The sequence below is a fragment of the Spermophilus citellus genome (genome assembly GCF_964194105.1).
Source record: "Spermophilus citellus genome assembly, chromosome: 3".
NCBI classification, from domain to species: Eukaryota; Metazoa; Chordata; class Mammalia; order Rodentia; family Sciuridae; genus Spermophilus; species Spermophilus citellus.
In genome coordinates, this window is record NC_138184.1 from 105,732,006 (window position 1) to 105,804,094 (window position 72,089).

At 38.3% G+C, this 72,089-nt stretch overlaps 1 gene segment (V, D, J or C); it reads right to left on the reverse strand.

Annotated features, from left to right (window-relative positions):
* Positions 1-12,619: 12,619 nt before the first annotated feature.
* Positions 12,620-33,975, reverse strand: LOC308643381 (immunoglobulin lambda variable 2-11-like). The segment is given in 2 exons: positions 33,864-33,975; positions 12,620-12,945 (listed from the first exon to the last, which is right to left on the reverse strand).
* Between the last annotated feature and the right edge of the window lie 38,114 nt (positions 33,976-72,089).

Here is a 72,089-nt window from a genome sequence, read left to right on the forward strand (position 1 = left end):
GAAGAGAATGTTGGTGTCTAACCAAGCTCTTTGGAGTTCTTTTTTCATCCTGGAGTCTGAGAACTAGTTTCTGGAAGGCACTTTATGAAAGGGGAAAACTTTGGATTTATGATCCAACTAATTCTTTAGGAAACCACATTTTCAATAGACATCTATACTCTTCTGTATCTCAGCTATAGTGAGGAACCAGCTGAGTGAGTGAAGACCAATGTCATGCTCATTGTTCAAAGGATGAGTGAGACTCAGGCCTAAGTGGGGAAGGTCCTGTCTCATCTGTGCATCTATCTTTGTTATCCAGTCTTCTTTGAAACTCAGGGCACAACATTCAGTCATGAACCTGTACATCAAATCAGTATTCTAATTCTAAGATACAATGACACAAAAGGCCCAGAGCAGACATTCTTATTTCAAAAGGAAGGAATAGGCAGTAGAACACAAAAACTGGACCAAAGCACTTCTGAAACTCAACAGGAAAGACATTGAAACTTACAACTTCAAGTCTTGCATTCCCTGTTCATATGAGTGATGGTTGTGCCCAGCCTCCATGATATTGCTGAACTCAGTCCACATAGCTGCTCTCGTGGGTTTATGTCTAGTACCTATAGCATTTCTAGTTGTTGTATGTTGTCAATGGCTCTATACTTCTGGGAGATCAAAAGAAGCCCCACTCCTATAGGTTTAGTAGACATTATCTCAGGGCAGACTCTATGATGCCTCTATCCCTGTGTCTGATTTCTGTTTGAGCTCTCAGGAAGATCAATAACCTTTGAAAGATTGGTGAATCCTTCTTTGACCCCAGAGGCAGAACATTGTTTGCCTTCATTATTACTAACACATGGATGTAGACAGTGCCAAAGCTTACCTCTGCTCTCTCTGGATTGGCATCATGAGGCAAGACTGGACTGATTTGAACCCCTGCTGAGGTAGCTGAAGAGTGTACAGTTGGCAGAGAGGAGAATGCCAAGACAGTCCTGGGCACAAGACCATGGAGAGAACACTGAGCAGGTTTCCTAGATTTATTCTGTTCCCCTAACCCTCTGAGTCCCGTTTGAAGGGATGTCTTCCTCACACTCTTTTTTTTATTGGTTGTTCAAAACATTACAAAGCTCTTGACATATCATATTTCATACATTAGATTCAAGTGGGTTATGAACTCCCATTTTTACCCCAAATACAGATTGCAGAATCACATCGGTTACACATCCACATTTTTACATAATGCCATATTAGTAACTGTTGTATTCTGTTACCATTCCTATCCTCAACTATCCCCCCTCCCCTCCCCTCCCATCTTCTCTCTCTACCACATCTACTGTACTGTAATTCATTTCTCTCCTTGTTTATTTTCCCATTCCCCTCACAACCTCTTATATGTAATTTTGTATAACAATGAGGGTCTCCTTCCATTTCCACGCAATTTCCCTTTTCTCTCCCTTTCCCTCCCATCTCATGTCTCTATTTAATGTTAATCTTTTCCTCCTACTCTTTCTCCCTGCTCTGTTCTTAGTTACTCTCATTATATCAAAGAAGACATTTGGCATTTGTTCCTCACACTCTTGATGTTTGACAATTGTCTGCCTTTTATCTCTGCTACTGTGCTTAACGGTGCCCTTTGCAACATGTTTAGAATTCTCTGCTAAACATGTATTTTTGTTCCTCAGGGCCCGGCTGTGACTTTATATATATTTTTTAATATTCTGTTTCTTTTTACTAATAAATTCCATCTTCAAATAATTACTTTACTCTTTTTATATTATTGTAATTGGTTAAAAGTGCCCAGTCAGCAGCCTCAATGGTTTTCTGTCTAGAAAACCATTGTATTATATTTTCATCAAACCCTAAGGAATAGACACAGTTCAGCATGATTTTTTTCCTCCTTCATAATAAAGTTGATCTTGGCTCCAGTTTTCTAAGAAGCTGTTGCTTCCTTCCATCTAATCCATCATCAGCATGATACTCTCATCTGTTCACAAATTTCTCAGCATTCTGGTCATGGTCACAAAGCCAATCTTGAAGAAGTTATAAACTTTTCCTAGTCTTTTTGTCTTCTGGCTGTTTACCAGAATCACCCATAACATTCCATTTTCAGCATTTTGAACAATTTCTAGCCTTTTCCTCTAAGGTCATCCAGACTCTGTTTCTAAATTCTAATATATTGTTTATTGACAAAGGTCTTATTACATAGTTCTAATTTTCATCTTAGTCCTCTTCCTGTTGCTATCACTGATTACAGACTGGTAAGGAAGGAGGATAAAAAGTTTACTTAGCTGCATATTCTTTATATCCAATAACATGGCACCAGCATGTATTTGGTCTCTGATGAGGGTGTTTTTGCTGACAGAGATTATGCAGAGTCCTGAGGTAGATGAGGGCATCTGGTGGCAAGACTAAAGTCCTTGCTCAGGTTTCTCTTCCTCTTCTAAAGTAACAGTCCCATTGATTAAGACTCTGCCCTTATTCCTTTATTTACCCTTGATTATCTTTCAATGATACCACCTCTAAATACATAGTCAGATTACATTTCTACCCTCTATTTCCCAATAGGAACTGAATATTCATCTCAGTTTTGGTGGAGACATTAAAGCCATAGTGTAAGGAATATGTATTAAATGCAGGCAGCCCTCATGTTCAATGATGGTTCTTGATTAAAGACAGAAAGTCTTAAACCCATTGACCACTGACTTCAGGAATTAACTCTGGGGTCCTCCCATCAGGAAAGGGAGGTGTTTACTAAAAGTTATGGTGATGTGGAATACATAGTAAAGAGTGGTAATGAGTATCATTGGTGACCTTGGGACCAATCACAGGGCGAGTCAAGCATTTAAGATGAACATGCAGATACAGTTTAGCCAAACATTCTTCTTTCTCATCCCTTTTCTTCCTCTTATCCTCCAACATAAGACAGGCTAATTGTAACTCAGATGATTTCTCTGCCTTTGAGATAAAGTGTTTGAAAATGGAATATGGATCTGCTCTGAGAAGAATAACATCACCCTAAAGTCAGAAAGGATTTTGCATTATCTTGTGGTGAAAGGGTGAGCATGCTTATGGTTTTCCAATGATAGCTTCATGGGAGCATTGATCTTGGTATCATATTTTAAAGATTTTACAGATTATATATTGTGTGGGCTCCAATTACTAGTGGGTGGATTAAATGTTTTATATTTTGAAATAGTTTCCAAATTTTCTTTTACTCTATGTTTCTTGTTAGACTTGTTGAAATGAAATTTTCCTGTGTGGGATCCCACATTACCAATGCCTTTCCAGGAAATATTAACAAGTACAACATCAGTTCAGAAATTGACCATGTATGGCATGACACACTTGATGACTGTATTAATGCATGTTTATCTTATAGGGTTTGGAAAGAATACAATGGTCATCTGGTGGCTTCAAGGGTAGTGGGAACCATGATGCCTGTAGTTAGGTGAAGTTGGATCCCTATAGAGGCAGAGCCACACACCTTGACCTCAGGCAGTCATCAGGCCTGAATCACACTCTGTGTGGGAATAGAGTCAGTCTTGCAGAGGGTAGCTGGGGGGATACCACCGGAACCACTACACTGGTTTGCTGTATTCAGAATCATAAGCTTCAAAGGAGCCTGGGGCTTCAGGAGTTTATCAAGAGCTGGGCACTCCTGGGACTAATCCAGGACATATGGACTTAAAGTTTGCTGGTCTACACTAAATGTAAATTCATAAATCAAGAAAAGAGGTTAGATGAACCCTTCTCTCTGTCAATCCACCGAGGCTCTGTATCCCCAATACACACACATAAGTCAAAAAAACAAAAACCAAAACCCCAAACAGAACAAAACCCCACCAGAAGAGCCAGTAAATCCACTTGTCACCTGTAAATCCACTCCTGAACCCCTCTGAAAGCCTACCTAGAGGAAAGGTAAGCCTAGGGCTTAAGATCTGGGTGAGGTCTGTTTAGGACTTTAACTCTTATTCTCCTGGGGGCTATAAGAATGTGACACAGAACAAAAAAGGGGGGGGGTTAGTGTCTCACTTCTCTATCTATTGAATGCACTTCTGCACTGCTGTGCCACCTGCTCCCATGCAAATAATAACCTGCCTCATCTGAAGCTGGGGCCCTATTAATGATCAGGGTGGCTGTGTTCCCTGAGCTACAAGCAGGAAAATCATTCAGGGATTCCTAAAGGTCTGTTGCTGTCCTAAAAATCACCTATACAGAGGACTTAACTGGCTTTCACTGATCCCAGTGAACATGTGTTTCAGAGCATTTCTTCCAGAGAAGGTGATTATGGCACTCTGACCTGGGGACACTGACCCTGAGGGAGACTTTGTGAGGACATAGGAGCTGATGGGGTCTGCAAGAGAGGAGATGAGAAAGGACCTGAGGATAAGGTACCCATTAAGAGTGACCCACCTCATGGATATGCAGGGATGAGATCTTGATTTGGATTAGACCCAGCTCAGTGTCTTGTGTTAGCTGAGCCTGGAGATAGGCTAGTTGATCACTTGTGCAGAAAGAGATGAAGGTGAGCAGGATATCAGTCTTCTAATTCCTGGTGAAAATTTTCCAAAATCTGTTTTGGAGACTATCTGTTTTGCCATGGGATACTCTCAAAAGACCATGCACATCAGGGCTCCCCAAGCCTTCTCTGATTCCCTCTCAGGACCTTAGGCAGTGAGTATTTGGTGGTCATGCAAAGTTGCTCTTCCCCTTGGGCTCTTCATTGAGGGTAAGTGGGAACACTCTTATCAGCTGTGGAGTAGAAGAGACTGAGGAGGAGTTGTGGAGCCTCAAATTCCTATAGATGCTTCTATGGGCAGAAAACCAGCCTTGAACTACAAATCCCCAGATTCGAGTCTCCTGCCAGGAATTGATTCATTGACTGCTGTCCCAGACCTCCTGGGCTCTGGTGTGTCCTGGGCCAAGCTCAGCAGGTCAGCTTATTGACCTTCCAAGAGACTGGCCATGGGTTGCAATGGAGCTTGCTGAGGTACCATTGACAACACCCTACACAACTGAAGGTGAATCATGGACACTCACCTTCTTCCTTTAGTTTCCATATACTCTCATCTGCACTTTTCTCCAATACTTGCTGTTTCATTTTCATGTGGTCCTGCAATAGAAGCTTTTTAAATTTTTAAACATTTTTTAATTTGTTTTAATTAGTTATACATGACAGTAGAATGAATTTATACCCTTTCATATATATCCCAAAATGGGATATAATTTCTCATTTTTCTGAGTATACATGTTGCAAAATCATATTGGTCATTAAGTCACATATACACATACAGTGATAATGTCTGTTTCATTCTACTATCTTTCCTATCCCCACATGCCCTCCTCTCACCTCCCATCACTTCCCTCTACCTAATCTGATACTCTTCTTCCCTAGTGCCCCCACCTTATTGTGAATTAGTCAAAATGGATCAAAGATTTAGCCAGTAGAACAGAGACCCTGCACATAATAGAAGAAAAGATATGCTCAAATCTTCACCACATCAGCCTAGGATCTGACTTTCTTAACAAGACTCCTGAAGTGCAAGAAGTAAAATCAAGAATTAATAAATTGAATAGATTCAAATTAAAAAGCTTCTTCTCAGCAAAGGAAACTGTAAAGTGAGGAGAGAGCCTACACATTAGGAGAAAATCTTCACAATATGCACCTCCAATAAAGCTTTAATATCTAGGAAATATAAAATACTCAAAAATTTAACCTTAAAAAAATATAACCCAATCAATAAATGGGCTAAGGAACTGAACAGACACTTCACAGAAGAAATATAATGATCAATTAATATATTAAAAAGTGTACAACGTCTCTAGCAATTAGAGAAATGCAAATCAAAACTACTCTTAGATTTTGTCTCACTCTATCATAATGGCAATCATCAAAAATACAGGCAACAATAAATATTGGTGAGGATGTGGCAAAAAGAAGGGAAATTCATACATTGCTGGTGGGATTGACAATTGGTGCAACCACTATGGAAAGCAGTATGGAGATTCCTCAGAAAACTGGGAATCAACCACCATTTGACCCAGCTATCTCACTCCTTGGTTTATACCCAAAGTATTAAAATCAGCATACAATTGTGCTGCAGCCACATGGATGTTTATAGTAGCTCAATTCATAATAGTTAGACTATGGAACCAACCTATGTGTCCATCAATAGATATATGGATAAAGAAAATGTGATATATATACTCAATGAAATATTACTCAGCTTTAAAGAAGATTGAAATTATGGCATATGCCAGTAAATGGTTAAAGTTAGAGAATATCATGCTAAGCAAAATAAGCCAAACCCAGAAAAACAAAGGCTGAATGTTGTCTCTTATAGAAGCCTTTTTGGTGAATGTTTTCACAAATAATATTATGCCTGGAAAAGAGCACCTGCTTGTTGATTTACCACAGCTTCTTGTCTCACTACATATCAGGAGTTTTTGCCTTCTATAACATCTCTTTTCTTGGAATGCACTAGGAATTGGAACAGAAATACTTTCTTTTATTTACTTTTTGTCACTGTTTCATGTAATCTTGTTAAAAGTGCCAGACACCAGACCTGTCTTAGAAGAGCACTTTAAGCTTGTCATCTCACAAAAAGCTGAATTCTGGAAAGTGGGTGATCAGAGCTTCTGCCTGTTAGGAGAATTCTCTCACTGAACCATGGACAGCCCCATGGTCAGAGCTGTGACCTCAACAGAGTGTCCTAAGTGAGTTTGATGAATGCTCTTTACAGGGAAAATTTCTTGGAGTCTCCTGAAACCTCGAGATTGTACCTGAGAAGAGGAGCTGCCATCCTCAGAGCTGATGTACTTGGAGGTGGAAAAAGAGGTAAGTGTTGAGGGCCAGGTGTCTCTGTAAATGCTTATGACAAAGTGATCAGTCCAAGGACCACTACTGGAGAGCAAGGCATTGTGCCCTGTATGTGAATAGGACACCCAGGCAGCTGATGTGGTTGAAGAATCCAGGACCCTCTGTCACTCACCTCTCACAATGAGCTTGCTGGTAGAGCACATGGACATCATATACCCTCTCTAGCATAAGTGAAGCCCTGCAACAGCTGCCTAGACTGATACCTGGAACCATTTTCTCCACTGCATTTTCTCCTATTCTCAGGCTTCTGCTGTGATTCTGGGATGATGCAGTGTGAGGCTGACCCTCAGAACCTTTAGTCACTACAGCCCAAGGCCAATGGATGACTTCTTTTGACTTTCAGTTTGAGGACTGCTCCTTGATTACCTGTTGATCTCTAAAGATGGCCTTCCTCTTGGGCTCCCCTGCGAATCTGCAGCTTCTGTTTTGACAGCTACCTACAGCAGTTTTCCTTCCACCTGACTGTGTAGGAGCTTCAGAACAGGAGCATTCCTCTATCAGGTAACCCTTAAGCCCCTGTCACCAGAGAGGGTGTGGGTAGGGAGTATAGCCTCCCTCTGTAGCAACTTCACCACCCTATCCTTCTCAGCACAGTGCAGAGAGGTGATCTCTGCAGTGTTCTCTGAGACAGACCATGTATGGAACATGTAATTGAGTGTCCAAATGTAAAATACAAAATCTACCTCTGGTCCATGTGTTTGATTGAAGAATGGAAAGGGCATAAAAAATTACATTTTTACTAAAAAGGGTTCTGTTCATAGAAACCTATTTGTTAGGCCTAAGGGAAATTTCTTTACTGTGGATGCAAATGGGAATCAAAACTGATGTTAACTCCTTCTTCCACCACAGCATGAGCAATGGTACTAGAACACTGGGTGTGTTTGTACCCACAGCTCATCTGTGTGCTCATGCCACCATCAACATCCCTGTTCTGCTACTCCTTCTCTACTTCCTTCTCCTGATCCTCATTCTCCTCCTCCTCCTTTTCCCTCCTCCTCCTCATCCTCCCCCTCCTCCTTCTCATCATCATTATCATTTCTATTACACTTATTTTGCTTCATCACACACTTCCTTTGTATTTCACCACAAAATGTTTACCAAACTTTAAACATATAATCATGAGTACTCTGTGCATAATAATGTTGCATCAAAGACATTTTAGTGATAAATTTATTCTAAGTAATAGTGCACATTTTTTTTTAAAAAAAAGATATTTTCTCATGATGTTCCGAAGCTACTTTTTTGCAAAACAAAACTGGCATAAAATTTGTGAGAATTACGTGATGAAATTCTAGTTTATGGTACAGGACTTCTGCAAATCCTTTTAGTCTCTCCTGGGGAAGTCTAGACCCCCTTCACAAAATATTTAGGTAGCTGTGAACATTTTTCAGATCTCCTCAGAGGAAGGACAAGGCTCCCATGACTGTGCCACTTATACTTGGGATGTCTCTTTTCAATTAATAAGAACTTTTTGTTTCTGCTGCTGTTGTTCTTGTATCAGTCTCTGTAGGTTTTTTCCCCTACAGAATAGTATAAGCTTCCCTACTTCACAACAGTTAAAGTTCAGGAGAAGAGAGAACGATGGTGTCAAGTCTTTGAGTTGACCCAGGTCTTGGAATTCAGGTCCTGGTTAAATCCTACAGAGCATGAGCACAGCAGAGAATGTGAAGGAAGGGCTGCAAAGGAGGTCCCATGTGCTATTGTTGGTTCACTGCTAATTCCATTATGGCTTGATTGTCACCAGAAATCCAGCTCAGGCTGCAGGGGCTCTGTTGGTTCATGAACATACAAGTGCATCCAGTTATAGGTATTGTGCTGTTGCCTGCAAATGTGCCCCCATTGTTCTGACCAAATACGCCAAGTTGTACTGATAGCAAGGGGGAGCAAAAGCAAGCTCCCCAACCAAGCATAGAGTTTTCCCCTGTTGTTGCCCAGCCTGTATAATGTAGAAGTGAGTCAAGGTGCTTGGCATGAAGGTGACACTGGAAGTGTGTCCCTACAGAGACTGGAGTTGTGGTCAAATTTGCAACCACAAGGGCTGTGGTGTGACCAGATGAGTCCAAGGTAATGTGGTGAAAGGTGGATCCAGACGTCTCCTCATACACATTTCCTAGATATGAAAGTTTTTCTATTCAGAAGTTACTGACATGGTACTTGCTCCCACTTGCTACTTACAGTAAGTTTCCCAATAAATAAAAGTCTGTGCAAATCTAGAACTATCTTCCTCTTTTTTTCCCAGTCTTATGCAATCTTGAGCCTATGTCTCTTATACTGTGCCTGGAATGTTCTGAAAAACCACCACATCCACTGGTATCCTAAAACAAATTCAGACAATTACATGTGAAGTTGTGCAGCATCTCTGTAGTTATGTGTTTAGCACTTCCTCCATTTATTGATGATATATTGGATAGAACAGCAAAAGATGACTTGACTAAAGGTTCTAAAGTAGATGGAATTAAAACACATGTCTTATTACATCTTTAGCTAACACATACAATGCAGAATATTAGTCAGGGAGACAAATGTGTGTGTGTGTTTGTGTGTTGTATGTGATATGGGAGTCTTGCTGTTTCCCAGGCTGACTTTGATCTTCTGTGCTCAAGCAATTCTCCAGATTTAGCCTGTCAAGCATTGGGTTTTATGTTTCCCCGAACATGCCTGGCTGTATAACATATCTGAAAGGAAGTAACTTCATATGAGGATGGAAATGAGGCATGCTTAATCACTGAGACACATCCCCAGGCTTTTTATATTTTGTTTGGAATCAGAATCTTGCCAAGTAACTTAGAGCCTCACTAATTTGCTGAGGCTGACATTGGGTTGCTATCCTATTGTCTCAGGCTCATGAGCCACTGGAAGTACAAGTGTGAGCTATCACACCCAGATAAAGGAAGGAATTGTGACAGGAATTCTTAATAACAGCAGAAAAAATTTATTCTTAAAGAAACATAATCTGAGATGTACAGCTGTTTTCATGTGAAGCAAATTGTGTGATTGCAATATAAACTTCTGACTATCTGGATACCTCTCTGAATTAAATTTCTGAAATGAACACTATTAACATTTCCAATGAGGAGTATGTATGAAGAGATGAGTGAAAAAAAAGGAAAAACATGAAAATAAGACATTTGTTTCCAAACAACAGTCATGTGGTTTCATGGTGAACTCCATATTGTCTGAAAATTCATTCTAATTTATCTATTTTATTTGTTGAGCCACAAAGATTTGTTTATCTTCATTTTTTGTGCATGTTCTTATGTCCATGATAAAACTGACATGAAACTTGGAATACGGGAGAAATAAACCACTGAAAAATTGTTTCTTCCTGGTGGTTCTCATGAAAATTTATGAAATGCTCTTTAGTCTCTGTATTTTCAAATTTATTTGGTATTTACTAATTCATATGGTTTATGCATTTTGAAAATAGGATGATCATCATTCTTTTTTTGCAAGTACGATACAGAAAGTATACATTCTCTTGTTTCTCTCACTATTCATGCAGTTAAAATAAAAATCTGCCCAGAATGCCCAGTAGCGCCTGTATATGAACCCTGAAATGCAAGTCATAGAAGAGAAGGTAGGGAGATGGGATCCTTAGGTGCCACTTATCCAGAGGTGAGCTGTATCCTTGCCTCTTTTTTCCCTTGGCTAGGACTTCATGCAGTCCAGGGACTGATAGGGAACCCCCATGAAACAGGACAAGTTCAATATTCACTGATGCATCCTGAGGAAGGTGACTCCTCAGGCTCAGAACAGGATTGAGAAATCACATTTTGTTTCCTCTGTTTTCCTACTGTTCATATTCAAAACCCAGCTCACAGGACATTCTGTCCCACTGACAGCAGTCACAATAGAGGGAAGAAAACCTGATCTTCTTTTAAAAGTGCATTCCCAAGAGAATGGATTGAAGCTCCCTTGGTTCTATTCCTGTGTCTTCTTGATACTCAGTCTAGACATGTGCACAAGTAAAGATGGCTCGGCAATGAAAGTACATTGTTTAACAAGAGAAAGAGAGATGCAGTAGAATTAAGAAGGTTGTTGAGAGGAATGAGATTGGAACAGCACCTATCTAGATCACTTTTGAGCTTCTCCTCTCACCTCTCTACTGAAGACACAAGGATCTGATGCTAAATAAGATGAAAAGACTGAAAACAGGATTGAGGGGTAGTCCACAACCAGATCCTATGTGGGAGAATGCCTGGTGTATACACAAAGTAAATGCTAGTAGTTGCACAGCTTTTATAAATTAACCTGAGATAGGAATGATAACCTGCCCATGGAAAGTTAGAACTTGTATCCTGAACTCAACTTGGCAGATTACCTGCTAAAACACAAATATGCAGATAGGATCTGAATAAGATGCAGAGTTTTATAAAATAATATTTGAATTCCTGGAATAGAGTCCAAACATCTTAATATATAATGGATTAAAGAAAACCTCAACATTCATGTGAAAGTTAAAAGGAGATGACAGAGGTGTGGGGTTTCTCTGACAAAGGCTTTAGACAGACATTGCAAAACCCATCCCAGAAATAAGGTCAAAAACACTTTTGAAGTGAATAAAAATCTAGAAAAATACAGGAAGGAAATGAAAGTTTAAAGGCAAACTGTGTGAAAAGATTACAGATGGAGGCTCTCCTGGAAAATATGAAATGTAGAGTAGATAGATGCTAAACAGGAAACACTCAGAGAGCTTCACAATATGATCTAATCAAGGAAGTGCATAGGAGGGAAAATGAAAAGAATCCTCCCCAAAGCAGAGGAAAACTTATAACATGTGGAATAAACATGTGAGCTATTATGTAGGCAATGAGTGTCCTCAAAAAAGAATAAACAGGCAGTGTGTGTGTGTGTGTGTGTGTGTGTGTGTGTGTGTGTGTGTAAAATTCACATTATGTTTTTTCATATCCTTTATCAATATTGTGGCCACTTTACAATGGCTTAACCTTTGTAATTTCTATATTTTATTATGGTGAGAAGACAATTGGCATCTGATAGAAACCATACTTCTAGTTTTCAATTTTGATCTTTTCCTAGGCTAGTTTCATGTGTATTGGACCTTGATTGAGGTTTGGGGAAGTTGAAGCCCCAGGAAGCTTTGTAATCATGAGGGCAAAAAACCTATATTCCATAGTGAATGTGGTTACTAAGCAATGGCATTCAGTAGCTTAGGTGTATTAAGATACTTTTTTAATGGTATTTTTTATTTACAAGGGGTTGTCAGGATGTTATTCCACTATAATTTGAGGATCATGTCTGTATATGAAATTATCCCTTTCATTCTAACTGGGGCTCCTTCTAGGAATTTGGTTGCATACCATGGAATTCATATACATTGAGAATTCCTGAGAATGAGATTCTCACCCTCCAAACTTCTTTTTCATTTATGATAAAAGGAGCCATTTACATAACACCCATCCTAACCAGGAGAAGACTCACATACATTGACCTGAGGGACTTGTGATTTCACTGAGAACTGGAGGAATTGCATTTATAGGCATGGATTTGACCTTCTTTTTCTTTAGATGAAGGATTAGAAAGACCACATCACCAGAGCAGAATAAGCTGTCACTGTCCCAAGAACTTAAAAACAAGGGTTACATTTTGCTTGTTATTGCACTATGGGACAAGAGGGGAGCTGAGAGAAGCTAAATTTCTAGTTCTTTTTGCAGAAAGAAATTTCTGAACCGAGTTCACGAAACATCTTCAGAGCAAGACACAGCTTCTATGCTTTGCGGAGGTTTTGGTCTCACTTCTCCTTCAACTTGGCCCACTGTGGTAATTGTAATTGCCTGCATATGAACAGCAGTAGTAATCAGCCTCATCCTCCAGCTGCAGCCCAGAGATGGTCAGAGAGGCTGTGTTGCCAGACTTGGAGCCAGAGAAGCGATCGGGGATCCCTGAGGGCCTACTACTAACACCATAAATCATGAGTTTATGGGTTGTTCCTGGACGATTTTGGTACCAGGAGACTTCATTATATTTCCCAATGTCACTGCTGGTTCCAGCACAGGAGATGGTGACTGACTGTCCAGGAGTTCCAGAGACTGAGGGAGGCTGATTAAGAGCAGACTGGGCCCAGAAACCTGGAAAGAGGGAAACATACTCTATGTTGAATTAATGCTTGGTCTGCTAAACCTGAGCATGAGGAGGGAAAACATCAACCCAGATGTCCCCAAGAGCCCTTCTCAATAAATACCACACTTTTACCCTGATTGAGGAGGTTAAGCAGAAGCAGAACCCAGGCCATGGTGGAGGTGCCCCAGAGAACTTCCTCCTCAGACTCCAGCACTTGGCCTGGCTCCTCCAGACTGCTTTTATCTCTCTCCTTGTCTCAGAGAGAGGAAGTCCTCAATGCAAATCTGCTTTCTGCACCTGCCTCTCTCCTCAGCCATATCTGGCCTGTCCTGGATTTTGTACACTCCTGCAGCCCTCTGCTGAAGAGTTCAGCTCTGGGAATGAAAATTTCCTGCCTTAGATTTCTTGAGAATCAGAAACTTGAATTGAGTATTCTCAATTTCCCAGGAGAGTAAGATCTGCTGAACTCCATCATCTCTGTCAGCGCCTAGATCTTCAGTGTCTCTGGTGAGATATCACTGTATCTCTGTGAACCTCCAGGGCTGGGCCACCCCACAGTGTCCTCTGCTGGTGCCTATCCTCCGAGATCTCTTTAATGTTAGAAAACAATTCTGTTTTGTTTTTAATTGATTTTAATTTTATTTTATTGGTACTGGTTACTGAACCCCAGGAATTCAACCACAGAACCCCATCTGAAGCACTTTCTATATTTTATTTAGAGACAGGAACTTGCTAAGTGGCTTAGGACCTCATCATGTTGCTGAGGTTTGCTTTGAACTCATGATCCTGTGCCTCAGCCTCCAAGCTGATGGTGTTACAGGCATGTGACACCATGGCCAAAAAATATTTTATATTTTAAACTGACATTTTATATTATGGGTTACATGATGGTATTGTTACACATATGTAAATTGATGAATGATTAATTCAGGCTAATGAACAAATGCAATACCTCGTTTTTTTTTTTTAAATTTCAATATACTAGGTTTTATTTTATCTGTGTAGAAACCTTTACCATTTTTTTATTTACTTTTCCATACATGACAATAGTGAAATGTATTACACTCATTATTGCCCATTTACAATATAAGTTTTCTTAACTCTTTATATAAAGTATGTTCATGACAAAATATGCCATTATACATGTACTCTTTTTTAATACATTACAATTCTTAATACACATATATACCACAATTTTTCATATCTCTGTTTGTATATAAGGTATGTTGACAGCAACTTCAAATGTTTTTACATAAATTTTGTATAATGATAACCATTACATTCCCCCATCCTTGCTATTCCTCTTCCCCCTCCCTTTCCCTCCCACCCCTCTTTCCTATCTAGAAATAATCTTCCTCCCATGATCTCTCTTTGAGTCTCCCCCCTTATATCAGAAAAAAAAATTGGCATTTGTTTTTTGGGGATTGGCTAACTTCACTTTGCATAATCTTCTCTAATACCATCCATTTACCTGCAAATGCCATGCTTTTGTTCTTCTTTAGTACGGGTAATATTCCATTGTGTATGAATGCCACCTTTTTATCCATTCATCCACTGAAGGACATCTAGGTTGACTCTGCAGTTTAGCTATTGTGAATTGTGCTGCTATAAACATTGATGTGGCTATGTCCCTGTACTATGCTGTTTTTAAGTCCTTTGAGTATAGATGGAGGAGAGGTATAGCTAGGTCAAATGGTGGTTCCATTCCCAGTTTTCCAAGGAATCTCCATACTGCTTTCAAATTTGGCTGCACCAATTTGCAGTCCCACTAGCAATGTAGGAGTGTACCTTTTTCCCCACATCTTCACCAACACTTGTTGTTGTTTGTCTTCATAGTAGCTGCCATTCTTACTGGAGTGAGATGGTATCTTAGAGTAGTTTTGATTTGCATTTCTCTGATTGCTACAGATGTTGAGCATTTTTCATATATTTGTTTATTGATTGTATAGCCTCTTCTGAGAAGTGTCTGAAGCATGCACTGGAGAAAAGATAGCATCTTCAACAAATGGTGCTGGGAAAACTGGAATTCCATATGCAACAAAATGAAATTGAATCCCTATCTCTTAACATGCACAAAAGTTAACTCAAAATGGATCAAGGATCTAGGAATTAATCCAGAGACTATGTGTATAATAGAAGAAAAAATAGGACCTAATCTTCATCACATAGGATTAGGCCCCACTTCCTTAATAAGAAGCCTATAGCTCAAGAATTAAAACCAAGAATCAACAAATGGGATGGATTCAAACTAAAAAGTTGTTTTGTTTTTTTCTCAGCAAAAGAAACAATCTGTGAGGTGAATAGGGAGCCTACATCCTGGAAGCAAATTTTTAACCCTCACACATAAGATAAAGCACTAATCTCTAGGGTATATAAAGAACTCAACAAGCTAAGAACCAAAAACAAACAAACAACAAAAAAAAAACTAATCCAATCAATAAATTGGCCAAGGACCTGAACACTTACCATTGTTTTTAATTTATTTAGTTAATTTATTTTTAATTCTGCAGTGCAAGATATTGAACCCAGGGCCTCAGTGTTGTAGGTCAACACTACCACTGAGCTATATCCCTAGTCCTACCAGTGTTTTTTTTTTTTAATTTTTTTCATATGACTTCACTTATTTTCTTGTGTTATTTAAGTCTGAAGGAACTTGTTTAGTATTTTTTGAGCAAACCTGTATTGTTGAATTCTTCCAGCTTTTGATTTTAGGGAGTGTCTTAGTTTTTTTCTTTTTAATGGGTTTTAAAATTAATTAATGTATTTTCATTAAGTATATATGACAGCAGAATGCATTTTCATTCATTGTACATAACTTCAGCACAACTTTTCATTTCAGTGGTTGTACAATCAGGATACTACAGTAAGAGAAACATAGATAGTGCAGTTGATGAAATGTCAGAGAAAAAAAGTTCAGAATGTACATTACCTCATTTTGTAAATCAACATTACTGAGTTATACCTCACATAACAACAATTCAACCATTCCAAGTATATATGCTACAATGTGCTTGACCATGTTCAAAGTTGTGCAACCATCGCCACAATTAATTTTAGAGCATTTTCATCACAGAAAAAGGAAACTCCATGATCATTAGCAGTCTTTCCCAATTTCTCTCTCTCTCAACATCTTCATTCACTTTTCCTACCTGTGAAAGAAATCATTTATCCACTTTCCATTTTTATGTGATGCACTATTCTGAAATTTTAAAATCACTTTATCTGAAGAGAATATTTAAGATATATTCTTATTTGATTTAGAAAAACATAATACATTAGTATTAACTAGAATCATCACACTATGCCTTAGACCAGTGGAAATCATTCCTCCTGTATTACAGAAAACATGTCCCCTTTTATGAGCATCGCACTTTTGTTCTTATTCCTACTTCACCTCACCCCTGCTGTGGAATCATTTTACTCTCTATCTCTGTGAGTCCTTCTCCTATATATTGCACATATAATTGAGTTTATATGGTGTTTATCTTTCTGTGCCTAGCTTATTTCACCTAGCATAAACATCTTTTATTTTTTCTATAAACATCATACTTACCTGAAGATTACATTAATTTTATGTTTAACTTATGTATCCAAAGAAAAACAGTTATTTAAATAATCTGGTATCTTCTTTGTTTTGTTCTGACCTATCACATGAATGTGGCATGATCAACCATACTTATCTGAAGGATATAAAATATAAACAGCTAGAGGTGTTGAGCACTTTTTCATATATTTGTTGATCAATTGTGTTTCTTCTTCTGTGAACTAACTGTTCAGTTCTTTAGCCCATTTATAGATTGGGTTATTTGATTTTTTCTTGTTAAGTTTTTTGAGTTCTTTGTATATCCTTGAGATTAATGCTTTATCAAAGGTGTATGTGGTAAAAATTTTCTCCTAATCTGATAGAGCTCTATCCTCACATTGTTTATTATTTCATTCATTGAGAAGTGGTTTTTGCATTTAAATCCCAATATATTGATTCTTGACTTTACTTCTTCTGCTTTAGGAGTGTTGTTAAGGAAGTCAATCCTAAGCTGACATCATGAAGATTTGGGACTACTTTTTATTCTATTAAGTGCAGGGTCTTTTTTCTAGTGCCTAAGTCTTGGATCCAGTTTGAGTTGATTTTCGTGCAGGGTGAGCAATAGAAGTTTTATCATTTAGCACCATATGGATTTCATGTTTTTCTAGCAGCATTTGTTGAAGAGACTATCTTTTCTCAGGTAAATGTTTTTGGCACCTTTGTCTAGTATGACAAAACCATATTTATGTTGGTTTGTCTTTGTGTCTTCTATTCTGTACCACTGGTCTACAATTCTATTTTGATGCCAATAACATGCTGTTTTGTTACTATATCTCTGCAGTATAGTTTAAGGTCTGGTATTGTGTCATTCTTCTTGCTAAGAATTGCTTTAGCTCTTCTGAGTCTCTTATTTTTCCAAATAAATTTTATGATTGCTTTTCCTATTTCTATGAAGAGTGCTATTGGGATTTTAATAGGAATTGCATTAAGTCTGTATAAAACTTTTGGTACTATGGCCATTTTGACAATATTAATTCTGCCTATCCAGGAGCATGGGAGATCTTTTTATCTTATCAAGTATTCTTCAATTTCTGTTTTTAGGGTTCTGTAGTTTTCATTGTAGAAGTCTTTCACCTCTTCTGTTAGATTGATCCCCAAATATTTTACTTTTCTGAGGCTATTATAAATGGGATAGTTTTTCTACTTGTTCTTTCAGTGGATTCACCACTGATATATAAGAATGCATTTTATTTATGGATGTTGATTTTATATCTTGCTACTTTGCTGAATTCATGTATTAGTTTTATAGGTTTTCTGGCGGGATTTTTTGGATCTTCTAGATATGGAATCATGTCATTAGAAAACAGTGATAGTACGCTGATTCCCAAACCAGATAAAGACACCTCAAAGAAAGAAAACTACAGACCAATATCCCTAATGAATTTAGATGCAAAAATCCTCAATAAAATTTTGGCAAATCGGATAAAAAAACATATCAAAAAGATCATGCACCATGACCAAGTGGGATTCATCCCTGGGATGCAAGGCTGGTCAATATACAGAAATCAATAAATGTAATTCACCACATAGACTTAAGGAAAAAAAAAACCATATGATCATCTCGATAGATGCTGGAAAAGCATTCGACAAAATATAGCATCCCTTTATGTTCAAAACTCTAGAAAAATTAGGGATAATAGGAAACTACCTTAACATGGTAAAAGCTATCTATGCTAAGCCTCAGGCTAGCCTAGCATCATCCTAAATGGAGAAAAATTGAAGGCATTCCCTTTAAAATCTGGAACAAGACAGGGATGCCCTCTCTCACCACATCTATTCAACATAGTTCTTGAAAAACTTGCCAGAGCAATTAGACAAAAGAAATTAAAGGCATAAATATAGGAAAAGAAGAACTTCAATTAGCACTTTTTGCAGATGACATGATCCTATACCTAGCAGACCCCAAAAATTCAACCAAGAAACTTCTAGAACTAGTAAATAAATTCAGCAAAGTGGCAGGATATAAAATCAATACCAATAAATCAAAGGCATTCCTGTATATCAGTGACAAATTCACTGAAATGGAAATGAGAACAACTACTCCATTCACAATATCCTCAAAAAAATAAAATACCTGGGAATCAACTTAACAAAATAGGTGAAAGAGCTATACAGTGAAAACTACAGAACTCTAAAGAAAGAAATAGAAGAAGACCTTAGAAGATGGAAGGATTTACCTTGCTCATGGATTGGTAGAATTAATATTATTAAGATGACCATACTAACAAAAGCACTTTACAGATTCAATGCAATTCCCATCAAAATCCCAATGACATTCCTTGCAGAAATAGAAAAGGCAATCATGAAATTCATCTGGAAAAACAAGAAACCCAGAATAGCTAAAGTAATTCTAAGCAGGAAGAGTAAAATTGGTGGTATCATGATTCCAAATTTTAAACTATACTATAGAGTAATAGTAACAAAAACAGCATGGTACTGGCACCAAAACAGGCTGGTAGACCAATGGTACAAAATAGAGGACACAGAGACAAATCCATGAAATTACAACTACCTTATATTTGGCAAAGGTGCTAAAACCATGCAATGGAGAAAGGATAGCATCTTCAATAAATGGTGCTGGGAAAACTGGAAATCCATATGCAATAAAATCAAATTGAATCCCTTTCTCTCACCTTGCACAAAAGTCAACTCAAAATGGATCAAGGAGCTAGGAATCAGACCAGAGACTCTGTGTCTAATAGAAGAAAAAGTTGGTCCTAATCTTCATCACGTGGGTGCAGGCCCCAAATTTCTTAATAAGACATGTATAGCACAAGAGTTAAAACGAAGAATCAACAAATGGGATGAATTCAAACTAAAAAGTTTTTTCTCAGCAAGAGAAATAATACGCAAGGTGAATAGGGAGCCTACATCCTGGGAACAAATTTTTACTCCTCAAACATCAGATAGAGCTCTAATCTCTAGAGTATATAAAGAACTCAAAAAGTTAAACAACAAAAAAGCAAATAACCCAATCAACATATGGGCCAAGGACTTGAACAGACACTTCTCAGAAGAGGATATACAATCAATCAACAAATACATGAAAAAATATTCACCATCTCTAGCAATCATAGAAATGCAAATTAAAACTACTTTAAAATACCATCTCACTCCAATAAGAATGACAGCCATTATGAAGTCAAACAAAAATAAGTGCTGGCAAGGATGCAGGGGAAATAGGTACACTCATACATTGCTGGTGGGACTGCAAATTGGTGCAGCCAATTTGGAAAGCAGTATGGAGATTCCTGGGAAAGCTGGGAATGGAACCACCATTTGACCCAGCTATTCCCCTTCTCAGACTATACCTAAAAGACCCAAGAAGAGCATACTACAGGGACACAGCCACATCAATGTTTATAGCAGCACAATTCACAATAGCTAGAATGTGGAACCAATCTAGATGCTCTTCAATAGATGAATGGATTAAAAAATGTGGCATTTATACACAATGGAATATCACTCAGCACTAAAAATTATAAAATAATGGCATTTGCAGGCAAATGGATGGCATTAGAGCAGATTATGCTAAGTGAAGTTAGCCAATCCCTTAAAAACAAATGCCGAATGTCTTCTCTGATATAATGGAGGTGACGCAAAATAAAATAGGGAGGAAGAGCATGAAAAGAAGACTACCACTAAATAGGGAAGAGAGGTGGGAGGAAAAAAGAGGGAGAAGGGGAGTTGCACAGACGATGGAAGGAGAACCTCATTGTTATACAGAATACATATATGATGTTGTAATAAGAAAAAGAAAAAAAAAAGTGTGTCACATTAGATTGGATAGAGAGAAAGGATGGGAGACGAGGGGAGGAGTAGGGAGGATAGGAAGGGCAGCAGAATAGAATAAACAATATGATTGATGTATGTACATTCCATGTATGTATTATATATCAAAATGTATTCTACTGTCATGTATGACTAAAAAAATAAACAAAAATTTTAAAAAGTGAAGTGAAATAAAAAAGAAAAAAATCAGAAAAAAAGAAAACAGTCATAGTTTCTTTCTTTACCTATTTGTATCCCTTTAATTTCTTTATTTTGTCTAATTGGTCTGGCTAGAATTTCAAGGATGATGTTGAATAGAAATAGTGGAAGAGTACATCCTTATTTGTTCCAGTTTTTAAAAGGAATTCTTTCATTTTTTTCTATTTAATTATATTGGACTTGCAAATCAAAACTAAATTAATATTTTATCTCCCTCCTGTCAGAGTGGCAATCATCAAGAATAAAGGCAACAATAAATGTTGGCAAGGATGTGGGGAAAAAGGTACATTCACATTGCTGGTGGGACTACAAAGTGGTGCAAATACTATGGAAAGTAGTATGGAGATTCCTCAGGAAAACTTGGAATGGAGACACTGTTTGACCCAGCTATTTTACTACTCCTTTATACCCAAAGGACTTAAAATCATTATTCTACAATAATGCTGCCATGTCAATGTTTATATCAGCTCAATTCACAGTAGCTAAAATATGGAACCAACCTAGGAAACTTTCAACAGATGAATGAATAAAGAAATGTGGTATATTTGTTCAATGGAATATTACTCAGCTTTAAAGAAGAGTTAAATTATGGTCTTTGACAGTAATAGGATGGAGTTGGAGAATGTCATGCTAAGTGAATTAAGCCAATCCCCAAAATCCAAAGGAAAAATGTTTTCTGTAATATGCGGGTGCTAATTCATGTGTGTGTGTGTGTGTGCGTGTGTGTGTGTGTGTGTGTGTGTGTGTGTGTATGTGTATATATATATATATATATATATATATATATATATATATATATATAGAGAGAGAGAGAGAGAGAGAGATATGATGGCATGACCAATATGATTCTACAACATGTACACTGAGAAAAATGAAAAGTTATATCCTATTTATATATGATATATCAAATTGCATAAATGTATTCTACTGTCATGTAGAAATAATCAAAACAAATTAAAAAATTTAAAAATCAGCACATGTGTGACTAATTGTTCTCCATTCATTTTCTTTTCTTTTCTTTTTCTATTTATTTTTTAAATACATGACAGTAGTGGAATGCATTACACTCATTATTACCCATATACAGAACATTTTTTTGTTACTCTGTATAAAGTATATTCATGCCAAATTATGCCATTATACTTGTACTCTTTTTTTTCCCCCAATGAGGATGACCTTCTCCGATAGAAGAGGAGTAATCTTCGGTCAAGGGTATACCAGTAGCTGAGCTCCCCTGCTAGAACTTCCAAACAAGCTCTCCATTCATTTTCTGAAAGTATTTTTAAAATTGATTTCTGTGTTTTGCATAGCCTCTGGTTCAGAGTTATTTAATTTCCTACATAAAAATATCATTGATGCTTTCCGATTTCATTTAGAGTGCATTAAGCACACATTATCTTTTCAGACTGAATCCAGCAAATAAAGCTCACACAGTATTTATGGAAGATATTTATGGTCACCTAGGAAAACAAATCACAGAAACAGACTGAAGGAACCATTAGCACAGTAAAAACACCCAAATAGCAGAGAGTTTTCTACATCTAAGTTGAATCCCAGGCCTGCTCTTAAAAGTTCCTGGGACCTGAACAGGACACCAACATGTGGACAGAAAGATTCCAGAATTAGCCCCACTCTTGTGTCTCCAAGAGGAAAAAGGGAATTCCTTATGCTCTGACAAACTTTGGGATGTGCACATTTTCTCTTCTCCATTCTACTTGATTCTGCCCTGGGACATTTTTCTGTGGTCCCAGAAGAGGCAGTGGAAACCATGAGGCTTACCTTTTTCATTTGAAGAGCTGATTCCCCAAGACAGTGTCACTTAATTCTACTACTTTTGTTACCTGTCTTCTTAGCACTTAGTGTAGCCTTGTCCTTTGACACAAAAATGCAGGGAACCTGAATTCCCGGTTTTGTTGCCAGAAGACCAGAAGGGAAGGCCTGAGGAGCCATTCAGAGTGGGAAGGTTGTGGAAAGGAATGAGTTGGGAAAAATCCCCCTGCAACGCAGGCTCAATTCTGAGCTACCCTTGCAAGAATCTGATCCCAGGGAGGGAAGAATGCAATGTCAAAACAACATGATTTAGTCAAAATGGTCATATAGTCAGCTAAAACAAAAATATCAATTTAGGATTTTAAATAGTCTCATCATACCATAACATATAATTATACATAACCTGTAAAAAGGCAAGAGACCACTAGGCCCAGGAAAGTTTCAACTGATGTGAGGACAACGAACATATGTTGTATGGATCAAATGAGACAAGAGTATCATAATAGAGAATATATTGCAAAGACTCCACACCAACCTTTAAAAAATGATAGTAGAAATAATGTCAAAGTACATGGAATGGGTGGAGAGAGACAATGTTTTCTTTTCCTTTATTTTTGCATTACAATTCTTTTTTTTTAAAGAGAGAGTGATAGAGGGGAGAGAGAGAGAGAGAGAGAGAGAGAGAGAGAGAGAGAGAGAGAGAGAGAGAGAATTTTTAATATTTATTTTTTAGTTCTCGGCGGACACAACATCTTTGTTGGTATGTGGTGCTGAGGATTGAACCCGGGCGCACGCATGCCAGGCGAGCGCGCTACCGCTTGAGCCACATCCCCAGCCCACATTACAATTCTTAATACACCATTATACCAGAATTTATCATATCTCTGATTATATATGATGTATGTTGACACGAAATTCACATCTTCATACATATATGAGAGAGACAATGTTATAGCATGGAACCAGGAGATAGAGTAAACCACAAAGCAACAGCAACAGATGGGAAACCTGTTAGATAGATTAAAAGAAGATTGATATCGAAGAACAAAAGAGTACTGATCTATAAGTCATAGCAAGTAATCTGTCCCCTCATATAAAACACAGAGGGGAAAGTTGTAATTTGTTATTATTTTAATCAAAAAGGACTTCTATGTTCAGGTCTTGCATGTAAGAAGCTTGCACGTTGTCACACAGACTAATAAGCAAAGGCCACATATACTAAATTCAACAAGTCCTGTGAGATGGACTAGAAATCAGTGATAATCTCAACAGTTGATCCACCTATCACTTTGCAGGATACACTCTATTCTCTAGGTGACAACTATAGAGACCTTGACAGTATTAGTTGCTCATGGAGAACCAATAGAAGAAAACTTATTGGCCTGTTTCTGTATTCAGATTTAACCAGATTCCTGTTCTACTGTCCTTACCTGCAGGAGCCCCTGTTCCCACTACTTAGCCCTCTCTCTCTGACCATACCCTCTGATCTCTGATCCTGCCTTTAAGATTTCCTTTATGTGCTTTTATATTCTAAGGATTCCTGGGCCCTTCCTGTCTTTTTTTTCTTTTTTTTATTGGTTGTTCAAAACATTACAAAGCTCTTGACATATCATATTTCATACATTAGAATCAGGTGGGTTATGAACTCCCATTTTTACCCCAGATACAGATTGCAGATTCACATCGGTTACACATCACATTTTTACATACTGCCATATTGGTGACTGTTGTATTCTGCTACCTTTCCTATCCTCTACTATCCCCCCTCCCCTCCCCTCCTATCTTCTCTCTCTACCCCATCTACTGTAATTCATTTCTCTCCTAGTTTATTTTCCCATTCCCCTCACAACCTCTTATATGTAAATTTGTATAATAATGAGGGTCTCCCTCCATTTCCATGCAATTCCCCCTTTCTCTCCCTTTCCCTCCCACCTCATGTCTCTGTTTAATGTTAATCTTTTCCCCCTGCTCTTCCTCCCTGCTCTGTTCTTAATTGCTCTCATTATATCAAAGAAGATATTTGGCATTTGTTTTTTAGGGATTGGCTAGCTTCACTTAGCATAATCTGCTCTAATGCCATCCATTTCCCTGCAAATTCCATGATTTTGTCATTTTTTACTGCAGAGTAATACTCCTTTGTGTATAAATGCCACATTTTTTTTTATCTATTCATCTATTGAAGGGCATCTGGGTTGGTTCCACAGTCTAGCTATTGTGAATTGTGCTGCTATGAACAACCATGTGGCAGTATCCCTGTAGTACGCTCTTTTAAGGTCTTCAGGGAATAGTCCGAGAAGGGCAATAGCTGGGTTAAATGGTGGTTCCATTCCCAGCTTTCCCAGGAATCTTCATACTGCTTTCCAAATTGGCCGCACCAATTTGCAGTCCCACCAGCAATGTACAAGAGTACCCTTAAACTATATTACAGAGCAATATTAACAAAAACAGCATGGTACTGGTACCAAAACAGGCGGATGGACCAATGGTACAGAATAGAGGACACAGAGACTAATCCACAAAGTTACAACTATCTTATATTTGATAAAGGGGCTAAAAGCATGCAATGGAGGAAGGATAGCATCTTCAACAAATGGTGCTGGGAAAACTGGAAATCCATATGCAACAAAATGAAACTGAATCCCCTCCTCTCGCCATGCACAAAAGTTAACTCAAAATGGATCAAGGAGCTTGATATCAAATCAGAGACTCTGCATCTGATAGAAGAAAAAAGTTGGCTCTGATCTACATATTGTGGGGTCGGGCTCCAAATTCCTTAATAGGACACCCATAGCACAAGAGTTAATAACTAGAATCAACAAATGGGACTTAATTAAACTTAAAAGTTTTTTCTCAGCAAGAGAAACAATAAGAGAGGTAAATAGGGAGCCTACATCATGGGAACAAATCTTTACTCCTCACACTTCAGATAGAGCCCTAATATCCAGAGTATACAAAGAACTCAAAAAATTAAACAATAAGATAAGAAATAACCCAATCAACAAATGGGCCAAGGACCTGAACAGACACTTCTCAGAGTAGGACAAACAATCAATCAACAAGTACATGAAAAAATGCTCACCATCTCTAGCAGTCAGAGAAATGCAACTCAAAACCACCCTAAGATACCATCTCACTCCAGTAAGATTGGCAGCCTTCCTGTCTTAATCAATGACTCAGGCTGATATCTGAATCTCGATGTGCATGCCTTTATCATCAATGGTATAGCTGCTTCCCTGTGTTAGTGGCCAGAAAAGTGCCCCAAAATCTTTCCTAAATGAGATCCTCCTATGAAGTATCCTCATCAGTCTTTGTCATTATTTCCAGTGCACTGATTAAAATTAATCTTTTAAAAATATTTTATTGTTCTGTATGCATGCCCCAATACTTGAAGAAAGAAGACTTGGTTCATCTTGATCCATTCCATGTTCTAAACCCACACTTGGATCATCAGGAATAACTGGTGATGGATACCAGAGAAAGGAGGGAGAAGCTGAGCTGTTCGCCTGTGCAAAGGTCTAACAGAAATTATTTGATTTGGTATATGTGGCCTTGCTTATTAGTCTGAGTGACAATGTGCAAGCATCTACTCCACAGACTAAGTCTCTAATGGCCACTTTCTCCACCCAGTACCATAGTAGGAAACACATATCAGTGAAGGTCTGTGCCACTCTCCTGTGTCCCAAATCAATGCCAACCTGTCTTCTGCTCTTACTCTCTGCTTCACTTTCTCCTGCTCCAGCACTTAATGGAGGGACTTAAGCCTGTCCATTGTTCAGACAAGTGTTAAGGAATGGAACAAGCTTTGGATGTCTTTAGGTTCTGTAAACTAGGTAGAATCAGTTACTGTGTCTCACCTTTTGGGAAACAAGTCTATGCTTACTCACTTGTTTAAAGAATTCTTGGCTATATTTTTATGTATAAATGTACTCAGTTACCCATTTTAAGAGGAGTCCTAGGTAGAAATTGGTTTGTGGTCACCATTGTAATCATGAACTGTTGACAACCACAGAGGAAGAAAAGGTATACACACACAACATATCTTCCTTCTTGAGCAAAAGGATTTTTTGAAAAACAAAACAAAACAAAACAAAAAAACCTTATTCTATTGAGAGACGCAGGGCCATCCTGGAAAAGTGTTCAGGTGTTTGAGGGAAGAGATAATCCTTGCAAAGAACACAGTTACAACTAAAATTCTGTCTGGTATACCTCACTTGACTTTGATGACAAAAGTTTAAGACTTAAAGGAAGACAGCATCTTTCAATTTGTCCTCATTCCCTCAGTAATGTCCTCAGAATTTCTCAGTGGTTGTTACTTCACCAACAGATGTGCTCATGAAGAGCAAAAGCAGAGATGTTGACTGAGTAATTCCATGCAGGTCAGTACAGGGAATAATACGGAAATAATATGGGAATAGGAGGTACCAAGGTTGAGGATTTCCCTCAGAACTACTGGCACTGGACCAAATGGGCATCTTCATAGTGTCCTTTCCCTAATGTAAGAATTTAGGAAGAGTTACATATTCAGGTAAAATATCGTACAGCAAAGAAGAAATTATTATTGGCCTTAGACAATGAGTAGGAAATTTTGTTTCCTTTTACACTTCATGGTTGAACAAAAGAGGAACTGAGAGAGATCTGGATTCTCATGGCCCTGTGGCCTGAAGCTGTCTCTGTGCAGGGCTGAGGAAGAAACTTCTTAGTGAATAGGAACATGTGAGCTCAAGTCACATTTTTGCACCCATTCCCCATAAACTTGGAGCACTGTGTAAATTGCTGCTGCTTGTATATCAGCAGCAATAATAATAAGGCTCATCCCCAGCCTGAAGGCTAGAAATAGTCAGAGAGGCTGAATTGCCAGACTGGGGGCCAGAGGAGTGATCAGATACACTGGAGGGATGATTAGTGGCTCCAAAAATCAGGATTTTGGGAGATGCTCCTGGGAGATTTCGATACCAGGAGACATTATTACAAATCTCAATATCATTGCTGGTTCCAGTGCAGGAGATGGTGACTGGCTGTTCTATAGACCTAGAGGCTGATGGAGGTTGAGTCAGAGCAGACTGGGACCAGGAACCTGAAAATATAGAAAAACACACTCTGTTTTTTCATTGCTGATCCTAGATGAACCAGAGCTGGGGAAGATACATTAGCCCTGATGTTCCTGTGTCCCTTCCCTAGGGCATCACCTGTGCCCTGAGTGAGGAGGGTAAGGACAAGCAGAGCCCAGGCCATGGTGGTGATGCCTGAAGAGTCTGCCTCCTGAGCCCCAACACTGGGCCTGGCTCCACACACCTCTCTTATCCCCTCCCATGACTCAGAGGAGGGAGGGTCTTCCATGCAAATCTGTTTCTAGCATCTGCCTCTCCTCCCCCAACACTTAGATGCCTTGGATTCTGGATACCTCTACCTTACTGGTCAAAAAGCTTAGCTGAGGGGATTAAAATTGTTTGATGTGCATTTATTTTCTCAATCAGGATAGACTGAGCTTGTGGAAGTGCTGAGGAATTAGAGCCCCTTTGGGATGTCCCTAACCTTCCAGTAGTGGAGGTTCTGTGAATGTCACATAAAGATTCCCAGGACTTCTGTGTGCTGTGTCAGTATCCTGAGAACATAGTATCAGGATGGTGGGTAGATCCATTCTCTCCCATTCTCAGGAAGAGATATGGCTGGGAGAACCACACATGCTCCTCAATCTGCTCAAGTTCTCTTGGCCCTTTGTGTTAGGATATATGTTTAAATATTGCTGAGTCCTCTGCCTTGGGATAAAAATTGGGGCTGGATTTGATGATGAGACCTATTGTTATTGATAAGTCTTCTGGAAAATAGTGCATTGTAGTTCAACATGTTTAGGATTGGCACCCTACTTCTTTAGAGATAATGAGGGGAAGCACCTGTTTGAACCACATTACTATTCATGGTAAACTACAGCTTTGGCTCTTCTCACTCCAGATTCTCACTGCCCACTGATGTACTCACATGGAGGGTATAAGACTCCTGGAAAGGAAGGGGAAAGGAACTGGATAATCTTCTGTGCTTCCTGTCCTCAGTCCCACCCCATCTCCCAATCTCTGGCTCCTTACTTGCCCCCGGTGCCTTCTAGTCTACCCTATGTGCCTCTTCCTTTTTTTTTCATTGTTTTATTGGTGCATTATAGTTGTACATAACAATGGGATTTGTTCTTATATATTTGCACATGCACACATATAACAATTAACTTGGCCAGTATAATTTCCCAACACTTCCTACCTTCCTCCTCTCCTCCCACCTCTTGTCCTTTTCCTCTACTGATCCACCTTGACTTTCCATTACATCCCCTCAGCCCACCACCCTAACTTGTTTTCCTTATTTCCTCTCCAGCTTCTTTGTGTTAGAGAAAACATATAGCTTTGACCTTCTAAATTTGTTTTATTTCACTTTACACGAGAGTCTCTACTTCCTTCAACTTTTCTACAACGGGCATATTTTCATTTTCTATGGCTGAATAAAGTTCTATTGTGTATATATAGCACATTTGCTTCATTCATGCACTTGTTGATTGACACCAAGGCTGGTTCCTTAGTTTGGCTATTGCAAATTGTGTTGCTGTAAGCATGGGTATGCATGTATCACTATAATATTATGAATTTAATTCCTTAAGATAAATACTGAGGAGTGGCATAGCGGGATCTTATGATGGTTCCATGCCTAGTCTTTTGAAAATTACTGTACTGATTTCTATTCTAGTTGTAGTTATTTATCATCCCACTAACAGAGTAAAATGTACTTTTTCTCCACATCCTCTCCAGCATTTATTATTTGTATTCTTGATGATTGCCATTCTGATTGATGTAAGATGAAATCTCAGTGTAGTTTTGATTTTTATTCCCCTAATTAGTAATGATTTTAAACATTTTTTTTCATAGATTTGTTGACCATTTCTTTTTTCAGAAGTGTCTGTTTGATTGCCCATTTATCCCATTGATTTATCTGATTTTTTTATTTTAAAGATTTTTGAGTTCTTTATGTAGTCTAGTTATTAATCCTCTCTCAGAATAGTAGCTAACAAAACTTTCTTTTTTTATTAATACGTTTTTATTATTAGTTGTTCAAAACATTACAAAGCTCTTGACAAATCATATTTCATATATTTGATTCAAGCGGATTATGAACTCCTCTTTTTACCCTGTATACAGATTGCAGAATCACATCGGTTACACATCCATGTTTTTACATACTGACAAACTATTATATGTTGTATTCTGCTGCCCTTCCTATCCTCTACTATCCCCCCTTCCCTCCCCTGCCCTCCCCTCCCATATTCTCTCTCTACCCCATCTACTGTAATTCATTTCTCTCTCGTTTTTCCCCCCTTTCCCCTCACTTCCTCTTATATGTAATTTTGTATAACAATGAGGGTCTCCTTCCATTACCATGCAATTTCCCCTCTCTCTCCCTTTCCCTCCCCCCTCTCATCCCTGTTTAATCATGATTTTCTTCTCATGCTCTTTCTCTCTGCTCTGTTCTAATTTGCCCTCTTTATATCAAAGAAGATATTTGGCATTTGTTTTTTTATGGATTGGCTATCTTCACTTAGCATAATCTGCTCTAATGCTATCCATTCCCTGCAAATTCTATGATTTTGTCATTTTTTTAGTGCTGAGTAATACTCCATTGTGTATAAATGCCACATTTTTAATCCATTCATCTATTGAAGAGCATCTAGGTTGGTTCCACATTCTAGCTATTGTGAATTGTGCTGCTATAAACATTGTTGCGGCTGTGTCCCTGTAGTATGCTCTTCTTAGGTCTTTTAGGTATAGTCTGAGAAGGGGAATAGCTGGGTCAAATGGTGGTTCCATTCCCAGCTTTCCCAGGAATCTCCATACTGATTTCCAAATTGGCCACACCAATTTGCAGACCCACCAGCAATGTACAAGCATACCCTTTTCCCCACATCCTAGCCAGCACTTGTTGTTGCTTGTCTTCATAATGGCTGCCAATCTTACTGGAGTGAGATGGTATCTTAGGGTGGTTTTGATTTGCATTTCTCTGACTGCTAGAGATGGTGAGCATTTTTTCATGTACTTGTTGATTGATTGTATGTCCTCCTCTGAGAAGTGTCTGTTCAGGTCCTTGGCCCATTTGTTGATTGGGTTATTTTTTTCTTGTGGTTTAACTTTTTGAGTTCTTTGTATACTCTGGATATTAGGGCTCTATCTGAAGTGTGAGGAGTAAAAATTTTTTCACAGGATGTAGGCTCCCTATTTACCTCTCTTATTCTTTCTCTTGCTGAAAAAAAAAAAAACTTTTTAGTTTGAGTAAGTCCCAATTGTTGATTCTTGTTTTTAACTCTTGTGCTATGGGTGTCCTATTAAGGAATTTTGAGCCCGACCTGCACAATATGTAGATTGGAGCCAACTTTTTTTTCTATCAGATGCAGAGTCTGTAGGTTTTCTCTTCACAATCTGAATTGTTTCCCTTACTGTGCAGAAGCTTTTAAAGTTGATGTCATCCCATTTATTAATTCTTGGCATTATTTCCTGAGCTTTAGGGATACTATTAACAAAGTCATTGCCTGTGACTAATAACTGGAGTGTTGATCTTATGTTTTTTCTAGTGTTGGCATAGATTCTGCTCTAATTCCTATATGTTTATTCACTTGAGCTCATTTTTATGCAGGATAATTCTAGTTTCAATCTTCAACATATGGATAACCAGTATTTTTAGCATCATTTGTTAAAAACGCTGTCTGTTTTTGGTACCTTTATCAAGGACCAGAAGATTATAGATGTACACACACCTACAGTATGTGTCTGTGTCTTATTTTTTGTACCATTGGTCTATGTGTCTGTTTTATGCCAGTGCCATGCAGCTTTTTTTAGTATAACTCTGCCAATGTCTCGGCTGGGCACAGAATCACGAGCCACCACACAGCTTTGTAGATTCAAACAGCAATTCTTTATTCCCGAACTCACACCGGCCTCCACACACGTTCTGGGGCAATCCCAGTTCTGCTACCAATTCACCTACTACACGAGGCTTTCTTCCCAAAATCCTCTCTGAATCTCAGGAGAGCTCAACGGGAGCTCAGGCAGCAGGAACGTCCTAATCTCGGCAGCAATAATCTTCAACCTCCAACTTCCCTAAAATCCCTATTGTCTTAAACTGGGAACGCCCTAAACCCAAGGACCGGGATACTATACTTCCTCAAACTGCAGAATACACCCTAATCCTGGATCCACCCTCATCCTTGAGTAGGGTCACCTTTCTCAAACACACATGCAATGTCAACAGCGAAATTCCAAGACAAGTCCATTTAACATGGGGTACACTGGCAAGGAAATTTCGATGCGTCATTCCTACTTGGTAATGGCCCTCAGCATAACTCTGTAATAGAATTTGAATTAAGGAGTTGTGATGTCTACCAACAGCATTGTATTGTGATGCCTGGTGACATACTGCTTAGAACTGCTTTGGCTATTCTGGGTCTTTTTCCAAATGAATTTTTGAACTATTTTTTTTTCTAGTTCTTTGAATAATGTAATTGGAATTTTGCTGGGAATTACTTTGAATCTGTATATTGCTTTTGGTAATGTAGGTACCTTTTCCTTTGTCCTCTGACTTCCTTCAGGATGGAATGTGTCTTCTGCCTCACCAGGTGCCCATATCCACACTCTCAGGATTCTTTTCTTGCCTCAGGACAATTTGTCTCAAGTGAGTGATCCTGCACCATATATGGACTCAGGTTTTTGAAAATGTAACCATTGAAATCATTACATTTTTATCTGGTCATAAAACTGAATGAGACAAAAGTGGATCAGGAGAAGATGATCAACTTTTCAAATAAGTTCAAAGAAAGAATTTGTGTGACAATGAGTGTGCTCACTGAGGATTAGGAATGCTTCTGGGAAGACAGAATGTGAAGTCCCAGTTTTGGGAGAAGAAACCGGTGTTCAGATTGTTGTAGAGGACCCTCCCATGGAAATTACATCAGGATGTGTTTGCTTGTCCACAGGTCACAAGTCCCAGTTTCCTCTAAACTCTGTGCTTTAGGAGCCCATCTCAACTCACAGATGTGCATCTTCCTAAGGTTAGATCGTCTCCTCCTTCCTCCTTCTAGAGGAAGATGCTTAATCTAGCAGTTTTTTTCAAGATAGAGTTGAGTTGGGGTTACACAGCGATCAAGCCTGACTGCTCTTTGACAGAATGGAAAGAAGAATGATGAGTATAAAGCCACCGTCAGTAACTTAGCAAGGCCCTAAGCAACTCAGCAAGATCCTGGGTCTAAATAAAATATTGTCTGAAAAATGGCTGGGATGTATCTCAGTTGTTAAGTGAGCCTGGGTTCAGTCCCTGGTACAAAAAATATATATATCTTTAGGCATTTTTTAGAGCACAATTATTATGAACAATCACTTTAATGTCATTGTTCACACTACATCCACATGACAAACATGTTCATTAGCATAAAGAGAGGTGATTGAAAAGGTGGCAAAAGATGGCCTCTCAGCATGGGTAGAAGGAATGTGTGTTTGGAGCAAAAGATTGTTTGGGAACTGAGATTAGGGATTGTGTGTGTTTCCAACATTATGAGATACACTCTTTGAGGAGTTAATTTAAATTATAATGCCTGTTATTTTAGGTATTAATAAAATAGTAGTGTGTTGTTGACCTTCTCAGAAACCTTTAGATGAATCCATGAAGCCAACATCCTGTGTCATTGTTGCCTGAGATCACTGTGTATAATTTTCTGGGAACATTCCAGGTTACCTGGCTCTTCCTGAAAGAAGCAAATTCTGATTCTCATGCCTGTTTCATTGTACTATGTCATATTGCCACTGTGAACATATTCAGGGTACCCATGCTGAAGGAGCCACTGTTTCACTTCAAGTGGTTGTGGAATTTTTTTCATCCAATAATCAATGACATAGACATAATAAGCATGAGTTCCCATAAAGGACTACATAATGACCATTGCATAAAACATGATTAATAACTGATGAAGCTAATCAAAATGATCAAAACATACAAATAAATTCCCAGAGCATAGTGTTGAAGAAAAGTCAATATGTTGGTTCCTTGTACAGTAGCAATGACATAAAGGACAAAATATGCACATGAGATGCAATGGGAAATGAGTGGTCCCTAATCTTGAAAATCTAAAGACCATAAATCATCATTGATCTGATATGCCAAGTTCCTATGGCATTCAATAGTAAAGTCCTGTGGATATTTTGATAGTTAATATTTTTCAAATTACCTCTATTATTAGTGACCTTTTTGTTGTCTCTTCTAAGTATTTATGAAGAAAGGTTGGTGAACCTGTACTATGTTACAGTCAGGCAAGATAAATTAGATCTATTGCTCTATAGCACTGTAGGGTGAATTTTCATCAAGATGATGTAGTGTATTTTAAATGATTTTATCATTACATTATAGTCATTTGTAATAGTGGGGTTCAATTAGACATATTTTCTTCCATTTTAATCCATGGTACTTCCCCTTTCCCTCACTTTCTTCATCTATATTAACCTTTTTCTCTACTGTTTATTCTATTTACTTATTACTTTTTTAAAATTGGTGCATTGTAACGTGGACGACTACGCCCTCCCGGCGGAGGCGCCACACGAGGGCTAGAGCTCTGGCTCGCGCAGTCGCAACCCGCGGAGGACACTGCGGGTGGGTCTCGCCAAGGCGGAGCGAGGACGTAACGCATGGATCCTGATGGGTCTGTACAAGATCCTGAAGATAAGGAATATTCTTCTGTCTGTGTTGGCAGAGAAGATGACATTAAAAAATCTGAAAGAATGACAGCTGTTGTCCATGACAGAGAAGTGGTCATTTTCTACCATAGAGGAGAATATCATGCTATGGATATTCGCTGTTATCATTCAGGAGGACCTTTACATTTGGGAGAAATAGAGAGGGGGGGGAACATGGCCGCCGACGAGGAAGCAGTGACTCTAATGTCTCCACATTAACGAGATCAAAAAGACCCTTTGGAACAGCGGCAGTCTTCACACTGAGGAACTCCTAGCAAAATTCCATGAAGAGGGGTCCTGCCGGGATCTGGTAGGTCTATTAGAAGTGTCGGTTTGTGGCCGCTGGGACTCGGGGCCCGGGGACTGTGGTACTTGCCGGCGGTCGCCTCCCCGGCCCCGGGCGCCGCTGGAGCTCGAGCCAGAAAAACACGGACTGGGACGCGGCGTGGCTGGCTAGAAGCCGGGAACGCTGGGGGCGGACAGAGCGACCAGGGCAGCGCTGGCTGTGGAGGCCGTGGATGAGAGAGGCGTGGGAGCTCGAGGCAGAGACACACCGGAGAGAGCGAGCCAGCACCCCGCCATCATCCCGAAATAGCGAGAAGAGGAAGATGGCGGCAGGAAGTAAGTAAGCCTCTCCGTTTTCCGCGCCCCGCACCGCCGCGTCTGAAAAGCTGAGACTGACAGCCGCGCCGACTCAGCATTAAGCCATCCAGCCGAGGCGGCTGGTCAGCCCTTCTCATTCTGCGGAGGTGGATGCCTGCCAGGCCTTCGTGGGTAGTGGCCGCAGGGTCCAGGCGGGGCTTGGGAGACAGTGGGGACCCGCCCGTGGCGTTGGTCGCCCGGCAGGGGGAGGCGAACTGTCGCCGTTTGCGGAGGACAACACTGTGGCAGAGGGCTGGAGTCGCAGGGCTGCAGCGCAGGAGATAACTTCATTGAAGCCTGCTGCTACAGGTGTGTGGACACCTGGCTTTCCCTCTCCACGCATTGGGGAAAACTTAAGAGCCCCTCCCAGCTCTCCCGTGAGTGCTACAGTCAGCCCGAGGGAGTCAGAGGTGGTGCAGGACTGCCGCTCCCGCCAGGGCTGACTGCTGAGGTCTCTTGCACCAGCTACGGGGGTGTGGCTACCGGAGGGCAAGTAAAATTCGCTGAGGATTCTCAGCACCAAGCTCTACAAAATTAGTGTCTGAGGGAATGGCAAACTAGAAGAGTGTGCCCAGTCATTCATGAAAACAGGGCTCCCAGGAGCAGCAGACCTGGCGTGTAGCCAGTATTGTGGTGAGCGGCACCCGTGAGAGGGGCCTGGCTAGAGGAAAAGTGGAAGGGATTGGACACAAGAGGAGGCCCTAGGCACTCAGGTTTGGAGACTCGCCCAGTATGGGAGGAGCTGCTGCACAGTGATTGGTTCCCGCGTACTGACGGGAAAGACTTGACCTGGTGGGCACAGCGCCACCTAGTGGAAGAGAAATTAATCAAACTCTAAGACGGCATTTATTAGGTTTTTTTTCTTGATTGGGGTTTTTCTTTCATCTTCATTTTTCTATCTTGGTTTTTTTTTCCTTTCTCTTTTTTTTCTTCTTTCTCTTCTAATCTTAATTTTAATTTTTTTAATTATTATTAATATATATTTTTTCAATTTTTGTTCTTTTTTAGTTCCTATTTCTTTCTTCTTTTGTCTGTTCATTTTTCTTATCCCCCTTCCTTGAATTCTACCTGCCTACTCTCATTCTCCTTAGTGACTTCTTCCCTTCCCTTCTAATACCTTTCCTTCCTAGCATCAAATAAATTTATAGGAATAAACAGTAACTCAGCAGTCAATCAGAACAAGAAGCAACATGAACAGCTTCAAGAAACAAGGAAGAAAAGGAGTACAAACAATGCAGGATAGCCTAAATATTCAGGAGGACCTAGAGTCATCAGAAAAATGGTCATATAAGGACCTCAAGGAACACCTTAGACAGATGGAATGGAACATCAAAGAGGATACAAGACAGCAAATTCAAGCAGCGAAAGAACACATTGAGAATGAGTTACATAAACACCTAAAAGAAGAAGTTAAGCATTTTTATCAGGAGATAGAGATTATAAAGAATAATCAAACAATAATTCTAGAAATGAAGGAAACGATAAACCAGATTAAAAACTCAATTGAGAGTATCACTAACAGAGTGGAACAAGTAGAAACCAGAACGTCAGATAATGAAGACAAAATATACCATCTTGAAAAGAGTCTAGCCAACTCAGAAAGGCTGGTAAAAAATCACGAGAAAACCATCCAAGAGATTTGGGATAACATGAAGAAACCAAACTTACGAGTCATCGGGATAGAAGAAGGTACAGAGATTCACACCAAGGGAATGAGAAACCTGCTGAATGAAATAATTACAGAAAACTTTCCAGAAATAAAAAAGGAAACAGATATACAAATTGAAGATGCATACAGGACACCGAGCACACAAAATCACAGTAGACCAACACCAAGACACATTGTTATGAAGATATCCAATATACAGAACAAAGAGAAAATATTAAAAGCTACAAGAGAAAGGAGACAGATTACATTTAGGGGTAAACCAATACGGTTAACAACGGACTTTTCATCACAGACACTGAAAGCAAGAAGGTCATGGAACAATGTATTTCAAACACTGAAAGACAATGGATGCCAACCAAGAATTCTGTATCCAGCAAAATTAAGCTTCAGGTATGACAACAAAATAAAGATCTTTCATGATAAACAAAAGTTAAAAGAATTTGCGGCCAGAAAACCTGCATTGCAAAGCATTTTGAGCAAAACACTACACGAGGAAGAAATGAAAAACAATAACCAAAACCATCAGTGGGAAGTGCCGCAGTAAAGACAGAGGGCAAGAGGAAAGATAATCACGGAGAAACAAACTAAATATTTTTTTTAATAATAATAATAATAAAAAGGATAAACAATCAAACATGGATGGAAGTTCAAACCATATATCAATAGTAACTCTGAATGTTAATGGCCTAAACTCTCCAATAAAGCGACATAGGCTGGTATCATGGATTTAAAAAACAAATCCAACAATATGCTGCCTCCAGGAGACACATCTGATTGGAAAAGACATACACAGGCTGAAGGTGAAAGGATGGGAAAAAATATACCACGCACACAGTTCTCGTTAGCAAGCAGGAGTGGCCATCCTTATATCGAATAAAATCGACTTCAAGACTAAGTTAATCAAAAGGGATAAAGAAGGTCATTATATACTGTTAAAAGGAACAATTCACCAACAAGACATAACAATTATCAATATTTATGCACCAAACAATGGTGCTGCGACATTCGTAAAACAAATTCTCCTCAAGTTCAAGAATCAAATAGACCACAACACAATAATTATGGGTGACTTCAACACACCTCTCTCACCATTGGACATATCCTCCAAACAAAAATTGAATAAAGAAAGTATAGAACTCAATATCACAATCAACAACCTAGACTTAACTGACATATATAGAATATATCAACCATCATCAAATGGATATACTTTTTTCTCAGCAGCACATGGATCCTTCTCAAAAATAGACCATATATTATGCCATAGGGCAACCCTCAGTAAATATAAAGGGGTGGAGATAATACCATGCATTTTATCTGATCATAATGGAATGAAATTGGAAATCAATGATAAAAGAAGGAAGGAAAAATCCTACATCACATGGAAAATGAACAATATGTTACTGAATGATCAATGGGTTACAGAAGACATAAAGGAGGAAATTAAAAAATTCTTAGAGATAAATGAAAATACAGACACAACATATCGGAATCTATGGGACACAATGAAAGCAGTTTTAAGAGGAAAATTCATCGCCTGGTGGTCATTCCTCAAAAAAAGAAAAAACCAACAAATAAATGAGCTCACACTTCATCTCAAAGCCCTAGAAAAGGAAGAGCAAAACAACAGCAAATGTAGCAGAAGGCTAGAAATAATTAAAATTAGAGCGGAAATCAATGAAATTGAAACAAAAGAAACTATTGAAAAAATTAACAAAACTAAAAGTTGGTTTTTCGAAAAAATAAATAAGATCGACAGACCTTTAGCCATGCTAACGAAGAGAAGAAGAGAGAGAACTCAAATTACTAACATACGGGATGAAAAAGGCAATATCACAACAGATGCTACAGAAATACAGAAGACAATAAGAAATTATTTTGAAAACCTATATTCCAACAAAATAGAAGGTAGTGAAGACATCGATAAATTTCTTAAGTCATATGATTTTCCCAGACTGAGTCAGGAGGATACACACAATTTGAACAGACCAATATCAATGGATGAAATTGAAGAAGCCATCAAAAGACTACCAACCAAGAAAAGCCCAGGACCGGATGGGTATACAGCGGAGTTTTACAAAACCTTTAAATAAGAATTAAAACCAATACTTTTCAAGTTAGTTCAGGAAATAGAAAAAGAGGGAGCTCTTCCAAATTCATTCTATGAGGCCAACATCACCCTGATTCCGAAACCATACAAAGACACCTCAAAGAAAGAAAACTACAGACCAATATCTCTAATGAACCTAGATGCAAAAATCCTCAATAAAATTCTGGCGAATTGAATACAAAAACACATCAAAAAAATTGTGCACCATGACCAAGTAGGATTCATCCCTGGGATGCAAGGATGGTTCAACATACGGAAATCAATAAATGTTATTCACCACATCAATAGACTTAAAGATAAGAACCATATGATCATCTCGATAGATGCAGAGAAAGCATTTGACAAAGTACAGCATCCCTTTATGTACAAAACATTAGAAAAATTAGGGATAACAGGAATTTACCTTGACATTGTAAAAGCTATCTATGCTAAGCCGCAGGCTAGCATCATTCTGAATGGTCAAAAGTTGAAGGCATTCCCTCTAAAATCCGGAACAAGACAGGGATGCCCTCTATCTCCACTTCTATTCAATATAGTTCTCGAAACACTGGCCAGAGCAATTAGACAGACGAAAGAAATTAAAGGCATAAAAATTGGAAAAGAAGAACTTAAATTATCACTATTTGCAGAGGACATGATTCTATACCTCGAAGACCCAAAAGGGTCTACAAAGAAACTACTAGAACTAATAAATGAATTCAGCAAAGTGGCAGGATATAAAATCAACACACATAAATCAAAGGCATTTCTGTATATCAGCGACAAAACTTCTGAAACGGAAATGAGGAAAAACACTCCATTCACGATATCCTCAAAAAAAATAAAATACTTGGAAATTAACCTAACAAAAGAGGTGAAAGATTAATATAATGAAAACTACAGAACCCTAAAGAGAGAAGTTGATGAAGATCTTAGAAGATGGAAAAACATACCCTGTTCATGGATAGGCAGAACTAACATCATCAAAATGGCGATATTACCAAAAGTTCTCTATAGGTTTAATGCAATGCCAATCAAAATCCCAATGGCATATCTTGTAGAAATTGACAAAGCAATCATGAAATTCATATGGAAAAATAAAAGACCCAGAATAGCAAAAGCAATTCTAAACAGGAAGTGTGAATCAGGTGGTATAGCGATACCAGATTTCAAAATATTACAGAGCAATAGTGAAAAAAAAAATGGTACTGGTACCAAAACAGGCGGGTGGACCAATGGTATAGAATAGAGGACACAGAGACTAATCCACAAAGTTACAACTATCTTATATTTGATAAAGGGGCTAAAAGCATGCAATGGAGGAAGGATAGCATCTTCAACAAATGGTGTTGGGAAAACTGGAAATCCATATGCAACAAAATGAAACTGAATCCCTTTCTCTCGCCATGCACAAAAGTTAACTCAAAATGGATCAGGGAACTTGATATCAAACCAGAGACTCTGCATCTGATAGAAGAAAAAGTTGGATCCGATCTACAGATTGTGGGGTCGGGCTCCAAATTCCTTAATAGGACACCCATAGCACAAGAGTTAACAACAAGAATCAACAAATGGGACTTAATTAAACTTAAAAGTTTTTTCTCAGCAAGAGAAACAATAAGAGAGGTAAACAGGGAGCCTACATCCTGGGAACAAATCTTTACTCCTCACACTTCAGATAGAGCCCTAATATCCAGAGTATACAAAGAACTCAAAAAGTTAGACAATAAGATAACAAATAACCCAGTCAACAAATGGGCAAAGGACCTGAACAGACACCTCTCAGAGGAGGATATATAATCAATCAATAAGTACATGAAAAAATGCTCACCATCTCTAGTAGTCAGAGAAATGCAAATCAAAACCACCCTAAGATACCATTTCACTCCAGTAAGATTGGCAGCCACTATGAAGTCAAACAACAACAAGTGCTGGTGAGGATGTGGAGAAAAGGGTACACTTGTACATTGCTGGTGGGACTGCAAATTGGTGCGGCCAATTTGGAAAGCAGTTTGGAGATTCCTGGGAAAGATGGGAATGGAACCACCATTTGACCCTGCTATTGCCCTTCTTGGACTATTCCCTGAAGACCTTAAAAGAGCATGCTACAGGGATACTGCCACATCGATGTTCATAGCAGCACAATTCACAATTGCTAGACTGTGGAACCAACCCAGATGCCCCTCAGTAGATGAATGGATAAAAAAAAATGTGGCATCTATACACAATGGAGTACTATGCAGCAATAAAAAATGACAAAATCATAGAATTTGCAGGGAAATGGACAGCACTAGAGCAGATTATGCTTAGTGAAGCTAGCCAATCCCTAAAAAACAAGTGCCAAATGTCTTCTTTGGTATAATGAGAGCAAATATGAACAGAGCAGGGAGGAAGTGTAGGAAGAAAAGAGTAACATTAATCAGTGACATGAGATGGGAGGGAAAGGGAGAGATGAGGAAAATTGCATGGAAATGAAGGGAGACCCTCATTGCTATACAAAATTACATATAAGAGGCTGGGTGGGGAATGGGAAAATAAATAAGGAGGGAGATGGATTACAGTAGATGGGGTAGAGAGAGTAAAAGGGAGGGGAGGGGAGGGGGAATAGTGGGGGATAGGAAAGGGAGCAGAGTACAACAATTACCAATAGGGCATTATGTAAAATTGTGGATGTGTAACCGATGTGACTCTGCAATCTGCATTTGGGGTAAAATTGGGAGTTCATAACCCACTTCAGTCTAATGTATGAAGTATGATATGTCAAGTGCTTTGTAACGTTGTGAACAACCAATAAAAAAAAATAAAAAAAAATAAAATTGGTGCATTGTAAATATACATAAAAGTGGCATTCATCGTTATGTATTCATCTGTGCACATAGCAGAGTTGGGTCAATTGCATCCTTTAGATGCTTCCCTTCCCCACCCCTCTTACTTTTCTTTCTATTCACTTCTTCTACTTCCATGTTCTCTTTTATATTTTCATGAAATCACCCCATTTTTATTCTTTATTTCTCTTTAGCTTCTGTGTATGAAATAAAATATTTGACCCTTGTCTTTCCCAGTCTGGCTCATTAAACTTGGTATCATGTTCTCAAGTTTTGTCAATTTCCCAGCAAGTGACATTATGTCATTCTTCTTTATGACGGAATAAATCTATGTACTGCATATATACCACATTGTCTTTATTCATTCATCTGTCAAGGAGCACCTAGGCTTGTTCCATAACTATACTATGTGAATTGCCCTGCTATAAACTTTGGTATGCATTTATCACTATATTATGATGATTTTACTTCATTTGGAGAAACATCCAGGTATGGAATAGCTGTGTTATTTGGTGATTCCATTCCTTATCTCTTAAGAAATCTTCATACTGCCTTCCAAAATTGTTGTACTAATTTGCTGTCCCACCAAAAATGTTTAAGTGTAATTTCCCCCTACATTCTCAACAACATTGATGATATGTATTCTTGGTGATTAACATTCTAATTGAAGATAGATAAAATCTCAGTGTAGTTTTGATTTTTATTTCTCTGCTTGTTAAGAACACTGAACATTTTTTCATACATTTGTTTGGCCATTTGTACTACTTCCTTTGAGAAAACTTTCTTTAGTTCCTTTGCACTTTCATTGTTTATAGTATTTTTTGGTGATAAGTTTTTTAAAATAATTTGTAAATTTTAGATATAAAACTCTTTTCAGAAGAGTTCCTGACTGCCGCAATCTTGCTGGGCACAATTCAGGAGCCACTTGTCAAAAGAAACGAACTTTATTTTTAGAACACACACACCAAACCACACAGCTCCTCAGGAAAAACCTTCGGAGCCCAACTGCCACCACTGGCTTCCCACAAGCCTCTCAACCTCCCCCACTCCTCCTGCTCTTGAGGCTGATTGGCTGGGTCACATGGGCAGAGCCAAAAAAAGTCCCCCAATGAGTAGCTCTGTGGTCCGAAAGGGCAGGGAAACAGCCCAATGAGCTTCACCGCAGAGGAGCCAAACAGTTGGCAGCTAGAAGATTGCTGGGGTCTCTGTGAGCAAATCATCAGCTGGCAGCTGGAAGTTTGCTGGCAGCTGGAAGTTTGCTGGGGCCCCTTCGGGTGTGGCTCTCAACATCTCCCCCTCTCTGTTTAAACAACAAGCATGTGGCTTAGGGACTGTGCCTGCCTTAGGTTATCCAATATACATATGGTCCTTACCCATTATCGGATCAGCTGACCACAAGGCGTCAGCCTCCTGTCTTAGGTTGGTACCATTGCAATTGGATCTTACCTGGTATTGACTACCGGTCCAGCATACAGCCACACCTGGGGATAGGTCTTTATACCAGCGGGGGGGAGAGGTTCTTTGCCTCACCTCTGTTGGCCCCCAGATTTTAGCTGAACGACCATGACAAGCAGAGGGAGGAAGATACACCAAGACAATTGACTGCTCCTTTTGGAAAAATTGTACCACTGATGACACCATCAGCAAAATATACCCCAACACTAACACAAGTTGATGCACCAACAGATAATTCACAATGCATACAAGTGAGTTCACAATGCATACAAGTGGTACATAGTCCAGGCAAGTTCTGCAAGCAGTTCAGTGATGGCTATTGCAGGAGCTGTAGATTGGTTTTATCTTTGTCTTCACCGGCACTGGGATAAAGATAGGAATTCTGGCAATAATGGCTAAAGAAAAAATTATGTAACATTCCAGAAGGCAATAAAAGAAAACAATTTTCTTAACAATTTATATTATCTTGAACAGAATTATTAAATATAATGAAAAGGAAAGGTGAAAGTAAACAAACAGATCTGTTAACCTCCTTTTTTGTTCACATATTAAAACAATCCTCAACAGCTGTTTACCCAATTTAAATTAAACCATTTAAATCACATGAATAAAAAAATTTGGATCCATTTTTTCATCAGCGCTCATTATATATGATATATGGACATACGCACATACAAACATACAACATAAAACACAAGTGTGCCCACATAATATAATACATACAACACATAACATAATAGTAAAGGCCTTATAACTTTTTACAGGTGAAATCACCATTGCAAAGTTTAAAAACTCTATAGTCAAAAAATAGAACTGATCAGTAAAACATTAACCTAGGTCTGTATGAGCTTAAAAAACAAAATGGAACTTCATGATGTAGAAAAGGGTAATAATAAAATAGATATTGAAAAAAGCATCCTGGTTCTGTCGCAGATGTAAGTTTTGGATATCAGTTGTTATGGATTTGAGCAAATCATCTTCTTTTTGATCTGTAGAAATCGGTTTAGTTAATATTCCAAAGTACCTTGGGCTTATGTACATTTTTTGGACACATATGACTTTCCGCAGCACTAAGCCCTGATGAATCCAAATTTTAAAAGTTTAGAGTAAAAAGGATTATTTTAAGCTTATCTTTGGGGAATATAACCCCTTCCCAATTCCCTCTTTTTGCTTGAATAAGTACATTTTAATAGTTTGATGAGCTCTTTCAACTATGCCTTGTCCCTGTGGATTGTATGGGATTCCTGTAATATGAGTAATGCCAAATGATGAGCAAAATTGTTTAAAAGAGGTAGAAGTATAAGCAGGGGCATTATCTGTTTTTAATTGTTTTGGAAAGCCCACAGTGACAAAATTTTGTAAGCAATGAGCTATAATATCTTTAGTTTTTTCTCCGGCATGAAGGGAGCCCATCAAAAATCCAGAAGAAGTATCAACTGTAACATACAAATATTTTAATTTTCCAAATTCTGGCAAGTGTGTGACGTCCATCTGCCAAGTATGGTTAGGTATCAGTCCTCTAGGATTGACTCCAAGATTAACTTGTGGTAAAAAGGTCACACAATTTTGACATTGTTTTATTATTTGTCTAGCTTGTTCCTTAGTTATTTTAAAATGCTTTTGTAAAGTATTAGCATTGGCATGGAACTTTTTATGAAAATTTGTAGCTTCTTCTAGTGTAGAGAAAATATGTATGTCATGTGTAGTTTTATCTGCTAAATCATTGCCCAAATTAAGGGCTCCAGGCAATCCTGTATGTGCCCTGATATGTCCTACAAAGAACGGATCTTTTCTGTCCCAGATTAGACTTTGTATAGTGGAAAGCAAAGAGAAAACAGTAGAGGAAGGGGAAATCCTACCAGCATCTTCAAGGGATACTATAGCATTAACTATATACTGACTATCGGAAAATTAATTAAATACAGACTCTTTAAACATCACAAAAGCTTGTAATACTGCCTTAAGCTCTACCTTTTGAGCTGATTGTTTGGGTACTAAAAATGTAAAAGTTTGATCAGGTGTATCTATTGCTGCTGTACCATTATTTGACCCATCAGTGAATATATTTGGAGCATTCATGATAGGTGTTTTTCTTGTCATTTTTGGAAAAATTACAGGATGTGATGACCAAAAAAACAATAAAGGATTAGATGGTAAGTGGTTATCAAATGAAACATTAGATTTGCACATGATTATTGCCCAAGTATTTAACTCATTAGCTAACTCATCAATTTGATTCATAGTATATGGAGTAATAATTTTATTGGGAGAAATTCCAAACACTCCCTTTGCTGCTTTCATTCCTTTGAGTATTAATTGTCCTACAGCCTCAGGATACCTAGGAAGAATAGTGTTAGGAGAATAAGATAAATGTATCCATAATAATGGACCTTCTTGCCAAAATACTCCTGTAGGAATATTTTTTGTTGGTAGTACAATAAATAATAAAGGCAAACTTATATCAATTCTATCCAAATGCATATTTTCCATATATGTTTCAATGATTTTTAATGCCTTTCTTGCTTCAGGCGTTAACATTCTGGGTGAATTTGGATCTGATGGACCTTTTAAGATATCAAATAAAGATCCCAACTCCCCTGTTGGTATACCTAGACAAGGCCTTATCCAATTTATGTCTCCTAATAACTTTTGAAAGTCATTAAGTGATTTTAGTTGATCTACTCATATTTGATTTTTTGGTGGATGGACCATGGTTGAGGATAATAAAACTCCTAAATAATTAATTGGAAAATTTAATTGTACTTTATTGCTATCTCTAGATTATAATTTTTTAATAATTTTGTAAGTGTGGCATAACATTCTAGCAATGTGTTTTTATCTTTGTGTGCTAATAATACATCATCCATATAGTGAAGTATTTGTAGTTCAGGATTTTGATTTCTAAGTGGCTGGATTACTTTGTTAACATAAATTTGACACATAGTTGGGCTGTTAGCCATCCATTGAGGGAGTACTATCCATTCATATCTCTGATCAGGACCTTCATGATTCAGTGCAGGGATAGTAAATGCAAAATGTGGACTATACTCAGAATGAATTGGAATTGAAAAAAAAAACAATCTTTAATATCTATAACTTAAACATACCAAGTTCTTGGCAAAGCAGACAATTGAGGAATCCCCAATTGAGCAGGTCCCATAATAACCATCTCATTATTAATGGCTCTTAAATCTTGCAATAATCTCCATTTACCAGATTTCTTTTTAATGACAAAAATGGGAGTATTATGGGGGGATATGGAAGGTTGTATATGTCCCTCTGCTAATTTTTGTTTGACTAGATCATGGGCTACTTGTATCTTTTCATAAGTCAGGAGCCACTGAGGAACACATACTTCTCTTTCTGATTTCCAAGTAATTTTGATTGTCTCAGTGACCCCTTCTGAAAACCCAATCCATGTTTATTTATTCCTTGATCTCTTTGAATTGGTGCTGCTATACCTTGTTCTTGTTCTCCTAATCTTTTTCTTTCCTAAAACCTTGTCTAGCCCTAATAGTGGGCACATTTGGATTGATGTTATTTGTTAATGTCAAACCTAATTGATCTAGGACATCTCATTCCATAAATTTATGGGAAGATGATCCAATACATATGGCTGTATAGTTCCTTCACATCCTTCAGGATCCTTCCAATCTAATACCTTTGCACTTCTATGGGGATTAGTCACCACTCCTAGGCCTCAAAGTGTTTGAGTGGCTTGTTGTAATGGCCAATGTTTTGGTCATTCTTGATGAGAGATGATGCTAAGGTCTGCACCTGCATCCAGTAGCCCATTAAATTCATGTCCTTGAATATTTAGTTTTAGCATGGGCGAGAATCTAAATTTAAAGAAAGCATATCCCAATCTACACCTGTGGAGCCTAATCCTTTGGAACCTTTTTTTACAGTATGACTGGAAAATTTATCATGTAGGCTGGGTATTATTAGTAATTCTGCTATTTTATCTCCTGGTGAAATTACTGATATACCCTTTGGAGAACTGGCTATAATTTTTATTTCACCTGCATAATCAGGATCAATTACCCCAGGACTTATCATATCTACTTATCATAGAATAGAAGAACTTCATCCCAATAATAAGCCTACTGTTCCTTTGAGAAGAGGTCCTTTTACCCCTGTGGGAATGATTTGAACTCCCATCTCTGGACTTAGTACTGATCTGGCGGAGGAGAAGATGTCAACCCTGTGCTCCCTCTGGTTTGTCTGATGAGGGATCTAATGGACAATGTGTCCTGGGCACTACCCTGATGGGGTTGCTGGGTTCCTCCAGTGCTCCGTATATTTGTGGTCTTGGGCCCCAGAGCATTGGGCCCCCCTCTCCATTTATTGGCAATGGAGCCTGATGCCTTTCTCCACAATATCATGGATAAACACCTGGTCCTTGTTCATTTTTTGATAATGGAGTACCCTCTATGGTGGTTTGAGAATGGCATTCATTAGCCCAATGTCTCCCTCTATAGCATTGTGGGCAAATACCCGGTATTCTACTCCTTTGATACCTAGTTTTGTTAAACCCTCCTCCTATGGGGCAATTCCTTTTAAAATGTCCTGTTTGTTCACAGTTGTAGCATGTTCTTGGCCTGGCATCTAAAGCCTGTTTTACTGCAGCTGCCATGACTTGCTCTTGTTCATTAATGTCTCTACATAATTTAATATATGTGTTTAAATCTTCATGTTTCCATGGTCTAATGACTTCTCTGCACCAACCATTCGCTTGCTCATAAGCCAGTTGTTTTATTAATGGCATTGCTTGTTCTGTATTCCCAAAAACTCTGGTAGCTTTTTGAATAAGCCTATCTACAAATTCAGCATAAGGTTCATTAGCTCCTTGTATTACCTTAGATAACTGACCTTGTAAACCTCCATGTCCTTGTAAAGTCTTCCATGCCTTTACCGCATCTGCAGCAATTTGTGTGTATACACCAGGATCATATGCAATTTGTTGCTGCTGATCCTCATAAGGTCCCTTTCCTAACAACATATCTAGATTTCTCTGAGGATAACCAGCTGCTGCATTTCATCTAGCCATCTCCTTGCAAAATTCCTCATTGGCAACCTTCCATAACAGGTATTGTCCTCCATTTAGCACAGCTTTACACATATTAGCCCAATCTGCTGGCGTCATGTTCAAGTTGTTAATGGATTCGACCATGCTTACAGTGAAGGGTGCTTGAGGATCATAGGTTGTTACAGCCTCTTTTAGCTGCTTCACTGTTTTGAAATTTAAAGCATTGTGAATTCGCTGACCTCCTGCCTCAAATACAGGCATGTTAATATTTGAGATCCTGTCTCAGGATCCCAACTATCAACTGTGGGGGTTGGGGGCCTCCCAGCATATGGAGGTGGCCTTGTTAGTTGGACACTTACGTCCTCTAGTGATAGAAAGGTGTTAGTAGTAGTCTCCTGTTGTAAGTTTCCCCCGATGGCTTTTTCTGGTCTGCACTTTCTTTGTCTGACTAGCTTGAGAGGCCTTCTCTTTTACTTGAATATTTCTACTATAACTATAATACAACCTGAGAAGTTAGCGCCAAACAAAACTGAAACAGAGTGAAACAAAATTGGAACAACAAAAATCATTATAGCCTTTATATCCTCCTGAAATGTCCATCTGTCCTTTCTCCCTATCTGTTCCTCAAATATGAGCAGTTTTTCTTCCATCTTACACATCTCCAGGGACAGGCAACTTAAAACAAAAGTGAAGCAAAAAAAAAGAAGAATCTTAAAATGGCTACCCATCCTCTCGCCCTGCCCTCAGGGGCGAGCAGTTTACCTTATCACTTACCCTCAGAAGTTTCCTGTGTGGCCCACCAAATCGGCAGTCTGGCTAGGCACAATTCAGGAGCCACTTGTCAAAAGAAACAAACTTTATTTTTAGAACACACACACCAAAGCACACAGCTCCTCAGGAAAAACCTTCAGAGCCCAACTGCCACCACCAGCTTCCCACAAGCCTCTCAACCTCCCCCACTCATCCTGCTCTTGAGGCTGATTGGCTGGGTCGCGTGGGCAGAGCCAAAAAAAGTCCCCCAATGAGCAGCTCCGTGGTCTGAAAGGACGGGAAAACAGCCCAATGAGCATCACCGCAGAGGAGCCAATCAGTTGACAGCTAGAAGTTTGCTGGGGCTGCTGTGAGCCAATCATCAGCTGGCAGCTGGAAGTTTGCTGGGGCCCCTTCGGCTGTGGCTCTCAACACCTGACAAACATTTTCCCCAATTCTGTAGGCTTTTTCTTTAAACGTTTTATTGTTTTCTTTACTATGGAATATAAAAGGTCACATAGAGACATGTCCATATAGATACAATAATCTGATCCTTTCCAGAATTGACAAAAACACACATTGCTGTAAAGGTAGTCTTCTTAAAAATTGTGCTACTGGGCTGGAATGTAGCTCAGCCGAAAAGCGACTGCCTTGCATTTGCAATGCGCTGGGTTTGACCCCCAATTCCAAAAAAAAAAAAAAAAAAGACAAAAAAAAAGAACCCCACCAAAAAAAAAAGATTAAAAAAAACCTTTAAAAATTGTGCTAGGAAGACTGTATATTCATATACAGAAGGATGAAAGTAGATCCCTGTCTCTCACCCTGAACATATTTTCTTCTAACTCAAGTGAATCAAATATCTAGGTATTAGACCAGAAACTGTCTAACTTATAGAAGAAAACATAAAGTCAACATTGGATTATATTAGCACAGGAACATACTTTCTTAATAGGACTCTTAAAAGTTAAGAAATAAAACTAAGAATCATCAAGTAGGATGAATTTATGTGTACTGTATTTTTGAAAAATGTAGTGGAAAGGATTTTGAATGTTTTTATCCCATGTAAATGCTGAATATTCAAGAATATAAATATGCTTCTCCTGATTTGAACAAAATTCATACATAGACCAGTTTTGAAATCTTGCAGAAGTTTGGTATCAAATATGTAAAATTTTTATGTCTCAACCAAAAACAATACATTGAGACATTATAAGAAATCTGATGTATGTATATGTGTATGCATACACATTTATTTGAATGCATACTGTATAATCATTTGAAAAACCAGAGAAAATTTGCTCTTGCAGTTTGAGTCTCTACATACACAAGATACAAGTGCTAGAATACCTGCACAAATATCATATTGGAAGGGTCATGCTCTCTGAACATGTTGCTACTGCTATTCTTTGTAATGCTCCCTATTATAAATTAGTAAGTACATCATCATGAGGAACCTGCTATCCCCCTTAAGAGAAGAAACACTAAAATGGGCATTGAGCAATCTCTACTCTTTCTGCTCATGCAGATATTTGGTAAAGAATCCATATCCATGCAACTAGAGTCAGGGAGCAAGTGTCAGCGCAGATGCCTGAAAAAAAGTACACAGTGCCCTCTCCACCTCCTCCTGGTTGTCACCACAAGAACATATGCTATGAACAAGTACAGCCTCAGATCAAGCTTGCAAACAGACCTGGACACTAAGAACATTATTTCAAGTCTCCAATACCAGAGCCCCCTTCCCTCTGCTGCTATGGCTTTGTTGTTTAGGGGTTATATTTTGTGTCTGTTGAAGCCTCAATGACTACAGTTTGAAGGTATAGATTATTGATGGGGTTAGAGAGACGGTAATAGGAAAAGATATTGGAAAAATAATTTAAAAGAACATGAAGAGAAAACTTGGGTTCTCAGGTATAGTAATCATCCTCTCTGATTTTCCCAGGAAAGAGGTTGTTACCAGGCCATGGAACATTCAGTGTGAAAATGCAATTTCTGAAAAATTGGGGAAAATTGGTTATTGGGCTAGGTCTTCTGGGAACCAAATCTAATTTAATTTGAATATAAAAGTAAGTTTTGTATTACATATGGAACTATTTATTTTTATTTTTTAAATGAGAATAAGTAGCTCTGTTCTGGGAAGATTTGGGTACCAGAAAACAAGATTATATCCCCCAAATTCACTTCTCATTTTACCACAAGAGATAGTGACTGCCTGTCCAGAGATAGCCTGATCAAGTTTGAGTCAGAATAGATTGGGCCCAGGATCCAGAAAAATTTTGGAGTTTTGAAGATGTGTGTGTGTGTGTGTGTGTGTGTGTGTGTGTGTGTGTGTGTGTATTTATATATATTTCCGTTCTGAGTCTGTACTTCTCATCTTGCTCTGTCCAATCTTAAGCAATGATAATTTTCTTCCTAGACTCTGAAACATAGTCACAGAAGTGAGGACCATGAAGTCAACTCCCTGTATAAGGTATCTACAGGTAAATATAGGCAAGATATTGTTTTATCTTACACTACCCTCCCTGAAAAAAGAAATACAAAGTTTAGAGGGACACTTTGATTTCAAAAAATAGCATGGTTCCATATTGGGATTTTGCTCCAATTTATATGTGAGGAACAGAAATTTGAGAAAGGGTGTGTATTCCAGAGAAACGATGTTCTGCAGCAGTTTTCACAATGGTGCCAGTTGTCCTCCTGTGTGGACAGTTGTATCCATTAGCTGTGATAATAGGAAAAATGGTGATGAGAGTAGAAGACTTGTGATAGGTCAAGCCACTTTTGGGAATCCCAATATAGACCACTTGATGATGGATTTACCATAGACTTGTAGTAGGAATTAAACACCTTTTTAAAAATAATTCTTGGTGCTTCTCCTGGGCTTGAGAGACACAGGACACATTGGAATATCAAGAGACCATACTTTCAGAACTGAAAGATCCTCAAATCATGAGGTCATGTAGGCCCAGCTGTAATCATCATAAGATGGATGTTGTGTTTCTAGGATGGGGCAGTAGCAATGCTGATGCTCACTATCCTAAAGGGCAGGTGGTTTATTTCCCACCTTTCTATCTTACATCAGCACCTCTGTATGAGCTCACACTTGTGTGTAGCTAATGATAGGGTTACTGTACCAGGTTACTGTAAAGTACTTGTCAAAATCCAGAAAAGTACACATTAACAGCTACTAGATAAAAATAAAAAGGCAAGTATAATTTTTTATAGAATTTGTGTTATGGATCCAAATATATGAAAAATAGTATAATTGCCATGGGAATTCATAAAATGTATTTATGATATTTTTCATCTTTTTATGCTTTTTAAAAAATGTTGGCTGCAAATAAACTTTTTTTGAAACATAATATATATATATATATATATATATATATATATATATATATATATATATATATTATGAATTTACATAAAATCTTATTTTGGACAATAAAGTGTTCTTGGAAATACTTGATCAGCATTCATTTCAAAAAATTTGTAATTGATTAAGTAGATTTTTATGTCTAATTTGTCTCAGACATGTTTAAAAATATTTAGTCACTGGATTGTTTATAAAAAACATCATTTATCTTATGTTTGTAGCCACATTAGTAAGCCTGTTCCATATAATCTAGAAATTATTTGACTTTGGAGGAAAAGACTATTAGTTTCAAAAATATTTCATAGTCTTGTATAAAACCCATCCCTGTTCTGAAATAGTGTTTATCATGTCCAAATCTAAAGCAAGTTTTTTTCATATAAGAATCTCAATTTTTAGACATTTTATGGTACAAACATTCTATTATTATATCAGTTACATTTATTTTCTTGAAATAGTGTCTAATAATGATAATTCTTGATTCAAAGTGAAAGCATGCATAAGTGTTTTAATATGTGGGAAATGCTGGGTGGATCTTCCTCCTATTACCATTCTCACCCTCATTCCAGATTGATACTGTAGTGCAAAGACACAGGAGAGAGGTGAAGGGTAAAGTTAACGAAGCATAGAAAATACTTGTATTGGGTCATTTGGCATTGACAAAACATCCTGTGACATATTTTGATAAGTTCAAACTGGCCTGCACACATGTGTGTGCATGCACACACACACACACACACACACACACACACACACACATTCACACAGTTGCACTGACCCAGATGACCTATTGCTTCGTCTGGCAGGGACCTGGTCTCATTTCTCAGAGACTTCTCTAGGATATGTTCAAGCAGAATTACAGGAATTTCTTCATCTTGTCCATACTCTGTGATGAGTATAACATCTTCTCTCATTGTCTCATTAGATTGGATGCTTGTGATATCCTGGTTCTGGGAAGACCTTAACCTCAGTAGTAAGTAAAAACATGACCAGTGCAACCCTTTACAATGTATGTCCTCTGATCTATTCACTAGGGCCAAGAAATGGAAAGTCACCACCTATGGAAACCCAGGGACTGTGACCACTGAAGTCAGAGGCAGATATCTGCCTCTGACTGCACTTTTCCTCAGATCATCTTTCCCTCCTATTCCACAACCTAGAAGATACAAGAATAGACTGGTCCTGCCACCTCTAAAGTCACACCTGTTGTCTACTCTACAGAGTTTTCTTAAAAAGATTGAAGGAAAGGGCAGCCTTGGGTTCAAAGAACTGGAGGGGCTGGATAATACTTGCTATTTGTCTTGAGTTCTGCTATGGCTGGGGAAAGAGTGCACTGCAAATAGAGAAGGATTAGGTCTCATTTCCCCATCTGTATGTGACACTGTGCAATGTTTACCATCACTGTCCCATGACCAGCAGCAATAGTGAGCCTTGTCATCCACCTGGGCTCTGTTGATGATGAGGGTAGTGGTAGTTCCTGACCTGGAGCCAGAGAATTTCTTAGGATCCCTAAGGGTTGCTTTCTATCCTCTTAAATGATAAGCAGAATGGTCTGGTCTGGGTTCTGATAGTACCAATTGGCATGTTTTTTGGCAACACAACTCCAGAGCAGTTGATTGTCATGTCCCAGCATCAACACCACCAAGGGTGGCTAAGTCACCTCATTTAGACAAAGTCATTCCTCTTTTTGCTATGAGACTCCAAAGATTTGTAAAATAACCATCATCTTATTGGCCAGGAGTTTTGATTGGCATCTATGGACCTATTTCTTTGGGCTGCAGCCAGGGTTGCATTTGTGGACTGTTTCCACTAAGGATGTATAAAGAGATATGATGCTGGGAATTGCCAACTGGAACAAAATGCATTAATGAGTAAATGCATTTGTATTCTTCATTTTTTGTGTACTTCATTTTATTCACTAGTGCAATTAAAATTATTCATCGGTAATGACCTGTGCAGGATTGTTCAAAAGGGCAGAACTAAACCTATGCCTTCTTCTTAGAGATCATCTTTAAAAACTGCCATCTAGGATGAACATGCACGATATAAAAATGACTAATAAACTTAACATAAAAAAACAAAATCCTTAATTTGAAAATGACAAAGAAACTAAACAGATACTTTCAAAAGAAGAAATACAAATGGCCAAGAAACACATAAAAATGTTCAATATCTCTTTTAATTAAGAAAATACAATCAAAACCACACTAGGATAGTGGTATACATACACAATGGAGCCCTAAAGAGAAAAGAAATTATGATATTTGCTAGCAAATGGATAGAACTGAAGATTGTCATGCCAAGGAAAATAAGTCAATCCCCAAAATATCAAAGGCTAAATGTTGTCTCTGATATGCAGATGTTAACTCACAATAGGGGATGGTAGGCAAGAACAGAAGTACTTTGGATTAAAGAAAGGGAAATGAAGGAAAGGGATGGCAAGATACTAGAATGAATCAGACATTACTTTCCTTTGCTCACATGTGTATAGACAGTCAATGTAATTCCACATCATGTACAACCAAATGAGTGAGAAGTTATACTCCATATACATAAAATATGTCAAAAATACATTCTACTGCCATGTATAACTAAAATAACAAATATAATTGTAATTTTTAATGCAGGGGCTGGGGATGTAGCTCAAAAATAGGGCACTTGTAGACCCCTTTGAGTCTGCTAGGTATAGAATCATGTTAACTGCAAATAGTAATAATTTAAGTTCTTATTTTCCTATTTTTATGCCTTTAATTTGTTTCATCTGTCTAATTGGTCTGGGCAGTGTTTCGAGAACTATGTTGAACAGAAGTGGTGAGAGAGGGCATCCTTGTCTTGCTCCAGATTTTAGAGGGAATGCCTTCAATTTTTCTCCATTCAGAATGATGTTAGCCTGAGGGTTAGCATAGATTGTTTTTACAATATTGAGGTATGTTCCTGTTATCTCTAGTTTTTCTAGAGTTTTGAACATAAAGGGATGCTGTACTTTGTCGAATGCTTTTTCTGCATCTATCGAGATGATCATATGGTTCTTATTTTTAAGTCTATTGATGTGGTGAATAACATTTATTGATTTCTGTATATTGAACCAGCCTTGCATCCCAGGGATGAATCCTACTTGATCATGGTGCACAATTTTTTTGATATGTTTTTGTATCTGATTCGCCAGAATTTTATTGGGGATTTTTGCATCTAGGTTCATTAGAGATATTGGTCTGTAGTTTTCTTTCCTTGAAGTGTCTTTGTCTGGTTTAGGAATCAGGGTGATGTTGGCCTCATAGAATGAATTTGGAAGTTCTCCCTCTTTTTCTATTTCCTGAAATAGCTTGGTATTATTATTACTATTGGTATTAGTTCCTCTTTAAAGGTTTTGTAAAACTCTGCTGTATACCCATCCGGTCCTGGGCTTTTCTTAGTTGGTAGTCTTTTGATGGTTTCTTCTATTTCCTCAATTGATATTGGTCTGTTCAGGTTTCTATATCCTCCTGACTCAATCTGGGCAGATCATATGACTTAAGAAATTTATCAATGCCTTCACTATCTTCTATTTTATTGGAGTATAAGGATTCAAAATAATTTCTGATTATCTTCTGTATTTCTGAAGTGTCTGTTGTGATATTGCCTTTTTCATCCCATATGCTAGTAATTTGAGTTCTCTCTCTTCTTCTCTTCGTTAGCATGGCTAAGGGTCTGTTGATTTTATTTATTTTTTCAAAGAACCAACTTTTAGTTTTCTCAATTTTTTCAATTGTTTCTTTTGTTTCAATTTCATTAATTTCAGCTCTGATATTAATTATTTCTTGCCTTCTACTTCTTTTGCTGTTGTTTTGCTCTTCTTTTTCTAGGATTTTGAGATGAAGTATGAGATAATTTATTTGTTGGTTTTTTTCTTTTTTTTAAGGAATGAACTCCAAGCAATGAATTTTCCTCTTAGAACTGCTTTCAATGTGTCCCATAGATTCCGATATTTTGTGTCTGTGTTTTCATTTATCTCTAGGAATTTTTAAATTTCCTCCTTCATGTCTTCTAAAACCCATTGATCATTCAGTAACCTATTGTTCATTCTCCAAGTGATGCATGATTTTTCCTTCCTTCTTTTATCATTGATTTTCAGTTTCATTCCATCATGACCAGATAAAAAAAACTATTAGAGCTAATAAATGAATTCAGCAAAGTGTCAGGATATAAAATCAACATGCATAAATCAAAGGCATTCTTGTATATCAGTGACAAATCCTCTGAAATGGAAATGAGGATAACCACTCCATTCACAATATCCTCAAATAAAATAAAATACTTGGGAATCAACCTAACAAAAGAGGTGAAAGACTTATGCAATGAAAACTACAGAACCCTAAAGAGAGAAATAGAAGAAGATCTTAGAAGATGGAAAAATATACCCTGTTCATGGATAGGCAGAATCAAAATGGCGATATTACCAAAAGTTCTCTATAGGTTTAATGCAATGCCAATCAAAATCCCAATGGCATTTCTTGTAGAAATAAATAAAACAATCATGAAATTCATATGGAAAAATAAAAGACCCAGAATAGCAAAAACAACTCTAAGCAGGAAGTGTGAATCAGGCAGTATAGCGATACCAGACCTCAAACTATACTACAGAGCAATAGTAACATAAACAGCATGGCACTGGTACCAAAACAGGCGGGTGGACCAATGGTACAGAATAGAGGACATGGAAACCAATCCACAAAACTACATCTATAAAGGGGCTAAAAGCATGAAAGGGAGGAAGGGTAGAATCTTCAACAAATGGTGCTGGGAAAACTGGAAATCCATATGCAACAAAATGAAACTGCATCCCTTTCTCTCGCCATGCACAAAAGTTAACTCAAAATGGATCAAGGAGCTTGATATCAAATCAGAGACACGGTGTCTGATACAAGAAAAAGTTGGCTACGATCTACATACTGTGGGGTCGGGCTCCAAATTCCTTAATAGGACACCCATAGCACAAGAGTTAATAACTAGAATCAACAAATGGGACTTACTCAAACTAAAAAGTTTTTTCTCAGCTAAAGAAACAATAAGAGAGGTAAATAGGGAGCCTACATCCTGGGAACAAATCTCTACTCCTCACACTTCAAATAGAGCCCTAATATCCAGAGTATACAAAGAACTCAAAAAGTTAAACCACAAGAAAAAAATAACCCAATCAACAAATGGGCCAAGGACCTGAACAGACACTTCTCAGAGGAGGACATACAATCAATCAATAAGTACATGAAAAAATGCTCACCATCTCTAGCAGTCAGAGAAATGCAAATCAAAACCACCCTAAGATACCATCTCACTCCAGTAAGGTTGGCAGCCATTATGAAATCAAACAACAACAAGTTCTGGCAAGGATGTGGGGGAAAGGGTACACTTGTACATTGCTGGTGGGACTGCAAATTGGTGCAAACAATTTGGAAAGCAGTATGGAGATTTCTTGGAAAGCTGGGAATGGAACCACCATTTGACCCAGCTATTCCCCTTCTCGGTCTATTTCCTAAAGACCTAAAAAGAGCATGCTACAGGGACACTGCTACATCGATGTTCATAGCAGCACAATTCACGATAGCAAGATTGTGGAACCAACCTAGATGCCCTTCAATCGACAAATGGATAAAAAAATGTGGCATTTATACACAATGGAGTATTACTCTGCATTAAAAATGACAAAATCGTAGAATCTGCAGGGAAATGTATGGCATTAGAACAGATTATGCTAAGTGAAGCTAGCCAATCCCTAAAAACAAATGCCAAATGTTTTCTTTGATATAAGGAGAGTAACTAAGAACAGAGTTGGGAGGAAGAGCATAAGAAGAAGATTAACATTAAACAGAGGTGAGAGGTGGGAGGGAAAAGGAAAGAGAAGAGAAATTGCATGGAAATGGAAGGAGACCCTCATGGTTATACAAAATTACATACAAGAGGAAGTGAGGGGAAAGGGGGAAAAAATAAGGGGGAGAAATGAATTACAGTAGATGGGGTAGAGAGAGAAGATGGGAGGGGAGAGGAAGGGGGATAGTAGAGGATAGGAAAGGCAGCAGAATACAACAGACACTAGTATAGCAATATGTAAAACAGTGGATGTGTAACCGATGTGATGCTGAAATCTGTATATGGGGTAAAAATGGGAGTTCATAACCCACTTGAATCAAAGTGTGAAATATGATATGTCAAGAACTATGTAATGTTTTGAACAACCAACAATAAAAATTAAAGAAAAAAAAGATATAAATATATAATTTATATAAATTTATATAAAATATAAATATATTTTATGTATTCCTATTTAAAAAAAGAACACTTGCATAGCAGGTTGGAGACATTGGATACAATCCTCACCACTACATAAAAATAAATAAATAAAATAAACATATTGTTTCTATCTTAAATAAACACATTAAGTCTCACTCTAGTCAGAATGGCAATCATCAAGAACACCAATAATAATAAGATTTGGAGAAAAGGTACACTCACACATTATTGGTGGGATTGCAAATTTGTATAACCATGCTAAAAGGCAGTATGGACATTTCTCCAAAATCTAGGAATGCAAAAGCCATATGAGTCAGCTATCCCACTCCTTGGTATATATCCAAATATATAAAATCAACAAACTATAGGGAAACCATCACATCACTATTTTTAGTACCAGAATTCACAATAGCCAGACTATGGAACCACATATGTGCCCTTCAACAGAGAAATGGATAAAGAAATGTTGTTATATATACACAACAAAGCATTATTCAGCCATAAAAAGAATGAAAGTTTGTCATTTGTCTGTAATTGCATGGAACTGGAAATTATATTGCTAAGTAAAATAAGCCACATTATGTGTATACACAAGACACCAATTTTACAAAAAAAATGTAAATAAATAAAAGATCAGTAAAGTAGAGAAAATGGAACAGGAGGAGGAAGAAGTGGGAGGATAAAGGTAAGTACTTGGAATTTAATTCAAACCAATTATATTTCATGCATTTGTAATTATGTCAAAATGAAACCTAATGTTTTGTGTAACTATTATGAACCAATAAAAATAAATAAAAATAAAAGGTCAAAGGAGACTTCAGACAGGATTGGAGAACAGAAGCAAAATGAAACAGTAAGTGGACATACCTAATAGATAGTCAAGGGAGGAATAGGAAAATCTTGAAATTTCACAATTCTGTTCACTTCTAACACATGTAATCTGTGCCAATAATGTGCATGGAGATGAAGTGTTTGGGGATAGCTGAGTGCATGAAAATTCTGTTTTTATGCTTACAAGTTCCTAAAACTTCCTGATTGTTCAATAGCCCTTGTCTACTTCTAACAGTCTATGAATAGCACTGTCATCAATGACATACAGTTTGAGCCATTCAGTGCCCAACCATCAAGAAAGATCTCAATTCCAGCACTAGAAATTAAAAATGTTTATGTTAAAAGTTAGGTGTGTATGAACATTAAAATATTCACCAGAATGAACCTTGTCCTATTTGGTATAATGAATTCAGTCTTAGTATTTAATGAACACAGGTAAAATGGAATAACAACAGGCCTAGAAACAGAGGATTTCCTGATGAGCTCCATGGAAAGACATACACATCCACAGATAAAACTCAGACCATACAGGGAGCTGCAAAAAACCCTGTAAGGTTGTGAGGAGGGTATGATGTTAGTGATAAAATCAGTGAGAGTCAAAACATCCAGGAGAAAATACCTAGGAAAGATCAAATGTGGCATCAGTATTTCCTCTATAGTTTTAGTGAATATCAGTGTGAATCACTACTATAGTATGAGTGTTTGGGTCTCCTCCAAAATTATGTTGAAACTTAATCCTCAATCCAACAATATTAAGAGGTTGACTTTTCAAAAAGGGACTGGGCCATGAAGGCCCCACTCTCAATGATGAGATGATTGCTTAATAAAGACCTAGAAAATATTAATTTGGCTCTGGTTTCCCTGTCCATCTCTTCCTCCATTTGACAAAGAAACACGAAGGCCTTCACAACTCATTGAATATGTTGGTACTTTCAGGTTGGACTTTCTAGTCTGCAGAACTCTGGGAAGTAAATGTCTGTACTTTGGAAATTAACTAATTGAAAATATGTTATTATACCATCAGTAATGGACTGTGACAATTGCAACCTATATTAGGGACAGGAATAGAAAAATACTGCTGGGTCAGATTTAACCCTGGATACGTCTTGAAGGACTACCACACTCTCATGAGCATGCTGGGAGTGAAATGTAATTTAGCAGCATTTACAGAGTGAACAAGGCTAGAAGGACTATTGCAGAGTAAAACTTGCAGAGAATATCACTAAAATTTGGCGTCACATGGATCAATCTAAAAAATGCACAGTTGATTAGAGTCTTTTTCCATCTAAATAGGTAAAAGTCATCAAAAATGGCCAAGGGCAGTGGCCCAATGACAGGACCAATCTCTTCCCCATGTTCCTAAACTAAAAGAAATCTCTAACCCAGAACCCAAGTCATCAAGAAGATAACCCAAAAGAAGATCCCAGTGACAACATGAAAATGGTATATTTCAGGGTGAGCCATTTCCATTGGTGACTGGACTTTTAGATACCATTATATCTAAAAGCCATGACCACTTATCAAATTTTGTCAATGGATACTTCTTGCCTCTCTCACAACATGGAGGAGTTGCACCTGACATTATATAGCTCTCAAACATAAATTACATCTGTTAATTCAAAAAATAAATCATTCCCAGCTACATTCCATCCATAATGTTTAATTTTATCCACAGTTCTATCCAATGTCAGAAATGGTGTAGACTAGTACAACATGTTAAGATATAAACTGTTCTTGAGTTATGCTGATCTTTTACATCAATTGAATTAATTGGCTTGACCTTACCATAGCTGAATGAATTCTGGAAGGTTAAAGTTCATTTCAACAGAACCAGTGAGATTGTATCCTAATTTTCACTGTCAGCAAAAGCTTTGGATCTTATAAAGAATAATAACATGTCTGCAGGTGCATGGTATGCACCATTGATGTGGAAACAGTTCTTCTCTATTCCTCTTAGAGTGCAGGAACAAAAACAGTACATATTCATACCTTATTTCCTCAGCTATCTTAACCATCCCTTACCTGTGTTAACATAGTATTTAGGGATTAGAGTATCTAAATACAGAGAATACCACCCCAGGGATCTACCATGTCATGATAATTGGATCATACACTTTCTGTTTACTTGAAATGGCAAGTACATTGGAGGATTAGAAGAAACACATGCTCTCAGGTTATTGGACATTATCCATAAGAAGATTCATGTTCCCATATTAGTAGAAACTATTAGGGTCTAATTGTTTTCAGAATTTTAACCCATCTTCCATAAAATAATGGACATATTACTATGTTCTACAATTCCCATCAAGAAGAAAATGGAAGTCTTTATGTGAAGCAGTTTTCTGAAAGCAGCATATTTACACTGGTGATGTTACTCCAACCAAAGTTTCAAGAGTGAGAAAAGTTGTACAGTGTTTATCCTGAGCAGAAGACTGTGTAGCGGGTGAAGGCAAAGTATTTTTCCATTCTCAGTGTTAAATAGTGAAATTGGTCAATAGTGAAATTTACCAAAACACAATAATCTTGGGTGACTTTAACAAAAAAGCTAACCACACACACACACACACACACACACAATAATAATAATAATAATAATAATAATAATAATAATAACAATAACAACCCAATCAACCAAAGGGCCAAGGACCTGAACAGACACTTCTCAGGAAAGGATATACAATCAATCAATAAATATATGAAAAAATGTTCATCATATCTAGAAAATAGAGAAATGCAAATCAAAACTACTCTAAGATATCATCTCACTCCAGTCAGAATGGCAGCTATTAAGATAAACAACAATAAGTGTTGGCAAGGATGTGGGGGAAAAAGATACACTCACACATTGCTGGTGGGACTGTAAATTGGTGCTGCCAATATGGAAAGCAGTATGGAGATTTCTTGGAAAATTGTGAATCAAACCACCATTTGACCAAGCTATCCCTCTCCACGATCTATACCCAAAGGACTTAAAAACAGCATACTATAGGGACACAGCCACATCAATGCTTATAGCAGCACAATTCACAATAGCTAAACTGTGGAACCAACCTAGATGCCCTTCAGTATATGAATGGATTAAAAAATGTGGTGTATATACACAATGGAATTTTACTCAGCAATAAAAGAGAAAAAAAAATCATCACTTTTTCAGGTAAATAAATGGCGTTGGAGAAGATAATGCTAAGTGTAATTAGCCAATCCCCCCAAAACAAATGCCAAATGTTTTTTCTGATATAAGGTAACTTACTCTTAGTGGGGTAGGGAGGGGGAGCATGGGAGGAATAGATGAACTCTAGATAGGAAAGAGGAGTGGAAAGGGAAGGGAGTGGGCAGGGGGTTAGCAAAGATGGTGGAATGTAATGGACATCATTATCCAAAGTACATGTATAAAGACACGATTTGATATGAACATACTGTATATATAACCAGAGATGTGAAAAATTGTGCTCTATATGTGTAACAAGAAAAAAAGAAAAGAAAGAAAAAGTTACTTTCTTTCTTCACATACCTGAGAGTCATGTGTGCTTTTCATTCTCACCTGCAGGAGGACAATCAAATTCTCAGAAATCCAGATATAATCTGACAAGATCAGCATATCTCACCTTGAGTCTACCATCTCATTGAGTTCACAGTACTTTGTCATTCTTAAGGATAAGTTATAGTGGACAGAAAGTGTAAGACTAGATGCTTCTGTTTCCATATTCTGTGCTAAAATGGAGGGAAAGGCCTGTGGTTATCTTATGCACAAACCAGGCTATAGGGAAATGTTATTTTTTTGCAGGACTCTGGAATGAAGCGACTGAATTTCAGCTTTAAAATGCAACCAACTTTGTGAAAATGCCACCTTTCAAATGGATATCTACACTCTTCTCCCATAGTTTGGTCTGAGTTGAGAAAGTGAGTGTGCAGGTTGAGGCCAGGGTCTCAGTTATCACATGGAGGGCATGTGAGAGTGAAAGTCAGGCCTGAGTGGGGAATGTCTTGTCTCATCTTATCACTTGTCTGCATCACAGGAATTGTTCACACTGCCATCATAGGTAGCACAGTGATAGCCTCATTCAAACCTCCAGCCCAATTATGATCAGGGTGAGTGTTCCCCAAATAGAGCCAGAAATTTGATTAGGAACTCCTGGGAGCTGGTTGATATTCTTGTAAATGATCAGCACAGGCACACAGGATGGTTTGTACTGTTACCAAGATACATGTTTATCCCCAATTTTTCTCCACAGGATGTGATTGAGGCTATCTGACTTCAGGTCGCCCATGCTGGGTTTACTGAGTCAGCATTGTGGGAAGAAATGGAACCTACAAGTAGAGAAGGAGAGATGAATATAATGGAAATACCTGCCTGACTGGTGTGGATGAGCTCTAAGGATCCTCTGGGCCTTCAAGGCATTCCCTTCAGCTCTGCTGTCAATGACTCAGCTGGAGGCTGGAACTGGAACTTTGAACAAACTACATCTCTTTCCTTCCAGGTAGAGAACCAGTGAGAAAAACATGGATATGTCACATTCATTGCTCCTACTGTGTAGCAGCAGGATCCTGAACATCCTGACCACAACAGGGAGGGCCTTGATGAACTCAGAGGAAAAATCTCATAGCCAGGGCCCTAGGTTAGACAATTTGAGCTATGACTGGGGCAGCATCTGTGGACTAAACAATGATTCCAAGGAGGAGGATAGTCTAAGATATAAGAGAAGTGGACCTTCTGTTGCTTCCCAAGGGACAACATGTGTTAGTTCTTTTCCAGTCCTCTATTGTCCCATTGCTGGAGAGAGCTCATTATGCAAGGCAGCCTGAGCTCACAACTGTTATTCATGGAAATTTTGGTTTCCAGTGCTTGGCTCAGAAATAGGGACACAGAAAGTGCAATGAAAGCCCTGACACCTCAGCCTCAGCCCAAGGGGCGCTCTTCACACTTACTGCCCTATCATCACTCTGTCAAGCAAGTGATTGAAGCACGTGGAGGTAGGAGGTCACCTGCATCACTGAGGGGGCTCCGTGATCCAGTAGATATGATGGCAGGAGGCTCCTATAGAAATAGGTTCTTGATAGAAAAAAAAATAGTATTTAGTAATAAAAGGGCATGTGAAAGTGCAAAGTGCATAATCATCAAAAGCAATGTGAGTACATTTTTAATGAAAAACCTGAGTGACAGAGCTGAGGTTTGACCTGTGGAGAGAAGTTGGGGAGATTCAGCATCCTTGGATCTAGTGGATGAGAAACCAATATGGGTCTTGTTGAGTCTAAAACCTCAGAAGTAATGAAAAGTGTTTGAAGGTAGCTTCCTCCTACCAATTTGAACTCCAGTTTCTAGACCGGAGTCAATTTTCTCAGCTATAGTATACTGTCAGAAGAGACTCTAAGCAATGGACCAAGCATGACACTCTATTCTTGCTGTCAGAGTTTGTGAAATTGTAATGGGCATAGCCATGCCCAATCCTTTAATTACATTAGTGGTGCTGTTACTCTGCAAGGGCAGGGTCAAGTGATTGGAACACTATTTTCTACCTGAACCTTTATGAAGTTGATAAATTTTGAGTATTCCCTATCAAAATATTTAGTGCCTCTTAAGAATAGTAAATGAAAATAATGCAAGTTGGGTTAGAATGTGGTAAAAACCTTGCCCCATCTAAAGACTTTAAGACTTTGGGTTGAAGTTGGTTATTATATCCATTTACATTAATGGTCTTCCCCCATAACAGTTGAATGGATCATAAGAGGTAAAAATATATTTCTATATATCCACACAGGAAATTATCTCATTGGAACTTTTTGCTCTGGCTATGGTATCTACTAAAACAGAATAACATTTGTACAGGTTTATGATGTGCACCATTGGTGCTGAAGTGGAGTTATTCTCTATTTCTCTCACAGAAGAGGATCAGAAACTACATACATTCACATGGAATAGACAAAGGTATATGTCTTCATTCAGTTTCTTGAACTGCATTGCTTTACCCTTTCCTATCATAACTCAGTCTATGCTGGCTTGACCATCTTGGAAATCCTGGAGAATTTCCTAGAAATGTATGTTGTCATGGAAATTGGATGAAAATGTGCATGAAGTGGCAAGTATATGGAATGGTTTGTAGAGACAGAGGTATTTCCGAGTATGCATGAAATCTTAAGAAGTTTTTTTCCACACTATTTGCTAAAATATTTAGGGTTTAGTTGTTTGAAGTTACTTGAGTCATCTCTCACAAAATAATGAATAATTGTTTCATCTCAAACTACCCACCTAGAAAAAAAGAAGCACAAAGTTTATAGGGCCACTCTAATTTCAAGAAGTAGGATACTTCAAGTTTGGGGATGTTGCTTGATTTATATATGAGAAACAGTAAAAATTGCCAAATAGATTAAAGCATTCCAGTGTGAAAATGCACTGGGCCAAAACAGTGGTGCCAGTGGTGCAGCTGTATGGACAAATTTATCCCCTAGATCTATAACAATAAGAAATCAGTAATACGGAAAAAAGCTGGTATTTATATGAAGACCCTTAGGAGAATCCCAGTTGTAGACCAGAGGTTTAAGGAACAGTCTTTATCACCTGATATAGAGAATTACATACCATTTGTGAAACAGCTCATGATATAAACCCAGGTTCCGATGGGTACAGACAACATGAGGAATCACTTAAACACAAGGTCAGAACTTTGAGGTCCATCAGTCATAAGGTCAGGTAAAACAAGAAGTGACCATTTCTTGGTGGATATTTTTCATCTGAGATGGAGCATAAGCTAAGGTTAGTCTCATGGGCAGTTTTTTTGATTCCCCATGTCTCTGACTTTCCAGTACAAGAAGCTCTCTCTGGATTCACACCTATTTCCTATGGGTGGAGAAGTGGCTTCAGGTCCCAGATGATGTTGAAGAGCCTGACACATGAGATATCCAGACCAGCAGCCTCTAATAATGGGTTCAATCATTAATGAAGGTTTTTTATGCATTTGAGTCTACTAATCACATTAAAATTTAAAAAGGGATACATAATTGTTTTAATAATATATATCACACAGTATAGCATCAATTTCACAAGGAATTGATGAAAAAAGCTATTTAAGATCTATTTTTACATTCTTTTTCTCATGTCATTTCTTTAAAATAAAATATGTATTATATATTTACATCACATATCAATTTCGACACTAATGTTTTCTCAGACATATTTGATCTCTCTTTTCACTTTATCATTTACATTTATTAAGATAGATTTACATAACCAACTTGACTGAAGCATGCTTGATAATATTATAAACATTAAGTTATTAGAAAAATAATATTTATCCTCTGGTATTTGCAGCTACATATGTTAAGCTGGTTCATGTTTACTAGAATTGTTTTGATTCTGAAGAAAAATAATGTTAAAGTGTACACTATTTTACCAAGTGTCCTATGAAATTCCATAATTGAAATAATATACTATCCCAATATTTATAAATCTAAATAATGTGATTTTGGGGTGTATGAATCAAAGCAATATTTTGGGTGTTTACAGTTACAACTTCCTGCTATTATTCACATTTATGTTCAAAGAAATGCAATATTGATTTTACCTGACTGTATCTATCACCACTTTTTTTACTATAATAAAACAGTTCTTATCATACTCAGTGTGTTGCAAAGTCATGAAACTATTTGGTACCATGTGATGCCATGCTAACCAAAGAGTAAGTAATCTGTGAAGGAAATGATTCTAGTGACAGAAGATTCTTGCCTCATTCTGTGGCTGTCAGTTAGCTTCCTTCCCTAAACATGCATATTTTTCCCCAAAGAGCTAATTTTCAACGTGTCCGTGATAGCATGGATGGAGATTATTCATGGGGTCATTAACATGGATTTCCACTCATGAATGTGACTGGGCTATATAGTCTCTGTTCCATTTCCAAACATCAAAACCAACCCTGAGTTCCTAAAATGAGATTACTCCCTTTGGGAAACAGCTTTAGGTACCAGAGGGCAGCTTGAAGACATTAGATCTTTCATCATGGCAGACCAATACTAGTTCTTACTGAAATAGGCATTTACTCAAGAGAAAGCTTGTTTTCCTTGTCTGTAATTCTTTTGCTAAACTGCTATCCATGGACTTAGGAAACATGAAAACCACTGACATGGTATTCAACATGGGGCTTCTGAGCACAACATTTATGTCACAGCCAATAAAGGGCAACAATGGGGCCATATTCCTGTCATTAGTACTCGTTTGATTGTCCCCTGTATCCTAAAATACCAAGCTTGATGGAAAGGTTGAATAATTATTGAGAACTCAGTGATAAAGCCAGTTGACTGACTATGTCCACGTCCAATAAAAGATACTATTTGTTGTGTAGCCAGGTTCCTGGAAAAGGAGTCAGGACATGGAATTGAGAGTCACATCACTCCCTATCCTTAGTTACCAACTAGCACAAGGTTTACCTCCCATATTGGAGACGTCATACTGGAAGTCTTATTTACAAAAGGGAGCTGCTTCCACAGGAAACACAAGAATGATTTCAGTAACTTGGGTATAAAGTCCCTTGGACTACTCTTCACAGGAAATTATTAGGGGGGCTATTAGGTCATGATTGGTCCTGATAATCAGGGCAGTAGGTTGTCACTGAAGACTTGAAGTAAGAAGGCACCTGGATGGAATGGAGATTATTCTCTTAATACTTCCTTAGTCTGTATTTACAGAAATACAGCACAAACCAATTCAAAAGGACTATTGATGGACCAATAGTGGCTGCAATGAAGATTTGCACCATCACACTTGGCAAGACTAGTGAGAAATTAATAAACACTAGTTAAGGCATTTTTTGGTGGAAAGGGAATATGAAGTGTGGAGTGAAGAATATAATAATGATGACCACAAAAATAGAATTACATGGAAAAACATTTTTTGTGCATTTTAATGTGATTGTATTTCAATATCTTTTCCTTACCAAGTGAAGTCCAATGTAAAATGTATTTAAAAACATTCACTTTATATCTCAGTATTTATTTGACAATACCAAATATTGAGAAAAAATGAACATACTTGAGGATGAAAACTATGTTGTATATTCTTGAAGGCAAAAGATTGTAATTTTTTTATTTTTTCCTTATCGGGTAATTTTGTCATGTTAAGGGTAGCATTGTTACCATAACTGTCCTTCTTTTGAGTTGGTGTGATCATGGAAATTGGAATGAGTTTCTGGTTTACATAGGTGGGATGTGGTCGCTTTTTTGTTCCAAATTTGATAGGTTTACATATATTTCTCAGAATTACTCAAATGTATATTTCTGGTTGGGATAGTACCAAGAATAACTTTTGTTGTACAAGGTATGGAGGTTAGAAATGAAGGACTTTGATTCTGTAACTCACACCTGTAGTTGGATATCTATTGGGTCACTATGTAGACATGAGGGCTCTAGTCATCTACGTATCCTTGGATTCACTTCCAGTATGGGTCTGACACTTCAAATCTTCCATAATCCAGAATTCTTAAGATGTCATTTTTTAAAAAGCAAGAAAAAATTGATATTAGATGGAGCATTAGAACATTTACAGTGGGAATTTAGCAGGAGACAGCAGCTTTTTGAGTACAGAATGGCTTCTGTGGTCACTATTTTCATCAACTATTTTGGTGCTGTAACCAAAAGACCCAATAAGAACTATTTAGAGGAGAATATTTTTGGTGCATGCTTTTAGAGGTCAGTCTGTAGATAGTCAGCTCCATTGATCCAGGCCCAAGGTGAGGCAGAATATCATGGAGAAAGAGGAGGAGAACATCTCAAGTGATGGCAATCAGGAAGTGGAGAGAGCATTACTCACAAGGGACAAGATATAAAACACACAGATATACCTCCAGTGATGAACTCATCCAGTCACCACCTACCTGCCTACCATTATCACCCATATCAGTGGATTAAGCCATTGATTAGTTTACACTTTGTAACCTAATCATTTCACTTCTAAATATTCTTGCACTTTGTTACATACAAACTTTTTTGGGAGACCACATATCCAAACCAGTATAGTCCCTGAATATTCATAGTGGGAACACCTTACCTGCACTTCATTGATCAGATGTCCTGGTGCAGACTCTGAGGTGGAGAATGATCCTCAGGCTGCCTTGAAATCAGAGAGGGGGGACAGTACTGTGCTGAAAGAGACAGTGACCCCATGAGGGGACAGTTCATCATTCAGCATCCCAACAGATTGTTTTAGAGCTGGATGACCTGCAGAGTACCTAAAATGGGTAAGGGCTCAGAGGTCATGGCCTCAAACAGCCATTAAACTGAACCAATCTGAGAAAGATGTGAATCTGGAGAAGCAGTTTTCTGCAACCAACATCCATTTGCAGTGAGGGCATGTATGTACTGTGAGAAATCCAAGGTTCTATGGATGGGTGGGTGAGCTCTGAGGAAATCAAGGCCAATCTCTTTCTGTACATTATACTGGTCTTCTGTGTTCAGAATGAAGGTTGTCATGAGGACCTGGGGTTTCAGGGACTGACAAGTGTTGAGCAACTCAAGGGACTAGAAATCTGGAATATTGGAGCCTTGGAGAGGTCCAGGCACTATGATATAGAAATACAGAGATGATGACATGGAGGGTTGTCTCTTCCTATCTATATTTCCATTCATTTTTGCTTTTTTTCTCACTGCCTGGTTCAGAAAAGACCATGAAAATTTGTCTCAATGGCCTTAAAATCATCCCTGACCTATCCTGTGTTGATCCTGGCTGTAGGACTGGGAAGAAAAGGCAGAATAGTGGCCTCATCTCTGGATGAGCTGAGCCAGTTCTACTCAAGGCTCTGTTTGCAGTCTCCTGAATCTGAAAAGAAGTGTGACACTGATAGGGTAGAGGTTTGTGTCTCACTTCCCTATCTGCCTCTGTCACTGTGGAGAGTGCATTACCACTATCACCATATGATGATAAACAGTAATAGACAGCCTCATCTTCAATCTGAGTTCTGGTGATGGTCAGGGTGGCTGTTGTCCCTGAGCTGGACCCAGAGAATCTCTCTGGGATCCCTGAGGGTCTCTCACTATCTTTGTATATTACCTGCACAGGACTCTGACCTGGGTGCTGCTGCTGGAACCAGTATGCATATTTTTTAGGCAGTTCATCTCCAGAGCAGGTGATTGTGGCTGTCTGTCCTGGGGCTACTGAGACTGAGGGTGGCTGAGTCAGCTCATAGGAGACCACAGAGCCTGCAAAAGGAGAGAGAGAGAGATGAAGGACCCATACCCAGGGGATCCAATAAATCTATGTCTCACATGAGCTTAGAGTTTGGGGAAGGTCCAACTCATGACCCTGTGGTAACCCCATAGGTAAAGTCTGGGACAGGGCACAAGAGATCACCTGTGTAGAGCAAGAGGAGTGGGAAGAGTAGAGGTATGCAGTTCATGGTGGAGACACACCAAAACTCTTTGTCCTGATATGCACGGCACAGCTGGGTTCTCCAGCACCTCTCTTATTCCTTTCAATATTTTTATGTAAATGCATGTCTATTGATCATGCAAATTATCCATCCTCTGTAACCACCAATTATGAGAAGTCACTAAAACCAGCTTTGGGTACAGAAGAAGAGACTGTAAAATTGGTGAAGTAGAAGAGATTGTAAAGTTGCATTCAACTTACTCCAAGCTACTTTGGGGAAAAAAAATCAGCCTTGATTTCCATGACCTCTGATTAATGTCATTTTCAGGGAATTTAACCATTGACCAGTGTTTCAATTCTTCTGGGCTGTTCTCCCCAGCTCTATTTTAGAAGGGCTGTTAACCTTGCAGGAGCCTGGCCAAGGGCTGAGCTGGGCCCAACTGTGGTGGACAATGGACCCTCACCTTTCTCATTCTGCTCTCATGATTTCCCAGATGCACTTTATTTTCATCTTTGGTATTTTGTTTAATGTTTTTCTGGTTGTTGAGATGCTTTTAATTATGTCACACATTATACCTTGTTCATTTAATGAACCACTTTCTTTTATTTGTTTTCTACATTTTCTGACCTCAAAAACACTATTTAACATCCCTCATTACACAATATACTAGCAATAGTCAAATTTATGCTATTTTTAATCATCCATGTTTTATGTAATATGTTTAAAATTGTCAGAATCCAAACTTGATGGAGAAAACAACTTTAGTCCCCATGTTCTCTGTGAAGTTCATCAGTGTCACAGTGGCTGAGCTCTGGAGTGTGGGTTGTCAAGGATCCCTCAAGCAAGAGGATCCTGTCACTGAACCAAGGTTAATTCAAGGTTCATGTGATGTGAGGCAGATGAAAGGTCAGTGTCACTCTGAGAGTCTCCTTAAGGAGCCTGTGCATACTCCATCCAGGGACAGGGACCAAATGCCCCCTTCCCTCATCAAAGACTACACCTGAGCATAGGACACACAGCCTGAGGCAAGATATGCCTGGAGGTGGAGAAAAATCCAGGGGGAAGTGTATAGAAATGTTTCAAAGTGTCTAGAATGGAGCGTTCATCCCTGGGATGACTTATGGACAGTGATAAATGGTGCCTTGAGGTTAGGAGGAGGTCTATGCATTCATGCTGAGAAAATGACACTTATTGTAAACTCATCTTCTCGTGCTGTGCTCCATGCTAGAGCTCCTGGACCTCAGCTAGGTCCCTCCAGTGAGTTTTACCCAGCAAGGACTGCCCATGCTGACAGATATGACAAGGCTCCTCCTAAGCATTTCCCAGCTGAGGTCCTCTTTGTGCCTGGACTCTTGACAGTGTCCTGTGGTGACCCTGTGTTAGCCTGATCCTAAGAATGTGCTCACTGCAGTCCAGAGCATAGTTTGGACTCTTCTGACTGAAATTGGACTCCTGTTAGGTTGCAGAGCTGGCTTCACTCTTGGACTAAGCCTATTCAGCAGCCTGTTTGCTGTCTGCTTCTGACTACCGCTCTGCTGCCCCCTGCTGGTTGAGTATTCACAGAGCAAGAGCCTCTGTCTCCTTGGTGAACTCAAAGCCTTTGTTACCAAAGAGCATGTGTCCAGCCTCACTTCTGTGACTACTACTCATGCCACCCTGCCCTATAACTCTCAGAATGGGGAGTCATTTCAGTCCCAGGTCTTGTGACCAGTTGTTTTGTTTTTGTTAGAAGATGGTCAAATCATCTGTGGCCTTTCTCCAAAAATACAACAGAGAAAATGTGTTAAACCATAAGGGGA